We start from the raw sequence: 72,089 nt of genomic DNA, 5'->3' as shown, positions 1-72,089 counted from the left end.
CACCTTTAATAAATCAGAGGTGAAAATCATTGCCTCTATTTTAATTCACATTTGGGATGGATTATAAAAGAACCTGCTCTTTACCGGGCAATGTGCCCGGTGACCATACCTAGCGGCTAAGGTTGCTCAGAGTAAAACAATAATAGCTGTATTTTATATAGCACTTTTCTCCCAATGAGACTCAAAGTGCGTCACAATTACACTATAGCGTGCGGTACGCAGCACATAGGAATGTTACAGACACAGCCCCTGCCCAGAGGAGCTAACAACCTATGTTTTTGGTACCTGAGACACAGGGAGATAAAGTGATTTGCCCAGGGTCACAAGGCGATGACAACAGGAATTTCTCAGGGTTTATAGCGTCTTTAGTCTCTGAGCCACTCTGTCCTATGACCATTCCCTGATCTTAACATAGAAATTATCACAAAGTCTAGAAAATATTATTAAATATATCCATATTATTTTATTAACACACACAGACTACTGCATGGACACCATTAATGAAGAAACTCCCAGTAGAAGGTTTGCACTGAAACGCGTAGGAGTGGGAGCACGGTGTTGGGACCCTTCCTCTATCTCTATATACCGGGACTCAGCTGGAGGCTTTTCACCCCTTACTTTGTGGTGATGTATTCGGGACTGTAATTAACCTTATGGATCTTGCTACTATACTCTTTTGTGTCTGGACGCTTTGATTCAGCAGTAACAGGGGCCTATGCAGAGAACTGCGAGAATGGCCATTCGCCAGACTTAGAACTCTCCATGTTTTTGGCGGATTCCCCTCGCAGTATGCAGGAAAGTGCGCATATCTGGGAGAGTAATCCAGCAGAGAGATGGCGAGCCCTGGTGAGAAGGGCTCCGCTGGCGAGATCTGTCAGCAGAGAGCGAGATCCGCCTCTTTCTGCACAAATCTCGCTGGCAAATAATTTTTTTTTACATAACAAATCTATTACTATTGTAGATGTGCAGGGGGTCTCCGGAGATGAACCGCGTTGGTTTCATGTCCGGGGACCCCCTGCTTCCTGAGATACAGGCCCCGTTATGAGGTGCCGGTATCTCCTATGCATGGAGATAGCCCGATCACGTGACACGGGACATTTCCATTCATCTATTGTTATATACGATTACGGGCAATATTTTGGTGATATTAATTGATTTTTCATGTGCAGCACACATTCCCTTTGTGCAATCATAGGGACATGATTTAATAATGTTTTTCTTTATATTAATCATGGTTTTAACTATATTATGTAGACCTTAAGTTACCAATGCAATCTCAGATTTAATTCATTCAATCAGGTGTATTACATCTGTTTTATTGGTCAGTGGGAGGTTTAAATAGTTCCCTCCCATGACTTACCTTACACTCCTTGAGAAAGGGCAGTGCATGCCCGAAACGCGTGGGAGGAGGTTGTTCTATTTTTGTTCGTCCTGAGTGTTCTCTATTTTTAATGTAACTCAAATAAACTTCAGTTTTATTTTTATCTGGTGAGCCCCTGTGTTTGTGGAGAGGCTGCGGCATCGATCATTAATTTTTTCTCTGATGTTCCGGATCGAGCCTGCGCCGGGGAGTGACGTCATCCGTGTGCGAACGCATTGACACGAGGAGAGAGAGAGTGAGAGCCATGGACAAACGGAGGATGGCTGTATCGTGAGTAAATTGCAACTCCAGGCTGATCCTGTCTTTCTGCACTACACTATATGGACATAATTGTCACACAGCAAGCAGTTTTACTCTCCAGTAACCTCTCCCGCGGATGCTCCTTTACCCCCCCCTCCCCCCTTATGCCACCAGGTACATGCCACCAGGCATATGCCACCAGGTACATTACCTTTGAGCTCCTCAGTCGGTTTCTCTCTTCCCCCAAGGTTAACCCCTTGTTTGCCTTAGTGGTTAGTAAACATTGCATACAATTGCAATGTTTTACTAACCACTAAGGTAGCCAAGTGGGATATTTAGTGTAGCTTAATGTTGATATGAACCCCCTAGTAACTCTTAGTGGTCAGCTAGTCATTAATAGCTGACCACTCGGTGCTACTAAGGGGTAGATATGTACTCTAATGGGTCGTATGGTTCTTTTCATCGCCTACTGCAGGTTGCTTTAGGTTATCAGGTTCCAATCAAGGCTGAATGTGTTATTTTTAGCGATGGAGCAATGATGACTTGTATGATAAAAATAGTGCATTGTTTTCACGGTAATAATTCATTTTACCCTATCGAGCATTGAGGAATCTAGGCCAAACGTTTGGCAGGAATATGTAGTGTTACAATGTCACATGCTACATTTGTATATAAATACACTCTGTATGTGTACTGTATATGTCTCTCGCTCTCTATATATACTGTATATCATCACACTCAGGTATAAACTCTATATATATATATATATATATATATATCTCACATACCAATAGACAGTGGTTGAAGAGATTGCATTGCAACTCCAGATTGGAACTGCATTAGGCAGTGAGGCATTTAAAGTGAGGTTTTTAAGTGATACAGTTAGACTACAGTTAATATATATATATAGTTAATATACTCACCTTCTTCATGCAAGACCAATAACCAATAACCTCAGCTGATATGACATGGATCTAATTGCATTCTCTTCACAGGTATGTTCCTGATGTTGAAACCCTGTGTATAAGACTGAATCTGGCCTTGTTGAATTGATATATAAGTTAGTATGTTTGAATGTAAAAAGTATTTTTTTTATTTTTTTTCCTCTTAACTCTGTGCTGTTAATTGAACAAATGGAACAAGGTGACTGATTGGGGAGGGGGAGGGTCATGTGACCTTTTTTTGTGTATAATACTAACAGCTCAGCTGCATTGGGCAGGAACTGCATTAGGCAGTGAGGCATGTAAAGTGAGGTTTTTAAGTGATACAGTTAGACTACAGTTTGACTAGAGGTGACTGGGGACTGCTTCTTTCTGCAAACTCTTTAACTCAAGACAACAAATGGTAAGCTATTCAGATCACACTATGATCCCATGCTTGTTAACCTGCATACTTTAACCCCCCACCCCTTTACAACTTCTTTCACTGCAGCCTCTCCCAAAACTGACTGCACAAAACACTGAAACCCTGACTTGACCCTAGCATTGCAATGCAGCAAAACACATGACAAGGTACAGGTTCACCCCTGCTGTTTAGTCTGCACACACTCACTCTGCTCATAACAGCTCCATGCAACACTGCCTACCTCTGGCATCATGAACCTGCTATGTCTTCTAATTTTTTTCTTTCTCCTGGCCTCATGGAGATGTTACTCCCTCTATCCACTACAAACTCCTCCATCCTGGCCCGCACCCAACATCACCATACACCCTGGACTACTCAAAAGCCTTGCACTATCTACTGAATGTTGGTGGAGAACTCTAAAAACCAGCACACCAACCACTGCTCACTCTAATGGAAAACACCACAAATCTACAACTTGCAAACAACTACCCAAATTTCTTCTCATACTATTACTCTCTCTAGCAGGTGATATTGAAACTAACCCAGGTCCTCCCATTTCAGCTCTGTCCCATGCCCCTGAGAATTCCACCTTTAAATTCCAAAAAGGGCTATCTGTCGCCCATATAAACATCCGGAGCCTGCTGCCCAAACTAGACGAACTAAGGGCATGGTGCCTTATGCATAAACCCAAAGCCATCGTTCTTACAGAAACATGGCTATCCTCTAAAACCCCTGATGCAAATATCGCCATTCAGGGATACTCCATTTTTAGGAGAGATAGGTCAAAGAGAGGAGGAGGGGTGTTATTTTATATTGCAGACACCTTACAATTTACACTGCTACATTGCCCACCAAGTCCACCCTCTTTTGAAACTCTAGTTGGCAAAATCTGCCTCCCCTTTTCTAAGCCCATCTTGCTTGCTGGCATCTACCGCCCCCCTAAAGCCCTTCTACAATCCTTGACTGATATCACCCAATTTCTTGCCTCCATTTCCTCTCTGAATGAGAAGAGTGAGCTGCTAGTTCTTGGGGATTTCAACTTCAATTGGCTTGACCCTAAAAACCACAAAATCCAGATACAACTCAAGTCACTTAACCTATCGCAACTCATTTCCCAACCCACACGAATAAACCTGAAGTCGCATAACCATTCCTTGCTAGACTGGATTCTCTCCTCAAACCCCAGCAGAATCCAATCCTCTGGCATCCTTCCTGACATTTTCAGTGACCATGCAATAGTGTACTGTGTAAGGAAAATTAAACCGCCCCATTCAAGCCCCAAAGTTCTCCTCACTAGAACATTTAAAAACTTTAACCCACAACAGTTTCTGGATGACCTTACCAACTGCCCATGGCACAGAATCGATTTAATTCCCGACCCTGATTCTGCGCTCGACTATTTCCAATCCGAGTTCTTAAAACTCTGCGATACCCATGCTCCACTACGCAAAATAAGGGTACGGGGGGCCCACCTTCCATGGGTTACACCTGACCTTATAGCACTCTACCAGTTCAGGGATGCCTTGTGGAAAAGCTACAAAGTAACTGGCACTACCAAGGATCTCAATCACTACAGATGCCTGTGGAACGTGTGCACAAGGCAAACAAGGCATGCAAAAGCACAATATTACTCTGACAATCTCCTCCAGAATACATCAAACCCAGCTAATTTCTGGAAGGTTATCAACAATATATTCCAGCCTCCTAACCATCAACAACCAAGTAATATCACTAAGGGGGATATTACTCTGACAAACCCCACTGACATTGCAAATGCATTCAATGATTACTTTGTGGGGTGTGCCACTAACTTATTAGCGAAACGCAGCACAAACCCCAAACCTGAATCTCATCCTGGGAGTACCCCTATAGTCCCACCCCCTCCCAACACTGCCCACAATTTTCAATTTAGCCCAGTATCTGAAGAGGAGATTACACAAGCGCTCCTCAAACTAAAACTAAGCAGCCAATGTGGACCCAACTTACTACAATCTAGGTTCCTACGACTTGGTGCCCCAGCCATTGCCAAACCAATTGCGTCCATAGTCAACTCTATCCTGTCTGCAGGCCATATCCCTAAGACCTGGAAAACTGCCAGAGTTGTCCCAATCTTCAAAAGTGGGGACAAAAACACTGTCTCAAACTACAGGCCAATCTCACTTCTCCCAATTCTATCCAAAGTTATGGAAAAATGTGTCCACTCCCAATTAAGCGAGTTCTACACCAAGACAAATTTCCCTAGCCAATTCCAGTCTGGGTTTCGTCCCAAACACTCCACCGTAACTACCCTGCTAAAAGTTTGCAATGAAATCCAGTGTGGAATGGAACGGGGACAACTCACTGGTGCAGTATTCCTAGATTTTGCAAAGGCTTTTGACACAGTTGATCATGCTATCCTGCTTAACAAACTCCAGAGCTCTGGAATAGGGAAACATGCTTTAAACTGGTTTCAGTCCTACCTATCAGGAAGATCCCAACATGTGTCCATCTCAGGCTCTAACTCCAACCCCCTGGATATCACCTGTGGTGTCCCGCAAGGCTCTGTTCTGGGGCCCCTACTCTTCTCAGTGTTCATTAATGATCTTCCCACAGCTTGTAAGGAAGCCTCAATACACATGTATGCAGATGACACAATCCTGTATGCACACAGCCATAGCCTCTCTGACCTTCAACACATACTTCAGTCTGACTTTTTGAGACTCGAAAACTGGATTTCCCAAAACAAACTGTTTTTAAACACTGACAAGACTGTAACAATGGTATTTGGGACCAAGACTAAATTTGTAAAGCTTCCAGTGACTGAGCTCCTGATTAGAACCAACGCTAAAACCACCCTAACACCTGTCACTAGTTTTAAATACCTGGGCTTATGGTTTGACTCCCACTTAACATTCGGGATGCACATTGATACCCTGACAACCAAGACCTATGCCAAACTAGGGGTACTTTACAGGAACAAATCCTCCCTAAGTCTCCTGGTCAGAAAGCGTATTGCACAGCAGATGCTAATGCCAATTATTGACTATGGAGACATAGTATATGGCTCGGCTCCTCAAACCCACCTTAGCAAACTTGACACCCTCTACAATTCAATTTGTCGTTTTGTTCTCCAATGCAACTACAACACACATCACTGCGAAATGCTCAAAGAACTAGATTGGTCATCACTAGAGTCTAGGCGCAAAGTTCACCTTTCCTGTCTCACCCTCAAATACTTTCTGGGCAAGCTACCCAGCTACCTGAACAAGCTCCTCACCCCTACCACATGCAGTACCTATCACCTGAGATCAGACTCCAAAAGACTATTCATGGTCCCAAGACTCAACAAAGTATCCGGACGTTCCTCCTTCTCCTTCCGTGCACCCCAAAACTGGAACAACCTACCAGAGACTCTCATATCCACCACCAGCTTAAGTTCTTTCAAATCTAAGGCTGTCTCACACTTTAATCTGGTCTGTAACTGTTTCATACGCTCATAATATATATTTTCTTTAACTGTGCATGCAATGTCTTGTATATAAATGTATACCTTGTTCATTTATGTAACTGTATTTGTAACCATGTATTATTTGTTTTACTCTGTGCCCAGGACATACTTGAAAACGAGAGGTAACTCTCAATGTATTACTTCCTGGTAAAATATTTTATAAATAAATAAATAAATAGTGCCAGATATTGCCATTTTTCTTTCATCAATATTGTGTATAAATATATTATTATGTATTAAACCGAACGTGCTCTATAGTAAAGAAATACAACTTTCCACTGATATTTTCCCATGCTTAAGCCATAAACACTTAAAAAGGCTTTTCCCATAGCTTTGCTTCCATGTTATAAAGAGACTACGCACACCTGCTTAGAAGTAAATTTAGTAGTAGCAATATAATTTTTTTATGACAGTGTAACCAGTTGGCCTTTATTAATTGCACCTCTATTATTTTATTACACTTAGAGCTCTACAAACTGCCTGCCAGATTCACTGCCTGTGCAAGCACATTTGCATTCCACTGAACAGTGTTTACATGTGCAAACATGATTACATCAGTTACTGATTTTCAGCTTTGTGCGCGTGCTATTTAAAAATGTCATAATATTTACCAAGAAGTTAGAAAACAACTGAATCAACGACCTTCAAAGACGGAGAGTTCCAATTAGAAACGTGTAAGGCCCACGAAGAAATTATATCTACATTTAATGCGTTTTGTAGTTGTAAATTGTGAGTGTTGTGTCTTTGGAAGAATGAGTTGCCTGTAGGCTAGAAATAGGAGGGGGAAAAAAAACAGCATAGAAGGGGCCGAGGGTAAAATAATATTCTGTGAGCAGACAGGAGAAGACCTCCGGGAGGAGTTGAGAAAACGGAAATTTAAATGAAAATTGCATTCGGTCCCAAATGGCGCATCGCTATACATTGTGAACAATGCCTAACAGTAAATACAATAAAAAAAAATTACATCTGTACATCTGCTAGGAAGGCAAATAAAGCCTTAAAAATGCACATTATGTATTCCCAAAAGCTGGTATATTGGAGGCGCATTTCCACATTACTTGGTAGAGAAACAACAGCTTCATCCCAGTAGAAGATCAAATGTGTTTTTTTTGTGTTCAATATAAAGAAAATATATTTAGCAAAGATAACTAAGAAACGTGAGGATACGCTTCTGTGGAAAAAGTTGAAACTATTAATGCTGATTAACTCTGTTGCAGTGTCATCCCTTGTGTTAAACCGTCACCTGTGCCCTTGAAATGACAGATGCTGCTGAGTTGGCACTTTAGTGGTTTGAACTGGCACTTTGGGAACAAAGGCATTATAGACGAACGAAAAGAGCAATGTAGCATTTCTGGACAGTAACAACTTGTGCTTAAAATGTCTTGGTGTTCATGTTCTACACATTTTCCTCACTTACCCTCCCTTCAGGAATTGGTATAAGACAGAAAGCATTTTCTTCTTGCAGAGTTGCGCGTTTTAATCTACAGTAGTACACTAAATATTTCAGAGCCAATAAATATTGTGATAAATTAATCATAAGCAGAACCAAATAAGTGATATATACACCAAATATTGTACAGATCTAGTGCTGTTGTACTAGAAACAGATGTTAGAGGATGAGTAGTTCATTTAAATGCAAATTGGCCTCTCTGATTTTTGACATTACAAATCCAAAATGGCGCACTCATGATTCCTGTGAAAAAAGTAGCGGTGTTCTATTACGTTTGATACTTTCACCTATATCACCGAAGAAAAGTAAGAAACAACAAAGCCACTTGTTATTGTGACAGATTGTAAGGTGTTTTCATTTTAGTGTGGGCATTGCTAGTTAGAGATGGGCAACCCTATCTCAATCTGTCCGTGGATTTTCCCTAGCTTTCCCGGTCAAATCCAAATCAACGGAAGGAAATCTGATGGATTCGAATTCCGTTTGACTGGTTCGAATGATGTTTAATGGATTCTGATTCCATTTGACAGATTTGAATTCCGTTTGCAGGTTCGGTTTCAGAATCTGTCGGACAGATTTGAAGTAATTGGAAACAAACTACCTGCCTTTTGGAGACTGTCCTGTGGAATTCCGCAGATGAAAGGACCTGGCCAATCCATGGAAGATTCGAATTCTGTCTAAAATTTCACCCATCTCTTCTGCTGGTCACCTTTTAGTTATGCTGGCTAAATGTAAAGACCCACTGCCACAGCCATTCCCACTCGGCCCTGTCGCATTCCTGTGTTTCTTTAGCCTCCACCAAGATGGCCGACATCTGTTGTCGCTTTGAATTCCTCAAGGTGGCCAAAAAATAACCAAGATGGCAGAAAGACTTTACCCGCCCCGATCCAAGATGGAAAATGTAATTGACTACACCTAGACAATGCATTTATAAGTAAGTCAGTTGTTCTCAGCCAGTGCCTGAGCCAGGTGTATGTTCCTAGTGCTCCTGTACTCCATGCTTTGCCTGTCCTGAACCTTTGTCGGTCCCAGAATTCTCTTTGCCTCTCAGCTGCCCTGACCTGGGAGCCGTCACCCTGAATACAATGCAGCATCCTGCTCTGATCTTAGACTATGTCCCAGACTATGCTGCTGCACCCTGCCCCGACCTCAGCCTGTGACCTGGATATTGTCTTTGATCAGGACACAGTCCCAAGGCCTGTAATGACTCTCTGTGGGTTCTTCCCACCATGAAATGCTCTATTTCAACATTATGCCTTCTCTTTTGGCCATAGTCATTCTGGGCTTTTTTTTTAATGGCTCCTGCAACATGATCTACGGATCAAGTGTACAATGGACCAATAACAGCATGGTGTCGGACCTGTATTGCTTCTTGTCTCTAAAAGACTGATCCTGGCGGGGAGAAAAGACTTTCCGTCAATGCTATCACACCTGGGCAGCCTGAATAGAATACCTGGTGATTCAGCTGCTCTATCTTTGTTTGGAGATGAAGATGTGTTAAGACCATGAACCCAGGCAGAAAACCAAAACCAAAATCATTTTGTTGATGAGAGTGAAATTGCCGCTAGCAAAGGCTGAGTGTAATTTTTTCCCCGTCGGATATGAAAGGATTGCTGTGCTGTGTAAAGCAAACACGATAAACAAAGTGCTGAGTGTCAAGTTTGCCCTGTTGGGTGTGAAAGAAAGTGAAAACGGATGTGTGCAAAGATGTTACACTAAGAAGAACCAAGAAGGTTCAAAGACTGTAAAGCAAATGTTACTATCAAGTGTGGTGTAAAGTCTGCCCCATGGGGGGTATAAATAAAATAAAAAACAAAAGGAAAATAAAAGGGGTTTTAAAATTGCAGACGTGAAATATTGCTATTGTCATGCACGTAACAATGTTAAACAGTGTCCCTTCAGGCCATATGATTTGATGAAGAGAAAGATGATGATGTCTCATATGTGTTCCTGGCCAGAGAGCTGTACCCGCAGATAGAAGATGCACTAGCAACGTATCCAGAGCACAGGACCCTATAATCCTGGAGTCATTGACCAGGAATTCAAATGCCTTAAATGAAGTCAGATGAGGATCTGAAGGATTCAGTATACTGGGCCTCTCATGAACCAGGATGTGGGGAAGAATCGTGTCCCCAAGTTCTCAAATATAAACAGTGGTGACTGCAGATACTGATGCTCTGTGGACAAGAGCAATATCCATACATGTTTAGAGATGATCTTGGGATGTCAGGTAAGTGTGTGTTAGAAAGGAGCCAAGATGTACTGCAGCTCAGATTGACTGGCAGATTCAGCGGGGAATTAGAGAATTCCTTGAGCCACACTGAAAAGGTGCTGCAAAGTACCACACAGGACTGGTATTTATTCCGCGAACAATTGCATATTGAGCAAGATGCCAAAGCTGAGCAACAGAGGGACCTGTCATCGGCGGTCGCTAACTGTGTGTCTATGGATGTAAATCAGAGAAAGACTGAGAAAATGGTCACTGACTGGAAGCACTACTATGTGGTCTCTCAGAACAGGAAATCTTTCAGAAACAGGTCCACGCTCTCAGTAGAGAGGTCTGTAAATTGAAAGATGCTGAGTAAAAGATCAAGATTTATTTAGAGACTGTAAATAGAGAAAATGCAAGTCTGAAAAAGAAAAATTCAGATTTGTCTGACCAGGCCAGTGAAGGAAATGAGAAGCTTCAACAAGCAGAAAATGTGAAGAAACAATTGGCCCAGGAACAGTTAGAAATGCCGGAAGCACTATAGAATGCAAAGAGAATGCTGTAAGAAGAACGTGTCTCCCTGGGGCAGCGCACACAAGCCCGCTGCAAGATCTGCATGCGAGACTGCAGGAGGCCAAGGAGAAACATGCGGATGCTGAGAAGAAGCAGCGAGTTCTGCAGAAAGAAAGTATCCAGACTGTTAACAAAGTACAAGTGCCTCAGGACGGTCTGAGTACACATTGTGTCCCCGCAGAGCAGCATGAGCCGCTGAAGGCCACACTGAGCATCACCAAAAGCATCGCTGGAGGCGGAGCTTAGAGGCCAGGTGCCTCTGTATGAGAGGAACCACAAGCAGGTCCAGAAACTGAGGCAAGAGATGGAGAAGCAGAGAGGCTTCTGCATCCCCAAAAGTCAGTATGCCCAGATGAAGGAGGCATGGAGAACGCAAGCCACAACGATGCTAGCGAAGAAATTTGGAAACTCTAAAATAGGATGAAGGATGTGCTGACACAAACTCAAAGCGAGCTCAGGGAAGAGGTGAAGGCCCTGAGAGGAGAACTGCAGGATCAAGCTGAATCTTTCAAACCTAAAATGGAACAGGCTCTGAAGCCATTAAAGGCCAAAGATAAAGAGATTACAAAACTAAAAGAGACACTTGGGTCACAGAAGGACTCCATGGAAAAGATGACGGTAGAATTGCAGAGTGTACTCAAGAAACAGAAGGCACTGAGGAACTAAACCTGCTACAAAGAAAGAAAAGCATTCTGACACTTCAAAAATGCTAACAAAAAGAAAGCGCAAAAAGGAAAAACACAGTAAAAATAATTGTCTTTATACCAATTAAAATAAAACCACATAATAAGAAAATACATAAAAAGGATTCATACAGTATGAACCCACAATTCGACAATGACAAGGCACTAATGAGGATCCCTGCAACAAAAGCCCATAGATTTAGTGATGGAAAAAGTCCTGGGAAATAGCTAGATGTTATTAGCTTACATGTGGTTGAAACAGGGACCAGCTTTCATGCAAAGTCGGGAAAACCACCGCAATCGACCGAGCACCCGTCGTCACGTCCACTCCTCGGTGCGTGATGACGTCACCTCTACGCGTTTCGCGTCATATGACGATTCTTTAGGAGGTTTGTCTAGCCACTCCCATAGCTGCTCTTATATAGCAAAAATGGATAATTCCACTGCCAATGGAAGCTAGTATACTGTAGGTGTATTACAGCCTTCCAATCAATGTACAACCAAAACTTTATGCAAAATCGGACATTGCACATGTAGCCAGGTCCCCCCTGCCTGTCAGCCTCCCTCATCTTGCTGGCAATCGCAGGTGCCGCCGAGCCCAATGGCGGCCCCGTCGGCCGATCGCAAGAGTGGGGGCGGTCAGGATTCTGCTCGGGGGTTGCCGGAGACGCGTGCGGCCGGTTGCCAGGGCCGCGATCGTGTTGTTAGGGCTCCCGGCACTCCCGGAGCAGGATGGCGAGGGCGCCGCCATCTTCTATGAGTTCGCGCATGCGCAGTGAACATCTTTGTGCAGTGGCCAGCAGGGAAGCTCACGCATGCGCAGTGATGGCGCGCGAGAGGCAGCCAACCAGCAGAGGGCTCTAGAGAGGGACTACATATCCCATGAGCCTAAGGAGCGCCCCACATGACCCCAGGGAGCCAATAGGGCTATAGCATCTCCCTGCATTGGAGATTAGATAGATTTCACGGGCTCTGAGCACGTTAGGCAGTCGGCGTCAGGAGCAGCTAGGGGAAGGAGGTAGGGTGCAGGAGTCAGTGACTCCCTGCACTAGGCCAGCAGCCCCCCAGGCCCCAGATAGCCCTGAGTCACCAGTAGCTTTGAGTGTTTCAGAGACAGGCCCCAGGTTAGGGACCCTGCCCCTTATTATCCAGAGTCAGTTAGGGACACAGCGGACACTGCGCATCCATCCAGAGGTCTGGGCTCAGACCTTCACTGTCACTGCAGCAGCCATCCGGGTGGGATCGCCCCGGACGGTAGTTCCTGTTGTCAGCGGTCATCGGATCCTTTGTGAAGCTCCTTGGCAGGCCCGGGCACTGGAGTGCTCGGCAGGTAACCATCACCAAGTGCACCAACTATACTCTATTATACTTACACAGAACTAGTGGCTGCGCAGTCACACATATCTATCTCACATGAAGGGACATATTGTGTGGGGTTACTGGACACGGGGTGGGATCACCCGGTGAAAGGGGGTAGCGTCCTGCGAGACGCAGTAGTTAGTGTCTCCTCTAGAGAGGGACACCTGTTGATATATATATATGAATAAGTACGGTTGCTACAGTAAAGTTATTGGTTGTTTTACATGCTGTGTGTGTGATATATATATATTGTCCTGGGACGAACCACTCCCCCTACGGTGGGAGCCATCGCAGGTGGAGGCGCTGCACCGAGTACGAGGTTACTCCTATTATTTATACGTGCCCCAGGCTCCCCGTGGCAGAGGTTTAGGCCTCCTGTGAGCCTAACAGGTAAAGCATCACAACTGGTAACATTAAGTTCCCCGCACACACATACTTTATGCTATTGGGTGGGGGAATACCCGTTACATTTGGAGGCGCTGCTGAGATCTCAGACCTGGGGTGCCCTGTCCTATTTTTCAGTCAAATTTGTCAATTTAATTTTTCACCATGTGGGTGCTCTCAACACAGGAGGTCTACACATGGGCCTTGAAGCTTAGCATGACTCCTAACCACCTGGTTGCTTTGGGGGCAGTCCCTGCTGGCGTGTCTTTGCTAGACGTCCAGGCGCATGTTCGGAAACTCCCTGGCCTAGCTCGTACATGGGTCAGAGGGTGAAGGTATGATATCACCTTGCAATGGAGTACTATACTGATGTATGTAGGCCATGCCATAAGCGAGGAAGATGGTCCCCAATTCTTGAATCTGCCCGAGGGTCCGACCGATGGGTGCCCCTTTATTTACCCTGATTTGGCTGTTCCTGCATGCACCGAGAGCCCTAGTGTAGTTAACATGACTGTGATCAAAATGGAGGTTCCTGCAGCAAGGGATGCTAACAGTGAGTCCCACCTAAAATGGCGGCTCCCGCCAAATCAAAATGGCACATGTGCGGCTGACTGCCAGGCTGCACCAAAATGTTTTGCAGAAATCTGCCTGGGACTGGCGGGAAAACCCGAGCCCCGCCCCCGCCATGTGAGTGAGCACAGTGAACAGCAACCAGCAATTTCTGTTCCCCCTAAGGAAAGTACGGGATGCAGAGAAACACACCCTCAGCTGTATGGAGTATGGCGAACAAAAGGTGGGAGCTTGTCTTTTCTTTTGTGCCCATGTTTGCAAAAGGACTTAAATTTGTCTGGTGGTAGGGACTTTAACCCCTGTGGGCCACCAATAGACAAGCAGGTGGTAAGGGTGGACACAGAGGTGTGCATACAATGTGTTTGTACTCAGTGTTACTTCCCAGGTGGAAAATTAACTTGGGGACCCAAGAGTGCTTGCTGCGGAGCACAGTTCCTGCAGCCCATGCTGCTGTGGCCTACGGAACCCACAGAGGAAGATGCGACGAACCCCTCTACTGAGCCGGTCAATGCGGCTAATATGCCTACCTCAAGAGCGGAGGTTTTGGAGGGCCCGTGCGCCCTAACAGCGGTTCCAGACTCAACTCCAGAATCGGTTCCAGATTCGGTTCCAATGACGGAACCACAGATGTTTGAACCAACAAATGGTAAGACGTCTCTACCACCATTCTCTTCTACTGACAACGGTAGCCAATCAGCCGTGGTGATGTGCCTGTCGGCGGACCACCCAGGTGCAGCTGAGGACCAAGAGTCAACCGCCTCATATACTGCGGACCCTGCTGTGGGCCTGTGTGCCCTGCCACGGCCAGTCCGGCCTACTACGATGGTACCATCGGTCCTTGGCTTGGGATCAATACCTAACGATGACAAGGGTGAGTTGACTGCCCCAGGGGTGTCGGGTGTGAGCTTCCAGGTAACCGCAGAGCACGGTAGCTCCTTAAGTCTGACCACCGGGGCGATTGGCTCCACTCAGCATCGCGTCCTGGCGGAGGTGTCCCCCTTAGAAGATTGCTGTCCAGCGGTGGACCAGTACCCACTGCCTATCGTCCAGGTGAAGAGTAAAGTCAGCACCAGCATGACATTCAGTGCTGCCATAACTGAGTGTGAGCCCGTGCACTCCAACCCAAATGGTCCCAGGACTGGGATCCAATGCTCCCGAGTTTCAAGACAGTGAGTGGACTGACCCAGAAGTGCTGGGGACAGGTCCCAAGACAGCCGAGGTGGGAACTGACAGCGTCCCCGAGGACCTGTTGGCTACCATGAATCACCGCAGTGGTAAGGTATCAACGCTTTACCCCCTGCAGGATGTAACAGAGACTATGAGTACGGGGACATTGCTAATCGCTCGCTTCCCAGTGGAAGCCTCCCAAGTGCGTAGGGATAAGGACTGTGTTGTGAGTGATACCGTAAAATTTGCCTCCTTTAAGCCCAAAAAGGAGCGCTCCATTCACCATTTGGTGGACCGCGGAAAGGGTCAAGACCTCCTGGCCTACCGCATCCATGCCGCGGATGGGCGGGTAAAGGTCTGGCCAAGAGACACTGTGCTATTCCTTCCACCAGGGGGAGGAAGCAGCATGGAACCAGTGACTGTTGCACCTGAGCGTGACTTCCAAGAAATTACCCAGGCGGAGGCTCACAAAAGTCAAAGTGAGGTACCCCCACATTATCAGTTAGGGGCACCCCACAATTGGTCTCAGCAAGCAGCTAACACTCAGCTGGCCTCGGGTATCACTGATGTGAGTATGTTATGTACCATTGATGTTAGAGTACATATGTTAAGTTATACCTATTATGCTTTTGACTTAGATATCCTTTGATAAAGTCGTAAGACGAAACGCGTCAGAGGATATCTTAGTCTTTTTTATCTGGCTCTCATGCCGCAATAAAAGTTTTTTTCTATCGCACGTTGCCTTCAGCCTGATTTCAACCAGCAGTGCTCTGAGCCCTTTCACTCTTTACCTGGATCCTGCCGCCGGGACGGACGCACGCGACAAAGCAGACGGAGTTTCTCCCCCATACAGCTTACCTGAGTTGGACCCAGTATGTGAGTATATGTACCCGCTGCCACGGAGAATCGCTGGGAAGGTGAGGCCCACCCAAGGAGGGACCGCCGGGTGCAACAACGGAGCACCGGACAGGTTAGCAGACCTCTCTCCCTACAGTGACTGGAATCTACTGAAAACTCAGTGTTTAAAAGCTGTTTATTCTGATATGGACTATATGACTCATGGGGACAAGAAACCGGGCTCGTTTATTCATATTTTACAGGACTAACAACCACACTATGGTATAGCAATATTAACGTTATATAACCCTAACCAGGTGTTTGTTTTGAGCACCCAATTAGGGAATCTTCCCTTTCTCTGCTGTTATACCTATTATGCACTGCATTTTGATTGTGTAACCTTATGTTGTGATGTCCTCCAAGTGGGGTCGTTGGTATTTCCACCAGGGGGAGAATGTAGCCAGATCCCTTCTGGCTCCCCAGAAATTCGGTTCTCTCTCTCTTACCTGCGACAGCGTGAGGGCAGTTGCAGGGGTGGTCGCGTCACCGGGTGCTCCCGGCAACATCAGCTACAGGGCGCTGCCATCTTGTGTGCATTCGGACATAGGCGGAAGCTCGCACACGCACAGTATAGCCCCAGATGCGATACGGCAGCCATTACAGGGAGTGAGAAGAGGCGCTCCATAGTCAGGGGCATCCCCCAGTTTGCACATGCGCAGTTAGCAGCGGCGGCGGCCATTACACAGCGCGCATGAGGCCCCAATGTTAAAGAGAGTCACCAAGGACTACAATTCCCAGCAGCCTCGGGGGACTGCACTTTCACCCTGGTCACAGTCAGACAGCCAATAAGGCTGACAGATTCTCATGCTGCAAAGTTGCAACAATGTTGTGTGAAGACAGGGATTGTCAGTTAGGAGCAGGGACACAGACAGGGGAGGGTGTGTTTGTGCAGGGAGGAAAGTAGCCTCCTACACTAGGCCAGAAGTCTCCCCTTAGGCCCCAGCTAGGCCCTACTCACCTCAGCTTGTGGTTACTACAGGGACTCCCCTTAGACTAGGGACAGGGTCCTGTAGAACCTAGACAAGTGAGGGTCCAGCCAGGAACCGTGACTATCCTGGAAATTGCTGTGATGGTATAACATCCTCTGCAGTAGCAGAGATAAAAGACATTATAAAGGTGGATCACTCCATGCGGGAGCCACCCACCGTTGAGGCGGAGGCATCTTGGATCATCTCCTGGAGCAAGGGATTCCAAGCAAAGGTCATCTGCGCACCCGGTAGCAGGAGCACCGGGCAGGTATTATCCAAGTCACCAAGTGCACCACCTATACACTTCATCTTAGTGGGCAGCGCTGTTCCACACGTGGGTGGGGTTGTGGGACTCTTGGGACTTTGGGTACAAGGACCTTGGGGATACTGTGTAAGGAGGTTATAGCCCAGTTAGGGGCAAGGTTATAGCTGCCAGCTAGTGGCAGAGGGTGGCATATATATCGTTGTGCATACTGATGATGTTGCACTGTGAAAGTATGATACTCTGTGTTGTGTTGCTATACAATATGATGTGATGTGATGTTATTGTGTTATTTGCTCGTTCAGTAAACCTTTTAGCCATAACCCTGGTGTATGAGGTTTCTGGGTGGGTTCCTATGCTAGGCCCATTCTACATTCCTATAGAATCCTACATAGGTGGAGGCGCTGACCGACGAGAACGTTCCAGAGATTCACCCTAGGCTCTCACTAGCGGAGGCTCAGGCCTCCTGTGAGCCTGACAGGTATAACGCACCACACTAGGTAACATTAGGTTCTCCGCACACACACACAATATGCGATTGGGTGGGGGGGAATACCCGTTACACACATAAACAAACATTGCAACAAAAAAAAACTTAATACAAAACTTTATACAAAATCGGACATTGCACATAAACAAACATTGCACAAAAAACTTTATACAAAACTTTATACAAACCAATTCTGACTTTTAGGGCTGATGGTTTTCCCCACATATCTTACATTACAAGGGCAATTAATTACATATATCACAAATGGGGTATTACTGTACAATTAATGAATTGTGTAATTTGATGCTCTTTATTTCTATAATCAGAAATACATTTCTCCTGTGCCATATACGGACACATTACACATCTCCCACATTTGAAATTACCTTGGTGTAATGTGTAATGTGTCCGTATATATAAAACCATCAGACCCCTAAAAGTCAGAATTGTTGAACACATCAATGGGATTAAGAATGCACAAAGCAATCTTGATAAAGGGAAAAAGATTCATAATCTATCCCAGAATTTTTTAACCCATCACCAAGGTAAAAGCAATGGGTTACATTTTAGGGGGATTGAAATAGTGTTAAGAGACCCTAGGAGGGGAGATCGAGATCTCAAACTCTTACAGAGAGAGCAATTTTGGATCTTTACTCTGGGGAGTAAAGCACCAGGTGGGCTGAACGAGTTGGTAGAACTGACCCCTTCTCTTAAGTAATATATATATATTATATAATAATATATAATAATATAATATATTATATTATAATAATAATAATAATATATATAATATATAATATAATATATAATAATATATATAATATATAATATAATAATATATATATATATATATTCAAGTTTATACTATTACTCCCCTTACTGCCCCCCTCCACCCCCCCTTTACCCACTCCCCCTTTTTTTTAGAATCTATGTATTTTATTTTCTAATAATTATCCTAATCTCTGAGTGTTGTTTTTTACATATATAAATAATTATAATAGGGAGAGAAAGACATTGGTAATGCATACTGTGACAAACGCCCCTCTTTTGTAGTGCTGACGTCTGTCTGGGTTCTTCCCGACACAGTCTTCTAGGGTTATTTACACGAAAAACAGGATCATGCAAAGTATAACGCTGTTTAACTCAGGCTTCTGCCTGCTTTATTTTCATCCAAATAAGGGACTGCAACTTTAACATGTGTAGGTTAGAGGCACTCAGACATTTTCATTCAGCGGTTCGCTTATATCAGTGTCATAGTATTTCCCACACTGTTATTTCAAGTAACAAGAAACCAAATTATATAAACAAAATCCTATCCCTTTCAGGGATCTACCTACACATCAGAATCAGCCTCTAACTGCTGCTGGGCCAACTAACCTGGTTCCCCAGCTTAAACAATGCCCTCTCATTTAGGGTCACTAGATACAGCATAATCTTTTAGAAACAGCAATACATATTTGTTTGTCTTATCTGTTCGTGGTGGGAACTCGGTCCCAAGTGTCCAGGCAAATCCTCTGGTACTGTGATACTTGGAGGGGCCGTCCACCCCGAAACTGGATGCAGGGGAGCAGCGACACCCCCAGCCCCCAGGCTCTAAGAAGAGAGACTGAAATGCAAACCTCTCTGCTCTAAATACCTGTGCATGTGATTAGAAGAGCAGGTGAGGGAGAACTAGACCCATTGTAATCTGTGGTCTGGATTTTCCATCCAGCAGCCTGAGTTAATGTGAAGCTGTGGAATGGATCATTTTTAACTATTCCTGCACTTTCTGACCTAAAATGGGACAGAAAGCTGCCTAACATCTTTGGATTATGTCACATATCCCCCTCCCCAGCTCACACCTACTGGGGTGAGCGGCCATGGACCTCACTGGGGTGAGCGTCCTACCTGAAATACTTGAGCTAACTCCTCAGTACAATATTAAGCATTCACATGACCCGAATATGATTTTTTTTTTTTTCACGGCAATTATGGACAATGGGTTTCGTCATAAGAGACTATACTTGGCAAACATATTTTGTTGCTCTCTATTAGGAAACTACTGTATTTTGAAAAATAAATGTCTTGCACAAATTATTATAACACAGGATATGCTAAATATACACTCACAAAACCAGACAGTTTCTATTACCTCCCTGTTTTTTTTTTGTTTTGTTTTTTAACTCTAGAATATGAACCTCATTCTATATTTACCAACCAAAAGGGCCATCAACCCTGTATAGTAATTTGTAGTTTAGCTACATTTTCAACACAGAGAACCAATATAACATTGCAATAGTTACAAAATGCTCATTCTAGAGGCCTAATATAGCATAACTACACTAGCTTATTTGCAAAGTTAAGTGTCCGTGACATAGTCCCCACGTGTAATAAAAAAAAAATATCGGTCAGTTCCCCAAACATTTTTTTCTTTTTTTTTCTTTGACTTCCAGTCCATTACATCCTCTGACTTTATTTCAACACCCGCTGCAGCTTGCAAATGACTGGACTGTTTCTTCAGCCACTGACGAGACACTCGGACCGGATTCTCCTTGGCTCCACACTGTGGTCCAGAGTGGCGAGATCTGGAACTATTCAGGCGCAGCGTTGACCTTAGTCACTTTTTCTTGTCGATCTTTGAACGTTCTAGGCTCTTCTTACTGAGATGTCTCCTCTCATCAGAAATCTTTGATTTCCCTTTTGGGGCCATTACCAGGCCTTTGGGTTTTGGAGACCTAATTGCCTCTGTATAAGCGTAGTCCATATTAACAATGTCATCAGGATTTTTCATCAAGTTTGTGTTTTCAGGAACTGCCACCCACTTGGCTAAAACATCTTCTCTGGTGGCCTGGGTGTGTTCACTAGTTTGACAATCATCTGGACAATATACATGAAATTGAGGATCTGGATTTTTGAATCCCAGATCAGGGAGAATATTCTCAGTATTCTCAGGAAAGTGCCCATCTGTTTCTGGAATAACAGCAGCACAATCAAAGTCAATTCTTTCTCCTTCCTCTGTGTTATCAGTGAGGGCATTGAGTTTACTTTCCCTGGTCTCCTTTTGTGACCGTGTCTCCAACTTCATCTTTATAGCAAATTGTAATATTGCAACAGCATTGAAGATACACGTATAGGAACGTACAGCTTGCTTGGTTAGGAGGTAGGATTGATAGCCCGACTGAACCACTTTAGCAGCTTCTCCCATGTCCTGGTAGCATCTTTGTTGCTGTCCTTTCATAATGAGGAACCTGTTTCGTACCATGCGGGCACGGTAGAATGATTGAAGAACACAGGCTGCTTTATTCCGGTGATTAAACTGACGAATTTTCATCCCTCTGTAGGCAGCCTGTAGGATGATAGCTGCGGCACGTTTACGCCGATAATTTTCTCTTTCCCTTCTTCCTTGGATAAGAGCTTTGCAGTGCTTCTGAATTATTCGAATGCTTTTCTCATTTTTCAATACGTTAAGTTCCTCCGCGAGAGAATTCTGTTTTGTGCATACATCTCGCAATTCTGTTCTCAGAGCGTCAATTTCTTCCTGGTGCTGGCTCTGAGTGTGCATCAATGCATTCTGTAGTGCTTCCTGCACTTCTAATTTTTCCTGAGTCAACTGTTTCTTCACTTTTTCTGTTTGGTCAGTCAAATCTGAATTTTTCATTTTCAGACTCTCATTTTCTTGCTTTACAGTCTCTAAATCACACAGGGCAATCTCATGGGTTTGCTTCAACATTCCCAGCTCTGCGTTCAGACCATGGCCCTCCAGGCGTGAGTTTTGCACCTCTGTGCTGAGCGCATGAACCTCTTGTAGAGCCTTCCCATATTTCTGTTTTAGAATATTAATCAATTTGTCAGACTTAGGGCCTCATGCAGTAAGCGTTGATAAGGGAATTATCGCCATTTTATAGGCAAAATTGGGTTTGAGATTCAGTAAGCGCCGATAAGTGCTTGATTTCGCCAGGTTTCGGAGCCGATTATTTTGTTATGGCCATTCGCCTGCCGATAAGCCTGTTTTCGCCACTGATCGCCACTTTTTTAAATCGGCTGGATTCAACAAAAAAAAACAGCTTATCGGGCCTGATCGGCACTACGAAATTGAGATGTTATGGCCAATTTCTCCCGCCAACTAAAGTTGGCAGTTTGGAGGGGAGAACGATCGCTAAGGCTGCCGCAACGGCACTTAGAAAAAAAAAACTTCTGTACATCAATGGAGTCAATGGAGCGGGGACGTATAACAGTATAGTACTGTTTACGTTTCATTGCTCACAATACAAACGTCATTTGCATTACAGTGTGGGGGCATTCCCTGCATTGTGTCACAGCTGACGTGTATTATTTGCATAACATTATACTTTTACATGTTTGCAGCATTTGCGGGTCACATTACTCATCATGTGATGATGTGCCAAGGGAAAATACTATACTCAACTCTTAAAGGAGAACCTCACATCATATCACACATTTTAATGAACTGAGCGACAATTATTTACATGATGTTACACATGTCACACATGTCACACATACACAGTATATTCATCTTCCTTTACATTACACAATGCTAGTAATGTGTCACGCATCTTTAAACGTTCATGTACATCTGTATTCTCATGTTTACATATACTTTTGGGTCCTCCCTATTTTCATGACGTCACTTATTGGACGCTCAATCACATTGCATGTTTACATTGTAACCGTAGCATTACAAGCACTTCAACCTAACTTATACACACATGTACAGTAATTCAGCATTGGGACACCTTGTTAACTCATTCTATACCAACTATCCTCCTTACAGAAATGCATGCATATGCACACGACTATTCATTGTTGTCAACATGTCACAATAACATGCCTAATTACACATGTTACACAAAACTTTTCCCACGTCAATCTCAGCCTTTTTGCCTAATTACATGACTGACTGTTGCGTTCACAAGTGTTACATGCATTGCACATGCAACTATTTATTTGCAAGCAATGTTTCTACAAAGGTTCACGTCACATCATTGCCAAATATCATCATTCCCTGCAGAATACACACAACAAATACTTATAACAAGAACTGCACACAGCTTGCCACAGAAGTACTTTATTATGTTAATGTAACACCTTGCATTTTACTATGTCACCTGACATCATCACATACCTATTTAAAGGACGCCCATTACCTGATCATTCACAGCTAATCATTTCAAAATGTTGAGATTGTTTAGGAGACGGAGGAACATTCTTTTCTATGACATGCTTGATGATGAAGACAATCATATAGGGCAAGGGAGGGACACACCGAGGGACAGTGACAGTGACAGGGACAGTCACGCGGATACGACAGAGACAGGGAGAGGGACAGGAGATCAGAGGAGAAGACAGAGGAGACAAGTTGTGCCTCGTCCGCGTCTGTACAGGGAGAGAACCCTGTTAGATGGGATGAGTGAGGAGGAGATTGTAAGTCGCTATCGTTTGAGTTCAGCAGCAATCTTAGCTCTTTATCAGGAGAAAGGGGAGATTTAGATTTTTTCACAGCCAGAGGTCGTGCAGTCCCTGGGCTTGTTAAAATGCTGTGCTCATTACATTATCTTGCTTCCGCGTCATACCAGACAACTGTGGGCATAGTGGGCGGGGTCTCGCAATCTACATTCTCGCGGGCCTTGACCCAGTTTCTCTATGCACTCAATAGACGCGCTAGGAATTATATTCATTTTCCTACAGAGGCGACAGAGTGGCTGGAAGTCAGGACTGGCTTTTATAATATAGCAGGGATACCATGTGTGCTGGGTGCAATCGATTGCACACATGTTGCTTTGATTGCACCTAGTCAGAGTGAGCATGTGTACCGCAATCGTAAGCACTACCATTCACTCAATGTACAGGTGGTATGTGATGCCACGATGAGGATAATGCATGTGGTACCCAAATTCCCTGGTTCCAGTCACGATTCCTCCATCCTGAGGAACTCTTCAGTCTTCCATGCGTTCGAAGAGGGACATTTTGAACATGGTTGGCTGCTGGGTGAGTACACATTTACATGTTATAACACAAAACACATTTTTATTTAGGAATGTTGGCATTGTACAATTTGATCACTAATGTCAGCTTATGTGTGCTCCATTCATTATAGGTGACTCAGGATACGGAATTAGGCCGTGGCTCTTGACTCCGGTGCTAAACCCTCAAACTGAAGCAGAGGACAGGTACAATGCAGCCCATATATCTACAAGATCTGTTATAGAGAGGACATTTGGCCTACTCAAGACCAGATTTAGGTGTCTGGACAGAACTGGTGGGGCTCTTCTATACAAGCCTCAAAAAGTGTCTGATATTATCCTTGCCTGTTGCATTTTGCACAATGTTGCACTCAGGCACAATGTACAGTCAGACCTAGCTGAGCCTGTGGTAGACGAGCATCCCACCCATGTAGCTGCTGAAAATGAACAAACAGCCAGTGGTGGCCAGACACACCAGAATCTCATCAATTCATTTTTTTCTTGTAAGTACAAACATATATGTTCCAAGTTCTACTTTTATACTTACATTATGTTATCTTAACAATAATGTTTTTTTATATACCCTTCTGGTAGGACACAGATGAATATGGGTTGCACACCTTTCTTCTCTCTGTGTGCACAAAGGGATGTGGCACCGGTATGTTATTGTTGCACAGGTTATATAATCCCTCTTCAATTTTACTTTAGTTGTGTGTATGTGAATAAAACTGGGGTAACAAAGCACTAATATTTTAGCATTGTGTTGTTCCTTATGCTAACACAATACACATATTATGCCCATACTCATTCATGCTTCTAGTATGCTTACATACAATGTTATTGGTGCAGTGTAACATGTACATCCATATGATGTGTACACCAGCCTGATTTACATTTTGAATGTCATGAAATATACATGGTGTTGCACATTTAACACCAAATACACACTTTGCTGTGTTGTTTACGGTACTGAAGATGGCATGTCAATGTTTGCAATTTATATATTGTTCCTTTGCATTATAGGTATATCTCCAGTATGACTGATCATGGTATGTATATTTGCTGACATCTCTCATAAGATGTGCCTACATCAATCTTCCTATAATTATTTGAAGTCAAAACCCAACATATTGGTTTAAACACAAATGTTACATATATGTACTTTCTGTATCATGTATATGCATTTAGCTACTCTTGAGCTTTCATGTGCATTGTATTAGAAAATGATTACTCACATTTCATCACATTTTATGTATGTTTCCTTATAAATTCCATTAATGTAATATAGAGGTGTTTGGAGACAAGGGGATAACTGTACTTATTTCTTTACTTACGGGAGATCATTCATCACGGATGAAATTGACTGATCATAAAACTCCATGCATGAATGCCTGCAATCACAACAATGCGTACTACATCTTATATTTAGCAATGTTGGTGTTTTGTAATGCTAGGAATTAATAGTCAACATTAATTTAAATTTGTGACATGTGTATGTATAAGTCACACGTGTGTGGATGTGTCCTACATGTACCAAGTGTTAAACTGTTAACAGAGAAGACAAATTTGTCACTAATGTTACTGTCATTTAGCATTTATAATTTACCAATATGACAATGTTGGTAATATTTTTGCAATATAAATCACGTCACTTCATCATTATCATGATGATAATTATCAAGTATTGTCACAATTGTAACGTCAATCACGTGCACATTAGCATAGACACACTTTGTAAGACAACTGTTTGTGTCTGTATCAATTTGTGTAGGATCCATGTATAACACCGACAAATGATAACACCAGCTTTATTATGGTAGCTTATATCATCATATTGACTATACTATGTATTTTTAGAACGTTTAATAAACACAGTATACTATAGTTAGTTAGGTTAATGAAATATACACAGAAACGTACTTCATTACATGATGTTGATGTCATAATCAGAACATCATGCATTGTAGGGGACCACAACATCTGGCCAATAACATTATTTGCTACAGTCCCAAACCATTTTATCAACATACCCATGTAACAAGAGATTTTTAACAAGAAATGGCTAGTTGGTTGTAAGTGTCCTTTACATTGGGAGAAGGAGTGGCTCAGTGAGTAAAGACACACACTGGCACTGAGATTTTGAAGCAGGGGAGTCTGGTTCAATTCCCGGTGTCGGCTCCTTGTGACCTTGGGCAAGTCACTTTATCTCCCTGTGCCTCAGGCGGCAAAAAATAAATTGTAAGTTCCACGGGCCAGGGACCTCAGCCTGAAAAATGTGTCTGTAAAGCGCTGTGTACAACTAGCAGCGCTATACATGAACATGCTCATATTATAATTATTATTATTATTATTATTGTTACATAGTTTCGACAGTCATACGTTCCATTACACAATAGAATTCACAAATGTGTTAGCAGAGTGGGAATGGTTGTTATATATAAAACACACCATGCCATAAAATGATAGTAGTCATTAAAGAACACTCAATAAAAATTCATGAGGCACTATTTTGCAACATCATTATGTTAATTAAGTGCTTATGCAATATAGGCATAAGGGTATCACATTTTTAATTGTTTGTTAATAAGCGCTGCAAGCAATATAAAATTAGTTCCATATGTAGTATAGTAGTCGGTGGCTCCTCCTCACAATCATCTCATATAAAGGTAGACTCTTCTGAAATCATACATTGATCCGATTGTATCTTCCCCGACATCTCTGAAATACAGCAAACACATGATGGTCAAATATGGCACCTTACTATATATGTATCCGTGACAACGCATTACACAGCTCTATATGATTGTGTACATACACACGTCACTCACTTATATGTTAGAAGTACAAGTGTACATCAGTATGTAATGTTTCTTTAAATTTGTAGCAGGCATAACTATGTATATGATGTGAACGTTGCCTGTATACTGAAAAATGTGCGCGCACATCTTAGTGTGCGCACGCACTTCACGCTTGGCTGCACTAACTGTTAGCGCATGCGCAAAACAAAGCGTACGTTGTGCGTTCAATACATCTTGAAAATACCATTAAACATAAAATCTTTATTTCAAATACAATGAATACGAAACTACATTCGTTCTAAACGAGTACATCTGTATTCTTTTTAAACAGACGTGTTTGGACAGAAAGGACGGCCGATAACACAATGCGCAAATGCAATACGTGTGAGTCATGTTAAACCAGCGTGAAACGCACGCTAACACTCCTCCCACTCAATTAACATTCGGCTAACGCCCAGTTGACGCCTACAAACACTGAGCCGCACACATGACACACTGCAGTTACCGTTACTATAACAAAACATGACAGCCAATAGGCTTTGAGGCGCGCACGTAGCTTGGGGGCGGGACTTACATCCGTAATCCTTTTTAAGGACGCCTTGGGCCATGACAAGGGTCCCACGTCATACGTGGTGGACCCGCTTTTAAATGTTGTAGATGTAGCATGATAACAAAACAGGTATGTGTTAGAGTTATGGTAAAATGTTGCTAATATGGTTAAAGGGATAGGAAAGTACGTATATTTATTCCGTCAGCAATGTGTACTACTCTTTCAGGTTATACTATATTGTATTCGGCAACAATTTCTTTGTGATCGCTACATGTTATGCAGTCTGCAATGTTACGCTGTATCCACGCATTGGAAGGGAAAATGGTGGTTAAAAAAAAAAAAAAAAAACATTTAAACGCACAGTCAACGCATAACGGTTGTTATATTTACCATTCTTCTAGAATTAACTGTTCGTCTGGCTGCAACTGGTCGCTCCAGAAATGCAAGGCATTTTCATTCACGCTTGACCCACCCGCTGAATCCAGTATGACACACATCTCCTCCATGAAGCGCTCATAGGAATCGCCACTGCTTTCTTCAAACAATTGGTCGGGAGGTAGGTTCATTTCTTCTGGTTCCCATTCCAATGCATTTTCAGCTGAAAGGCTTGGTACATAATCATAGTACTTTTGTTGTTGTACAATGTGGGTTTCAGGAATGGAGGGTGCAGATATTGCAGCAGGTATCGATTCACACGGAACAGTAGTAGCGGATCCATTGCTATTGGCATTAGGAATAAATATGCCTTTCACAACAATATATGTGCCCTCTTTCAGGGTAAAATGCTTTTCCTTTGCAATCTTCCAGAAACCATAGGTGTGTTCTAGCTTATCCTGCACACGTTCAAAAAAGTCATTAGTTGATAAAGTGAATCTTATTGAGGAATTAAAATTCCGCGCATGCCTACGGTCTTGGTAATAAGGATATTTAGCTCGAATCAAATCATAGATTTGGCGTGTGCTTGCTTTGTGTCCGCGACTGTTTAAAATTGCTTCTGAAACCATGTACTTATAACCTAAGAGGGGATTCATATTGTTAACGAATTCATCAGCCATGTCAGAGTAGCACAAAAGATGTGTGCAGTTCTGTCTTCTTTGCTCATCAAAATGATTCTGCTCAATGGCTAACAAATTCCTGTGTTTCGTTTTCAAGGTCAACAAAAGTAACTACTTTTACTCCTTATTTCAAAGGCCAATTGGATGTGTCCTTTTAATTGGTTTAAGTTTTGTGGTTAGTGATAGGCGAATGTGGGAAAAACATGTATCATTTTTTTATCTCGTTTGTGAAAACATTCCTACACTTATTTCAGTAAAAAAAAACAAGAAACACAGCGCACAACGCTCATAGTGCATTAAATGATATCTTTAGTAACCAAAATAAGAAGGTAAGTATTGTGCGTACATAAAACAAAATTTAAACAAGCATTTCAGGGTTATTGTTACCCAAACACCAACGGACGCCTGTGATGGTCTCTTGGCTCTCTCCTTCTCACTCCAACAGCCTCGGTGTAGGGTCTGGAAAATCTCCACTCCAAACGCTGGTGTTTTGGCCTCTCGCCTTAGGGAAAGGCTAGTGCAGCTTCAGCAGTCCAGAAAAAGACCTCCGCTTGTATGCGTTATGCCCGTCACTGCATAAGTCTCGTGTGTAACGGAGCAGCGGAGTACACGCGTTTTTTCGTCCTGGTCGAGCGCTTCCGGGTCTGTGACGTCACAAGATCGCGAGACTTCGTCGCAAGTCTGTAAGACACCGGATCAGTTCTCTGGGAGTGCTGGGATATCGAGGGTTCGCAAATGTTCTCAATCCAACGCGTTTCGAAACCACAAAGGGTCTCTTCATCAGGGAATAAAGACTTATAAGTCTATTGGCATTTTATATACCCCTCCAGCGTCACTGATTAGTCCCTCAATTAGGGTTTGAACCAATCGCAACGCAACGGGGAGGAGTCAGAAAGCTCCATAGCAACAGAGAATGCATCCTAACAAAAAAACTAAAATCAACTTTATTTAAACATATAATAACAAACAATTTCTAAAAAGGTGACTCTAAAATAAAGAAAAAAGAATTAGTACACAATAATATTTGTAGATGTATTGGAACATATAAAGTGATTCAAAGAAACACCAAAAAATATATTTGAAAAGGAAGCACGAGCTAAAAATTCAATGGATACCTTAAAACCATAAATTAGAATTAATAGAATATTAAAAAAAAAAATTTAATTTTTTTTTTAAAAACTTAATATAAAAAGTACCAGCTCAGAATATAAATGTTATTTCTAAATACATGACCTAGCTATATCACCAGTGTGAGGTGGTCAGTAAAGGGACCATATATCTATATCCTCATTGAGACCTCCCGGATCTAATGTGCCCAATTTATATATCCAGAAGGTCTCTTGAAAGGATAAATCCTTAACCCTATCCCCACCCCTTCTGCTCCTAGGGACGTGTTTGATACCCTTAAAGCGCAGGGACATGGGGTCTTTATTGTGATGTAAGGAATAGTGCTTAGAGAGGCTATGAGTTAACAGACCATTTTTTATGTTTCGTATATGTTCTTGTATACGTGTTTTTAATTGGCGTTTAGTGCGCCCTACATAGAACAAGCCACACGGGCATTCAATTAAGTATACAATATGATCCGAATTACAATTAATAAAATCAGATATTTCATAAATTTCCTCAGTTTTTGGACACACAAAAGTTTTACTATTAGAGTGTAAGTGTTTGCACACTGAACATTTTCCACATTTGAAGTTTCCACAGGGTTTTTTAACATTTAACCATCTTTTATCTCCCACAGGTGTAGTTTTAATATTTATGTCACTAGGGGACAGAGCATTCTTTAGATTTTTTGCTCTTCTATATATGAACCTTGGGAACTTAGAAATGTGTGTTCCCAAAATTGGGTCATTTGACAGGATTGACCAGTGCTTCTTTACAATCCTCTCTATATGTGAAGTCATAGAATTATAATTTGTAATAAAAGCGACATTACATTTTTCCTCACTTACAATTTGTTTCTTTTGATGTTTAGTTTTTGGAACGAGCATTTGATTCCTATCTATTTTTCTCACCCTATCAAGATCATCAGTAAGTTTTTTGAGGGGATAACCTCTTTCTAAGAATCTTGAGGTTAAGTCACCCGCCTGTTTTTCAAAGTCTGTGTCCAAACTACAGTTTTTTCTCAACCTGTAAAATTGGCCCCCAGGTATATTTTGAATCCAAGATTTTTTATGGTTACTTGAGGCCATCAGGAGGTTATTAGAATCCACATCCTTGAAATGAGTTTTACTTATAAGGTTTCCCTCATCAGACACCCTCAAATTCAAATCTAGGAAGTTAATTTCCTTGACACTTTCCACATGGGTAAATGTCAAGTTTCTGGTGTTATTATTTATATATTTCAAAAAAAGGCTTACAGAATGTTGGTCCCCATCCCACAGACATATAATGTCGTCTATAAAGCGACGCCAAATAATGATATTTCCTCTAAAGGGATTGTTATTAAGGATGCTATTGTGCTCCCATTCTCCCATATACAGGTTTGCGAAACTGGGGGCAAATCTAGTGCCCATCGCAGTTCCGCAAACCTGCAGGAAAAATTCCTCCAGAAACATAAAATAATTATGTTTCAGGATAAAGTGGATGGAATCCAGAATGAAGTTTTTGTTTAAATCATGTAATTCGGCATCGCTAGATAGAAAAAAATTAACCGATGCTAGGCCCTGTTGATGTGGTATATTAGTGTATAGGGCCTGCACATCACAAGTTAACCATCTATACGAATCCTTCCACTTTAAGTTTTGTATCAAATTGAGCAATGACGTGGAGTCCCTTAGATGGGAAGGGAGTTTTTCGACATAGGGTTGCAAAAAGTGGTCAACATACTGGGACAAATTGGCTGTTAAACTATCTATTCCTGAAATTATTGGTCTGCCTGGGGGATTTGTTATTGATGTGTGGGTTTTTGGGAGGTGATAAAATATCGGGATCTTGGGGGAACTTGTAAACAAAAATTCATACTCAGTCTTGGTGATAACACCAGAGTTTAATGCTTGATCCAATAGTGATCTAAGTAAATTTAGAAAGTCCACTGTTGGATCTTTTTTAAGCCTCGAGTATGAAGTGGTGTCATTCAGGAGTCGCAAAGCTTCTCCTTCATAGTCCTTTCGGTTCTGTAGAACGACACCACCTCCCTTATCCGCCTGTCTAATTATCAGATTATTATTCTCCTTCAGGAATTTTAATGCTAGATTTTCTTTTTTAGTGAGATTATGTTTTATGTCACTCGACTTCATATTACTACTCATTAGAGTGAAGTCATTATTAACCATGTTGAAAAAAGTCTCAACATGGTGACCTTTAGAATGGGAGGGGTAAAATTTAGATTTCCCCTTAAAGTGCGTGTGCCTCAAACCTTGTGTGGGTTCTAAATTCTCACCTATAACAACCTCAGGTGGAACATTAGATACTCCTGTTTTATTTGGAACTTCATTACCTTTCTTATCTAATTTAATAAAATGTCTCTTTAATGTGAGGTTTCGCATGAATTTTTGGAGGTCAGTGTATAATTGAAATGAGTTCGGTAGGCATGAGCGTGAAAAGGTCAAACCCCTGTCTAGAACCTTCTTTTGGTCAGTGGTTAAAATAACTGAGGATAAATTAAAAATACCACGAGAGGGAGATGTCACACATCTTTCTCGTAGCCTCTTTTCTTTAATTCTGGCCCCTCCTCTAGTTCCTCTTCTGGTAGGGTTCTTTTCTTTCTCTCCCCTAACTGAGATTTTTGGGAGGTTTCCACACATTCCCCCTTCTTTTTCGGATCCAGATGTCTTTTTCTGACTGAGTCCAAAAAAGAAGACGGGGAATGTTGGGCTGGTGATTGAGTTTTAGCAGTAGGTGTATAGGGCCTATTATCCCTATGTGTATCAAATTCTTTCTGGCCGTATCTAAAATTGGGGATATAATTCCTCCCTTTGTAATTGGGATTTCTAAAATGCCCTTCACAATACACAAAGACATCAAAATCCCAATTTCCACCCTGCCAATAGAGGATGGGAGAATCAATATTATGGGGAGAGAAGAGGTCCCCCCAGATTTGATGAACACTTCCCTCCCCCTAGACATGAAGGGCATTTTAGAAATCCCAATTACAAAGGGAGGAATTATATCCCCAATTTTAGATACGGCCAGAAAGAATTTGATACACATAGGGATAATAGGCCCTATACACCTACTGCTAAAACTCAATCACCAGCCCAACATTCCCCGTCTTCTTTTTTGGACTCAGTCAGAAAAAGACATCTGGATCCGAAAAAGAAGGGGGAATGTGTGGAAACCTCCCAAAAATCTCAGTTAGGGGAGAGAAAGAAAAGAACCCTACCAGAAGAGGAACTAGAGGAGGGGCCAGAATTAAAGAAAAGAGGCTACGAGAAAGATGTGTGACATCTCCCTCTCGTGGTATTTTTAATTTATCCTCAGTTATTTTAACCACTGACCAAAAGAAGGTTCTAGACAGGGGTTTGACCTTTTCACGCTCATGCCTACCGAACTCATTTCAATTATACACTGACCTCCAAAAATTCATGCGAAACCTCACATTAAAGAGACATTTTATTAAATTAGATAAGGAAGGTAATGAAGTTCCAAATAAAACAGGAGTATCTAATGTTCCACCTGAGGTTGTTATAGGTGAGAATTTAGAACCCACACAAGGTTTGAGGCACACGCACTTTAAGGGGAAATCTAAATTTTACCCCTCCCATTCTAAAGGTCACCATGTTGAGACTTTTTTCAACATGGTTAATAATGACTTCACTCTAATGAGTAGTAATATGAAGTCGAGTGACATAAAACATAATCTCACTAAAAAAGAAAATCTAGCATTAAAATTCCTGAAGGAGAATAATAATCTGATAATTAGACAGGCGGATAAGGGAGGTGGTGTCGTTCTACAGAACCGAAAGGACTATGAAGGAGAAGCTTTGCGACTCCTGAATGACACCACTTCATACTCGAGGCTTAAAAAAGATCCAACAGTGGACTTTCTAAATTTACTTAGATCACTATTGGATCAAGCATTAAACTCTGGTGTTATCACCAAGACTGAGTATGAATTTTTGTTTACAAGTTCCCCCAAGATCCCGATATTTTATCACCTCCCAAAAACCCACACATCAATAACAAATCCCCCAGGCAGACCAATAATTTCAGGAATAGATAGTTTAACAGCCAATTTGTCCCAGTATGTTGACCACTTTTTGCAACCCTATGTCGAAAAACTCCCTTCCCATCTAAGGGACTCCACGTCATTGCTCAATTTGATACAAAACTTAAAGTGGAAGGATTCGTATAGATGGTTAACTTGTGATGTGCAGGCCCTATACACTAATATACCACATCAACAGGGCCTAGCATCGGTTAATTTTTTTCTATCTAGCGATGCCGAATTACATGATTTAAACAAAAACTTCATTCTGGATTCCATCCACTTTATCCTGAAACATAATTATTTTATGTTTCTGGAGGAATTTTTCCTGCAGGTTTGCGGAACTGCGATGGGCACTAGATTTGCCCCCAGTTTCGCAAACCTGTATATGGGAGAATGGGAGCACAATAGCATCCTTAATAACAATCCCTTTAGAGGAAATATCATTATTTGGCGTCGCTTTATAGACGACATTATATGTCTGTGGGATGGGGACCAACATTCTGTAAGCCTTTTTTTGAAATATATAAATAATAACACCAGAAACTTGACATTTACCCATGTGGAAAGTGTCAAGGAAATTAACTTCCTAGATTTGAATTTGAGGGTGTCTGATGAGGGAAACCTTATAAGTAAAACTCATTTCAAGGATGTGGATTCTAATAACCTCCTGATGGCCTCAAGTAACCATAAAAAATCTTGGATTCAAAATATACCTGGGGGCCAATTTTACAGGTTGAGAAAAAACTGTAGTTTGGACACAGACTTTGAAAAACAGGCGGGTGACTTAACCTCAAGATTCTTAGAAAGAGGTTATCCCCTCAAAAAACTTACTGATGATCTTGATAGGGTGAGAAAAATAGATAGGAATCAAATGCTCGTTCCAAAAACTAAACATCAAAAGAAACAAATTGTAAGTGAGGAAAAATGTAATGTCGCTTTTATTACAAATTATAATTCTATGACTTCACATATAGAGAGGATTGTAAAGAAGCACTGGTCAATCCTGTCAAATGACCCAATTTTGGGAACACACATTTCTAAGTTCCCAAGGTTCATATATAGAAGAGCAAAAAATCTAAAGAATGCTCTGTCCCCTAGTGACATAAATATTAAAACTACACCTGTGGGAGATAAAAGATGGTTAAATGTTAAAAAACCCTGTGGAAACTTCAAATGTGGAAAATGTTCAGTGTGCAAACACTTACACTCTAATAGTAAAACTTTTGTGTGTCCAAAAACTGAGGAAATTTATGAAATATCTGATTTTATTAATTGTAATTCGGATCATATTGTATACTTAATTGAATGCCCGTGTGGCTTGTTCTATGTAGGGCGCACTAAACGCCAATTAAAAACACGTATACAAGAACATATACGAAACATAAAAAATGGTCTGTTAACTCATAGCCTCTCTAAGCACTATTCCTTACATCACAATAAAGACCCCATGTCCCTGCGCTTTAAGGGTATCAAACACGTCCCTAGGAGCAGAAGGGGTGGGGATAGGGTTAAGGATTTATCCTTTCAAGAGACCTTCTGGATATATAAATTGGGCACATTAGATCCGGGAGGTCTCAATGAGGATATAGATATATGGTCCCTTTACTGACCACCTCACACTGGTGATATAGCTAGGTCATGTATTTAGAAATAACATTTATATTCTGAGCTGGTACTTTTTATATTAAGTTTTTAAAAAAAAAATTTAAATTTTTTTTTTAATATTCTATTAATTCTAATTTATGGTTTTAAGGTATCCATTGAATTTTTAGCTCGTGCTTCCTTTTCAAATATATTTTTTGGTGTTTCTTTGAATCACTTTATATGTTCCAATACATCTACAAATATTATTGTGTACTAATTCTTTTTTCTTTATTTTAGAGTCACCTTTTTAGAAATTGTTTGTTATTATATGTTTAAATAAAGTTGATTTTAGTTTTTTTGTTAGGATGCATTCTCTGTTGCTATGGAGCTTTCTGACTCCTCCCCGTTGCGTTGCGATTGGTTCAAACCCTAATTGAGGGACTAATCAGTGACGCTGGAGGGGTATATAAAATGCCAATAGACTTATAAGTCTTTATTCCCTGATGAAGAGACCCTTTGTGGTTTCGAAACGCGTTGGATTGAGAACATTTGCGAACCCTCGATATCCCAGCACTCCCAGAGAACTGATCCGGTGTCTTACAGACTTGCGACGAAGTCTCGCGATCTTGTGACGTCACAGACCCGGAAGCGCTCGACCAGGACGAAAAAACGCGTGTACTCCGCTGCTCCGTTACACACGAGACTTATGCAGTGACGGGCATAACGCATACAAGCGGAGGTCTTTTTCTGGACTGCTGAAGCTGCACTAGCCTTTCCCTAAGGCGAGAGGCCAAAACACCAGCGTTTGGAGTGGAGATTTTCCAGACCCTACACCGAGGCTGTTGGAGTGAGAAGGAGAGAGCCAAGAGACCATCACAGGCGTCCGTTGGTGTTTGGGTAACAATAACCCTGAAATGCTTGTTTAAATTTTGTTTTATGTACGCACAATACTTACCTTCTTATTTTGGTTACTAAAGATATCATTTAATGCACTATGAGCGTTGTGCGCTGTGTTTCTTGTTTTTTTGTGTGCATTTAGGGGGGACCAGAGCCATCCCTGGTGTCACAGCTGCAGACGCTCCATAAATTTCATACTATACACAAGGTCACCTATTTAATTGTATCACATTAATCTCGTTATATATTGTTGTTGCGCACTTTTCTTTTGTTCACCTTTTTCACTACTTATTTCAGTAACATTGAGTTTTCTAGAAAAATAACAAAGAGCACTGTGTGAAAATAGTGCTTAGACAGCCATATCAGTAAATACACACACCTGCAAAATGAAATGTTTTTTTCCCACATACATTTCTGTGTGTATTTGAAATTCTGGTTAACTACCTGTCTGCATATGTTTAAATACGTGTGTATCTATATATATATAAATATATCTCTCTCATAAAAATATATATATATATATATAAAGTGTATATTGTACTATATGTATAGTGTGTGTGTGTGTGTGTGTGTGTGTGTGTGTGTGTGTGTGTGTATATATGTATATGTATATATATATATATATATATATATATATATATATATATATATATATATATATATATACAGTGCTCGACAAACCCGGTCGCCAACTCGCCAGCTGCGATCGGATATTGGCTCGTGGCCAGTAACTTTTCCCCTGCTCGAAAAAAAAAAAAAAATCCCCTGCTCGAAAAAAAAAAAAAAATCTCCTGTTGGTGAAAAAAAAAAAAATACGTCTAGCTGATTGGCTGTGACGCGGGATGGAGTTGCCAAGACTGCTCCTGGACCTTACAAGACCTGCACTGATCCGGTCATGGAGGATTTTGAACAGATGCTTGAGGTGGGTGTAATTTAATGCACTTTAAAATATTTATATATACACTGATACATCCTGCCCCCGGTCCCTGGCGCTCCCGCTGTCCGCGCTGGTCGGGAGATACCCCCCCCCCCCCACCTCCGGCACTCTCCCGCTGTGCGCGCGGATACCCCCCTATCTCCAGCACTCTCCCGCTGTGCGCGCGGATACCCCCCTACCTCAGCACTCTCCCGCTGTGCGCGCGGATTCCCCCCTACCTCAGCACTCTCCCGCTGTGCGCGCGGATACCCCCCTACCTCAGCACTCTCCCGCTGTGTGTGCGGATACCCCCCTATCTCCAGCACGCTCCCGCTGTGTGCGCGGATACCCCCCTACCTCCAGCACTCTCCCGCTGTGCGCGCGGATACCCCCCTACCTCAGCACTCTCCTGCTGTGCGCGCGGATACCCCCCTATCTCTGGCACTCTCCCGCTGTGCGCACGGATACCCCCCTACCTCAGCACTCTCCCGCTGTGCGCGCGGATACCCCCCTACCTCAGCACTCTCCCGCTGTGTGCGCGGATACCCCCCTATCTCCAGCACTCTCCCGCTGTGTGCGCGGATACCCCCCTACCTCCAGCACTCTCCCGCTGTGTGCGCGGATACCCCCCTACCTCAGCACTCTCCCGCTGTGTGCGCGGATACCCCCCTACCTCCAGCACTCTCCCGCTGTGTGCGCGGATACCCCCCTACCTCAGCACTCTCCCGCTGTGCGCGCGGATTCCCCCCTACCTCAGCACTCTCCCGCTGTGCGCGCGGATACCCCCCTACCTCAGCACTCTCCCGCTGTGCGCGCGGATTCCCCCCTACCTCAGCACTCTCCCGCTGTGCGCGCGGATACCCCCCTACCTCAGCACTCTCCCGCTGTGCGCGCGGATACCCCCCTACCTCAGCACTCTCCCGCTGTGCGCGCGGATACCCCCCTACCTCCGGCACTCTCCCGCTGTGCGCGCGGGTCAGGAGATACCGCCCCCCCCCCCCCTCCGGTGCTCTCCCGCTGTCCGCGTAGGGTGGGAGATAGTAGCCGTGTGTTTCTTCCCCCCCCCCTCTCTCCCCTCCAGCGCTCCTGAGATACTGTGAGGTACTGACAGTGTGTGTGTGTGTATGTGAGAAAGAGATTGAGAGAGAGTGTGTGTGTGTGTGTGTGTGTGTGTGTGTGTGTGTGTGTGTGTGTGTGTGTGTGTGTGTGTGTGTGTGTGTGTGTGTGTGTGTGTGTGTGTGTGTGTGTGTGTGTGTGTGTGTGTGTGTGTGTGTGTGTGTGTGTAAGTCAGTAATCCCACCCAGTCACCCAGTCAGTAATTCCACCCCCACACAGTCAGTAATCCCACCCCCACCCAGTCACCCAGTCAGTAATCCCACCCAGTCAGTAATCCCACCCCCCACCAGTCACCCAGTCAGTAATCCCACCCCCCACCAGTCACCCAGTCAGTAATCCCACCCAGTCACCCAGTCAGTAATCCCACCCCCCACCCAGTCAGTAATCGCACCCCCACCCAGTAATCCACCCAGTCACCCAGTCACCCAGTCACCCACTCAGTAATCCCACCCAGTCACCCAGTCAGTAATCCCCACCAAATCAGAACCCTCCCCACCCAATCCCCCAGCCAGTCACCCCCCGTCAGTTCACCCCCCGTCAGTCAGTCACCCCCCCCTCTCCCACACTCTCCCAGTCTCTTTCTCTGGGTCTCTGTCTCTTTGGGTCTCTTTCTCTTTGGGTCTCTTTCTCTTTGGGTCTCTTTCTCTTTGGGTCTCGCTCTCTCTTTGGGTCTCGCTCTCTCCTGTCTCGCTCTCTCTCTGTCTCGCTCTCTCTCTGTCTCTCTCTCTCTCGCTCTCTCTCTCTCTCGCTCTCTCTCTCGCTCTCTCTCTCTCGCTCTCTCTCTCTCGCTCTCTCTCTCGCTCTCTCTCTCTCGCTCTCTCCCACACTCTGGATCTGGATATCTTATTTACCTATATATCTTAACTGCCCTATACTACACCAAAATAACCGATACTGCTTTCTTCAAGATCTGACTCTGGAGCTTCACACGGGAGACATCGGAATCCCCCCTAACCCAGAAGACAGGTAGGGAACACCTCCCCTACAACATATAACATTGCGGGTATGAAGGTACCTGGACATTGAGGGACTGCGGATCAGGTAAGATCCCAGGTGGGATTGCTGCTTTAGATATTGTGAAGAGAGGGCGTCCAAACACTGGTTAATGGGTGCAGGAAAATAGTCACACACAACGTAACAAGGACTAATTGTAGTAAAGTATAAATGTAATACAATAAATAAACTTATGTCAAAAAAGAATGTTGTTCTACTAGGAATTTACTTAAAAAATTTTTTACACTGGGCTGGGGGCGGAGCTAGGGGAGGAGCTGGGGGCGGGGCCTGGGGAGGGGCTGGGGGCGGGGCTAGGTGGCGAGTAGATTTTTTGGTTTGGCGAGTAGATTTTTGGGTGATTTGTCAAGCACTGTATATATATATATATATATATATATATATATAATGTATCTTTTTTTTTTTTTTTATATTGCAGGAGTACACACAACATATTGATGGCAGTAAGTAGGCCTTGTATGAAACCTATTTAAATGGTGATAAACATGAGTGAATTAAGTAATAAACATTTGTTTGCACCCAATAATGTTAGAGGCTCACACTTAGTATAGTTGTCAAACATTAGGCCTGTATTATTAAAATAGTGTGTTTTCACAAGGAAGCATGAAGTGTATGTTTTTTGTAAATACATCTATACCAGTTTAGATAGTACTATATATACACACACACACACACACACACACACACACACACACACACACACACACACACACACACACACAGTGTGTGTCTGTGTGTGTGTGTGTGTGCATATATCAATACATACTACATATATATTAGTATCAATTCAGAGATGTTCTTGAAACAAGAACACATAAATGATTAAAGGACAACATTACAATGGCCACCAAAGGTAAGTAATATTTAACACAAAATCCTGCTGTACACGTACAAGAAAGATGTTTGCAGTTAAATAGGTGCTTTTATAATTGCATGAAAATAATATGCACATGCAATGATTACATCAATTAACACACCCAAATGCAATGTTTTGCTGCAAAGTCAATGGCAGCTTCTCTAAACTTAGCAACTGGCTCCTGGTGGACCATTACTGAACAGACGATTAAAACATAAATATTTATAACACTATTCATTAATTAGGAGTGTTAACATTTCCAAAACTTCACGTGTACAAGAACATACTTGAAAGTTTGGAAACAACACAGTCTTCAGCATACATACAATAGTAATTAGATAATCTGAAGTCAACAAAACAAGGCCAAAGACATATTTTCTGAATTATAACATTTATTTTTTTTGTTCCTTTTGCGAGCGAGTAACAGGCCTGCTTGTTGTCTCTTGAATTTTCCTTTTTCTTTTGCCACCAACTTTAGGCACAACAGAGCCACTTTGAGTGGCCTCTGGCACTTCACGGGCAGGGCTTGTGGCCAGTGACTCACCTACAGGGCTTTTGGGCAGTGACTGTTCACCTACGGGGCTTGTGGCCAGTGACTCACCTACAGGGCTTGTGGCCAGTGACTCACCTACAGGGCTTTTGGGCAGTGATTCACCTACAGGGCTTTTGGGCAGCGATTCACCTACAGGGCTTTTGGGCAGCGATTCACCTACAGGGCTTTTGGGCAGCGATTCACCTACAGGGCTTTTGGCCAGTGACTCACCTACAGGGCTTTTGGGTAGTGACTGTTCACGGACAGGGCTTGTGCCCACTGACACATGTGAGCAAGTTGGTAGACACTGCACAAGTGATGGTTGGTCTGTTTCATGTGTGTCTTGTTTTGTTTTTGTCGCCTCCTTTGTAGGTGTCTGCTGCTGAATTTGTACAGATGGCAGCGGTAGGATGTCATCAGGAACCTGCACAGCAATGTCTGCTACTTGACCGGTAACATTTGGGCCTGGTGAATGAATATCAGATGAATGTGGTGAAAACTGACCTGCATGAACAGATCCTGTCTGGGAGGTGTTGAATTGTGGTACATTAGTCATTCTCCAGTAATTAGCTTGTGTTTGCTGAACAACTAATGCTTCGAATGAGGTGTTGATTTTTTGCAACTGTTTAGGCACTTCAATGAAGACTCTGTGGAGATGTGCCAATTGTGAAACTGTTTCTTCCTGCAGTGCAATCATCCTTTCCAGCACTGTCATCAGGTCAGAATGGCGACGATTTTCTGCTTCCACAATTTTTCCCTCAGAAGCTACAATTGCATCATATGTGGTATTTGCTGGACGTTTTGGCGGTAAAACAGTTTCAATTGGAACCTCTTCATGGTCACTTGCTTGTATTTGTGTGTCTATGGCGGCGGCGGCATCATCATCATCATCATCATCATCATCATCATCATCAAAATCCTCTTCATCATGTTCTACAAAAAAATGTACACATTATTAAATGGCATGTTAATCTCTGCTGTGTTACGATGTAATTGTACTGTGTCATAAGTAACAACTAACATGTTTCCATACGTTTTATAACCTCACATTAAAAACTACCTTGACTTAAGAATAATGTTTAGACTCAGTATGAAATATGAGTGAATGAAAACTTGCTGTAAACTCACAACTCCTACATGATAGTTAACATCACTAACACAATACAAGTTGCCTTACACTTCATTTTCACTGACACTAAGTAATCCTATTTAAAGAAGATGTGCAAAACAAATAATGAACATGACAACATAACATATAGAAGAGCACATATTATATGGCCACCAACTGATACACTCACCTTCTAGGTGTGTTGAGCTGGCTGACCCAGGTGAAGACACTTGTTCAGTCTCAGGTGACACATGTCCTTCAGGGGCAACTATATATAACAATAACATAAGTTTTACATTTACATGTGTAAATATTGAACAAACAGTTATTGTATGTTCTGTATTTATGAGTACCTAACAGCATCATTTCCTTAACCCAAAATGTGTGTGTGAAAGTGAACATAAATAGTTGTAATAACAATGTACATGCCTGTGTACTTAGAACTTTTGAGTTCCCTAACATAAAACATACTATGTTTCTGCAGTAATGCGTGAGGATAAATAGATAAAATTTGAACATAAAAATCATATGTTGTGTAGTGATATCAGTATCATAATGTACATAACTATCATGAGATGACCATTCACAATGGTTATCATGAAGGTGGTCATATTGCAAAAAGTGTTGTTTTTGGTAGAGGATATGTGTGGTACATTAATATAAGATGTGGCACACCTGAATGTGGCTGTGACTCAACAAGACAACACATGCAGTGTGTGATAATGTGTCGTTGATAGTAGTAGTTCAACTATAGATATGAGTGAACTAATGTGTGACGTACGCTTTGATAAGTAATGAGTTGTTGGGGCATTTAGTAGCTAAAGTGAAGCTTTCAAATGAGTGTGATTAACTTCAGTTGTGCTAGTCAGGTTGTAAGAACGGTATTCCCTTCCCCAAAAAGCCTAATCAGCCACACCTTTCAATTACTTGAAACAGGTGCAAATGGTGTGAACTAAGTTGACCCTAAAATGAGGCTGTAATTAGTGTGTGTGCTGAACCCCACCCCCTCTGTTGAAGTGTATGCTGTGATGAGATATTAATTGCAGCTGCTTTAACACAATGGTAGATGAGCTAAATAGTCGTGTGCAGTTTTTAAGTTATGAAAACAATGACATAAAATATGATACGTGTGCCTCATTATGCTGTCTGTATATGACTTAAAGCAAAAATGGACCTTTTCATAAACAACTATAGATGTGTTAGTGCAAGTGATGTTTGTAGGCCGTTGCATGCAATATATTTGATGCATGCTTAAAATAGGCAGTAATGTCATGTTTGTCGGAGTAAATTAAATAAAATACACAATAATATTCTACATATTTATGTTCTGTACCTGTAGCTAGTAATAATTTCTGATTAACATGTGTTACACATGTGTACTACCCTGTTGTTCCCCATCTTCGCCCACCATCAATTGCTTCCACTGCAGCAATGCATTTTGGGAATTCACATGTAAATGAGAACGCAATGGCACGTGCTATATTAGTTACTGCTTTTAGTAGGACTACAACATATATGTCTATTTTGAGATATATATATATACAGAATCAGACATATACATATATAGATGCAGGTATGCTTATATTGTGAAGACAGTATAAAAAGCAGTGTAACTATGCAAAATAACTGTAAGCAACGACACGCCTAGTACAGTAATATTTCTCACCTGGTGGAAATTGTGAGGGGTAAATTCCTATATCACGGTCACCAGGTAAGCCTTCCACGACGACGGGAAGTAATTTTGCCCGAAGCAGCTCCTCCAATGGACTTAATATGAGACGTTGTGGTGTCGGCCCACCTCCAGTGCCAGTAGCATGCACGCGTTGGTGTTGTATTTTCTTTTTCAATTTGGACCTAATATCATCAAATCTCTTGTGACAATACCGCTTGTCCCTCACATGATTCCCACACGCATTGACACCAATGACTATTGTGTCCCACATTTCTTTTCTGCTTGCTGAACTTGTCCGCCCTTGAAAAACATATAAAATATATGAGGTAAATGATTAATAATATAAGCACCAGTTTCCTACACTGCTAGCTGTTCCAAGAGATAGCAAACATGCTGTTTTATGTGTAATATGTGAAGCACATGAGCATTCACTACTAAACCTATACATGTAAGCAAGGTTGCATTCATATTGTATGCAGTTATGGCAAATTGACCGCCTGTGTTTAGTTGTCCTTGTAAGGCATGATAAAAAGCTGTGTTTCCAGACTAATTAACATAGAAAGATATTGTGAACCCATATTTGCATATGAACAAAACTCAGATGACCTAGGATCACATGTATTTGAATAATAAATGTAAAGGTACACTTACCTAGTAAATGTCCATATATACTGTCATAGTGCTCCAGAATGCCAGTGACAAGAGCTGTATTTTCCTGGTCATTGAAGCGAGGATTACGTGGCTTCTCCACACGTTTCTTCCGAGCAGGTTTAGGGTCAGAGCTTGGCTGGTGCTGACTGGACTCTCCTTCTTCCAATGGAAGAGCCTCCAAAAGCTGCCCACCAGCAAGCACGCCACCACCATCCACCCCATCAGCAACTGCGCCACCAGCAGCACTCCCAGCACCAGCACTCCCACTCCTAGCACCAGCACTCCCACTCCTAGCACCAGCACTCCCACTCCTAGCACCAGCACTCACACTCCTAGCACCAGCACTCCCAGCAACAGCACTCCCACTCCCAGCACCAGCACTCCCACTCCCAGCAACAGCACTCCCACTCCCAGCAACAGCACTCCCACTCCCAGCAACACCACTCGCAGCACCAGCACTCCCACTCCCTGCAACACCACTCTCACTCTCAGCAACATCACTCCCCTGAACAGTACGTTCACTCCAACGCGTACTCGCACGAGTAGCACTCCCACTCCCACCAGCATCACTCTTCCCACGCTTTGCGGGCATACTTCCAGCACTCACAAAAAACAGACAAGAAATGTACAGCCAATCACACGAAACACTTCCACATATAAAACAAGACAAAGATGTAAACAAAACAACAATGGACAAAGCTCACCCAATACACAACAAGTCTCTCAGTCAATATGCAAATGTTCAAACAGCCAGCTCTGTGCGTCTCTCTCTCTCTCACTCCCAACAACACAGAGAATGATTAGCAGTACACGTTGCCTTTAAATATGGCGCGCAATCCAATACATGCTTGTTTCGCCTGATTCAGCAAGATTTGTGATTGGGCAACCTAACAGCACCGCGCCACGCACGCCGATACACCTGTGTGTGATCGGCTAATCATCGTGAGAGTGGGCGGATTTGTTTTCGGCTTGATTTGGAATGTATTCGGCACTTACTGCATACGGAGAGGAAAAATCGCCAATAACATGACTAATCGGTAAGATTGCCGATTTCACATAATCGACGCTTACTGCATGAGGCCCTTAATCTGTTTTCCATCCATGGTGGCAATTACGGTGTTGGCCTTTTCCAGACTAGTCGTCACCTCTTCCAGCTCACTCCGTAAGAGAGACTCTGTTTTCTTCAAATCCTCGTGCTCTTGTAAAGCTGGGAGAATACACCTCTGTAACTCTGCGTTCGCTTCTTGCACCTTCTTCCAACATTCTCGCTCCTTCACCAAATCCTGCTACATAATCATGGCGGGCAGCTTGGAGTGCAGAAACCAAAGCCTCTTTATCCTGGTTCAAAGATTCTGCTTCCCTTTGCTCCTCCTTTTCCTTTGCCACTGTTCCCGTGACAATTCTGCCGGTCCCTCCGGTCTGCAGCACATCTCGGCGCCTTTCTGACGCATGTCCTGACAGAGCAGGTTCAAGTGGCTCGGTCACTTCCCCTGTGACTTGAGGAACAGTTTTCTTTTTCTTCTTCTTTCTTTTTGCTTTATTAGCTCCAGAGATATCAGTGGTACTGGGCACACACTCACTTGTATCAGCTTCCACATCTTGCTTGCACTCACAGGGCGTTGCTTGCTTTTGCAGCTGTTTGTCTTTGAAAATTTTGGGGCACACATCTTCTGGCACACCTACTTCACGACAGGCCCAGCATACTAAATTCATCTGTAGGTACGGCTCTCTTCCAGGGGCCACATACGAATCGTTGTCATCATCATCCTCATCGTATGGCCTGAAGGGACACTGTTTTTCATGATTATGTACATTACAAAACAAACATTTCACGTCGGCCATTTTAGAAACCCGGCAGGGACAATTTGCTAGCTGCAATTCCACTCACTTCAGCAACTTACATACAGCACTTGCTAGCTGCAAATTCACTCACTTCAGCAAAAGGCATTAGCTTTACAAACAGCACTTGCTAGATGCAATTTCCACTTTCTTCAGAAAACAATTTTTTTTTTCTTCAGCAAAACATTTTGGTTTTCTGTTTGGGTTCAGGGTGCTATTGCATCCACACTTCGCACATTCTCTGTGTATGCTAGAAGCACAACTGATATACACATTGGGACAGACTTCACTCATAGCATCTGTACTTTAGTTCAGCTGGGCGGCCATTTTAAACACCCGCATTTATTTGCAAACCCACAGACTTTTAGTGTCGACCCGCATTCTCCACCATATGTGACAAACGCCCCTCTTTTGTAGCGCTGACGTCTGTCTGGGTTCTTCCCGACACTGTCTTCTAGGGTTATTTACACAAAAAACAGGATCATGCAAAGTATTACACTGCTTAACTCAGGCTTCTGCCTGCTTTATTTTCATCCAAATAAGGGACTGCAGCTTTAACATGTGTAGGTTAGAGGCACTCAGACATTTTCATTCAGCGGTTCACTTGTAACAGTGTCATAGTATTTCCCACACTGTTATTTCAAGTAACAAGAAACCAAATTATATAAACAAAATCCTATCCCTTTCAGGGATCTACCTACACATCAGAATCAGCCTCTAACTGCTGCTGGGCCAACTAACCTGGTTCCCCAGCTTAAACAATGCCCTCTCATTTAGGGTCACTAGATACAGCATAGTCTTTTAGAAACAGCAATACATATTTGTTTGTCTTATCTGTTCGTGGTGGGAACTCGGTCCCAAGTCTCCAGGCAAATCCTCTGGTACTGTGATACTTGGAGGGGCCGTCCACCCCGAAACTGGATGCAGGGGAGCAGCGACACCCCCAGCCCCCAGGCTCTAAGAAGAGAGACTGAAATGCAAACCTCTCTGCTCTAAATACCTGTGCATGTGATTAGAAGAGCAGGTGAGGGAGAACTAGACCCATTGTAATCTGTGGTCTGGATTTTCCATCCAGCAGCCTGAGTTAATGTGAAGCTGTGGAATGGATCATTTTTAACTATTCCTGCACTTTTTGACCTAAAATGGGGCAGAAAGCTGCCTAACATCTTTGGACTATGTCACAAAACATATAAACAATGATACAAAGGTGGTGACATACAGTAGAGGCAACTCTCATTCGAACAAAAACCAGTGGCAATTCCCCAAAAAACCCAGGAAACACCCAGGTACATTCTGAATACATGCCTTAAACTTTCCTTAAACTAGCCCCAGCATTTCTGCATTGATTAATGGCCTATCAGATGAACAGCGGGGGTCCCTGGCAGTCCCATTCAAACTGAATTGGACTGCCAGGGATCCTTGCTGTGTTAATCCTATGGGTCGTTAGTCAATGCAGAAATGCCTTAAACGTGCCTCAAACTAGCCCAGAACATACCCAGCACATACCCAGCACATACCCAGAATGTAACCCGGCTAGTTTACGGCAAATGTTAGAATAAACGTTGCCTCTACTGTAATCAAAGCGATATAATTTAGACATAGTAACAGAAATTGGAAACATTTAGGTAGATCTATAAACCGTTGCAACATATATACAATTTGTTTCAAACACTTTCCACAGACTTATCAATCTGTGGGAAAATATTTGAGTTCCCAGTCCAAGTTGATACCATGGGGATGCAGAGTGTTTAAGGTATGTATCCAGTACATTTCCTGTTTATTGAGAGTATTTTCTCTATTGCCACCCCTAGGATGGCAAGGGATATGTTCCAATGCAAAAAAGGTAAAATTGTCAATGCCACCCCTGGTACATTCTGTAAAATGTCTGGCCACTGGGTGGGTCAAGTCTCGCCTCCTAATGAGACGTACATGTTCGGCAATTCTATTTTTTACAGGTCTGATAGTACGACCTACGGATTTATTACCACACCCACAATTTAGAACATAAATTACGAAACTAGTATTACAGTTCAGAAAGTTCCGAATGTAATATGTCTTAGAATTGTTATAAAGGACTACCTTGGTAGGTTCTGCAAATGTACACAAGGAGCATTTACCACAAGTAAAGAACCCTTTAGGTATACCTCTCACTTGGGGAAAAATAAACCGTGAATCGAAAAGGCTTGGGGATACTGCACCGACACACTTTATTCGAGCAAATACCCGGTATGTACCTGGCAGATACCTGGAATGCGCCGCTCCTCACCTCTGACAAGCCCCGTTGCATTTGCCTTCCCAGCCTGGGTTCATGCCTGGCTGATGGGCGGCTGATCTGTTAAATGATAATGATTAGGATTTAATAGGCTGCAATGCTTCGCGTGTCTACCAGATGGCATAAATTCATGAATTGTAATGCAGTATATATATATGTACTGTTCAGTATTGCAGCCAGCGGGAATAAAATGCTTCAATCCCTGCTGGAAAATAACTCAATGCACTCGGGCAGAAAACAGTCACAAACCTCAATACACCCGGGTATACCCGAATTCGTGGGACTAGCCGAGCTCGAATAAAGTGTGTCGCCAGTGTAAATGAGATGCTAATGTTATAGCTCTACGATAGGTGAACTTAGGTCCTTCTTGAATCAGAGGTAAGATATCCTTATCTAACAGTAAGGTGTGCCAATGTTTTGACACAATGTCACGAATGGATTTAGATTGACGACTGTAAGTCATTATAAAATAAGGGCTCTTATTCTCATTATTAAAGAATTTCCGAGACCTATTCTTCCTGACTCTTGACGCTTTTTTTATCAAAAGTGTGTTTCTGTCTATAGAGGCTGCATGATTAAATGCTATTTTAACATCAATTTCTTTATAGCCTCTAGCTATAAATCTGTCTGCCATATCTTTAGACTGAGAAAGAAATGCATCATTATCAGAACACAATTTCCTCAGTCTCAAAAACTATGCTTTAGGAATACTCCTAACTAAGGAGCGTGGATGATTACTTTGGGCACATAGAAGCGTGTTCTGAGAATTAGGCTTTCTATACATCTCAGTTTGAATGACCATGTCAATGTACAAAAGTATATCCAGATAGTGGATATGGTGCATATTGTGCTCAAACGTGAACCAAATATTTAAATAATTTGTGTTCAATTGTTGAATAAAGGCAGTAAGTGTATGTTCATCACCATCCCAAATCATAATAAGGTCATCAATATATCTTTTATAAAAAATAATGTGATCCCTAAATAAATTATTAATGTGATAAATGTGAAGTGTTTTCTAGCAATTGGTGTCTGTTATTTACTGTGTTTTATCAGGTATCTCTATTTAGACTAGTCTGCCCCATGTCTTCATTCTCACAGTAATTAGTGTTATTATCAAGCATCTGCGCTAATTTATTTTAGTCCAATAGGAGCATAGTACTATCTATTTAGACATACCTGTGAGACTGGAAATTATCTCTTTGATAAAGTTCCTCCGTGGGACGAAACACATTAGAGGTTTTTTCCATGTTCACTATTTTGTATCACTAAAGTTTTTCAATTATAACGCTTGGTTGAGCTTTATGGAGGTTTTGCAGTGACCACCAAGAGATTAGGTATAGAATGAGAGCAGCATAGGGCCAAGGACAGAGTATTGTGGAACCCTGGCAGAAAGAGGGAATGAAGAGGAGGAGACACCAGAGAAGGAAACACTAAAGGAGCATATGGATGATAGGTAGGATTGGAACCAGGAGAGTGCTGCAGCACAGAGACCAATGGAGTGCAAGAGAAAGGAGTTATCAACAGTTTTGAAAGCAGCAGAGAGGTCCAGGAGAATTAGTAAGGAGAAATTATCCTTAGACTTGCTGTAGCTGTGAGTATGTCGTTGGCTACTTTTGTTTGTGCTCTCTCAGTGGAGTGTACAGGGCCAGATTATAAAGAGTCATGGAGGGGGTCGGAGGAGAGAAATTGAGTCAAGTAGTTGTATACAAGCTGCTCAACTAGCTTGGAGCAAAGGTGAGAAGAGAGATAGGCTGAGTCAAGAGTAGGCTTCTTTCGAATAGGTGGGATGAGTGCATGTTTGAAGAAAGATGGGAATGTGCAGAGATGAGAGTTAAAAATGTGAGTTATGATGGGGCTTAGTGTTCCAGATAGGGAGTGGAGGAGATATGAAGGAATAGGATCATGGGGAGAGGTTGTAGGGTGAGATGATAAGTAACACAGAGACATCCTCTTTGGTAACAGGGAAAATGAGCGAAGGGTGGATTTAGGTGTGCAAAGGGAGGCAGGTGTTGTAAATGGAGCATGCATAAAGAGATGTCATGTATGATGAACTCAATCTTTCTGTGAAGTAGGTTTCAAGGTCTTGGGCCATGAGGGTGGAAGGAGGCGCAGGTGCAGTTGGCAGAGAATGGAGTTAAAGGTGGTAAATAGGCATTGAGGGAGTGATGACAGAGTTTGTATGAGAGAAGAAAAGTAGGTTTGCTTGGCAAGGGAAAGGGCAGTGCTATAGGAGTCGAGTAGTAATTTACAGTGTAGGAAATCAGCATAAGAGCGGGATTTCCTCCAGTAATGCTCAGCAGTGCGTGAGCACTTTTTGACGTATTGGGTAGAGATTGTGTACCATGGTTGTGACTTGAGTTGTTGGGGCCAACATGTAATGGCAGGAGATGTATCGTCTACAGCTGATGAAAGTATAGTGTTGTATAGAGAGGTTGCCAGGTCTGGACAGGAAAGGTAACAAATGGGAGAGGTTGTAAAGATGTTGAAAATTGGAGGGGGTATAGAGCATGTAGGTTTCTCTATGTGCGTCTGGAAGTAGGTGTTGTGGAGGGTGCAGAGGGTATTGTGTGGCTAAAGGTTAGGAGGTGGGGATTAGTGAGAGGGGAGGGTATGTTAGAGGAATTAGGGACAGAGCAGAAGTTGGAGAAACAGCGGAAGGGATTGTCCATTGCAGTGAGTAGGAGAGGTACTCCACTGAGAGACCATAAAAGGAGGTTAAAGAGATAATATGGGCAGCTGAAGTGGAATTGGGATTGTCAATAGGGATGTTAAAGTCTCCAAGTATGACAGGAGGTGTGTCCAGTGCTTTTTTTTGTCGGTACTCTTATCTTGATAAATGGCTAGAAGGTTGATAGAGTTGAAAATTAATAAATTGTGTATTGCAGAACATTTTTTTGCAGAATGGTTGTGTATTCCATAGGGCACAGGAAAAAGGGAAGGTAGAGGTGTAACGAAGATTACGCTGGAGTGATCGGCAGTACATGGTACTACAAGGAGAATTTGGGGTAAGGTGTGGGACATGAAAGGATTGTTATGTGGATAGGACCAGGATTAGGGTACATCACCACAGATTAGTACTAATAGTAAGGAGAGGGAGAAAGTAGGACACGGCATTGCTGGGTATTTTTGGTGATGGGGTGCGGTGTGAGAAGCAGATGGAGTTGATGGCTGCAGAGTGAGGGAGAAGAGAGAATGGGAAATTGGGAAGGAGTGTTTAGGGCTGAAAGTGTAGGAGCTAGGGGGTGGAGGCAAAGGTACAAGTAAGTGGTGGCAAATAGGGGAGAGCAGAGTAACCCTCAAAAGAGAGGAAAGAAAAGGGGTACAACATACTTTTATCAGAAAAATAGATAGCAGTAAAACAATTCATTCGGTGAATAAAAGAAAAACAATATTATTGCCTGGTGCGTGGGAATGCTGCTTATCAACTCATTTTGGGGGATTTTGCCCTTCACAGCGATAGTCTCTCCGGACCCTTTGACAGAAAGGAAGCCGATGTTGTTCACCTGCAGTGACTGCTACTGTTGAAGTGTTGGTCCCCTGGGTAGTACCTCAGTGGTGTTTCACTCCTGGTGCCATCTGCGGTGGGTGGTGTGCTGTCTCTTTGTCCATCCCAGAAGTGATGTCATGCGTGGCGCTTCTCTGAGACCTCAATGGAGGATACCCTGGGCAGAGTAATGGTGTTCCAAAGCTGAGAGGTGGTCATAACTTAACATGCTGCTGTGGTATCTCCAGTTGACATGTGATGTTCTTAGATTAGCCTCTATAGCTTTTCTCTATAGAATAGGTTTCCTCATATATATTATTAGGTCTAGGGATATATTGTGATTTTTTAGTAATATATTTACTCCAGTGCCCCTGTTTCTGGTGTATGTAGCCTTTGTGATCCCTTACAGCAGCAATCCCTGGGCACTCCCGACTGCTCGTTTTTATTTAACCACCCCATGTATTTGCTGAATGGGAACCAGGAAGTACTGGAGCTGAAGTACACTATTTTCAGCTCTGGGGATTCCCTGGTTCCCGATATTTACCAAAATGATGGTTTAAATCTCACTGAAAAAGGAATTGCATTTTATTAAAAGATTCTTGAAAGTGCAATATTCCAATGAACTGTTTATTCCAATAAGTCTGAACTGATAGTAAGGGGCTTTTCTAAATGGTATTCAATGGGGAACTTCAGCCAAAAATGACCTGAATTGCTGCTTAAGCGGATACAGTATATAATAAGCCTGTAAAAATCACTGAGACTGTCTACCGTACCAATGAGTGATCTTCAGTATTTATAACTGAGGACGTATTATATCCTCCACCCTTTCAAGGAATTAACAAACCTAATATACAATGAATGTTGAAATACTGTAGATAAAAACATAATTGCTGTTATAGAAATGGAAAACATTGAATACCAGTTTCCTTTAAAATGAATTTAAAAGATATACATCTGTAGAAAATGTTGACATTATGTATCTATTATTGTCACGAATCCCGCTACCTCTGTTCACGTGTCTGTGTATGTGACAGGGATTAATAACATCAGGCTATTCAAGTGATTCACTTACCTCCCCGCAGGACACACAAAAATTACAATAATTCCCAAGAAACCATCACACTACACCTCTATTACTCCACATCCACCAGAGTAAGAATAATTTAAGGTCTTACCCTTAGCCGTCCTTGGTCCCCTGTTTACTAGAAAAAAGATGTAACTAGCACAAAAAGACAATGTAGCACCATGTGCCGAAAATGCTGTCAATCATTTAAAAAGTGTATTAGAGCCCAAAGACGGTACATTTTAGATGTACAGTAATATATGAAAAGTGTACAGTGATTGTTTACAGAAAAGGAATATTAGAAAAATATACAATATATATATGGAAACAGTTTAATAAAATAACACTATACGGTTACCAAGGAAAAATCTTGACCTTTTCAAAGAAGTCTTGATGTTGAAGGTATAAAAACTCACATGTTTTTGATATAACACCCCCTTTAGATTAATTCCGATTTTTGTACTCAAACTCATTCTTTTCCAGCTCAAAACGTTTCCTTTGTGACAAGGACAGGCCAATCTTTTGTGTGTGTGTGTGTGTATGTCGTATCTCCCACACATCAATCTTTTGCGACATTTAGGGCTGGGACAGAGAGAACGATTTTAAACCCAAATGAATTTGAGAGTATAAAATAACACATAACACTCAACCTGTAACCCCTAGAATAAGCCAAAAACTAGGGGAGTGAACCCCAAGGACCGGATGCTGCCAAAGTCACGTATATAAGTATGGGAAATAATCCACAGTCCACTGAAGGTATATAGCAATTCACCGTTGAAATATAATAATAAGGGATAATCAGATTGAACTCACCCTGGGTGGGGGGCCCGTTGTGCAGGCTGTGATGGGGTACAGGAGATGAAGCGTCCAGGAACACCCCACTCGTGAACCTCCTTATGCCACAAGCTGCTGTAATTATGTCCTCTATTCAGTACCAAAAAGAAGCATTGAGACAGTTACAGGACACTAACTCCTATCGGCGTCTTATGGGCAATCCAACGTCATTGCATTTGGATGATTTTGCCAAAGGCAAATTCTGAAGGAGGAAATAAATATATTAAATAAATAAAATAAAATAAAGGAAATAAATATCTGAGATACATAGCACAGATTCCCTGACATATATGCTGTCAGTACAATCATATATTTTGGCTAGATTTGCATGGTCATACATTTTGTGAATCTGTGAGGATATGAATGGTGTCCTTTATGTCAGCTTTTTGACAGCTGGCTAGAGTGGGCCCAGGAATATTTACAGTGGCGACCAACTTTATTCGAACTTGGCTAGTTCCGCGAATTTCAGAATATCCCGGTGATGTGCGGTTTAGTATCGTTTTCTCCCGGAGTGTATTGCGTTATATCGCGCCCGTGATTTAAGCATTTTATTCCCGCTGGCTGCAATACTGCAATGCTGTGTAAAAACGCATGGGGGCGTTTGCGAGCTGTTGTCTCTGAAGTCTAATACCTTCGCGGTTCAACCTACAGTACACAGTCTGTGCGTGCGCGCGCAGTAATAGTAAAATTGCATATTTAATTTTATTTTAAAGTACAGTACTGTACTGTACATGCTCGGACCCTGTTGGGGTGAAGTGAGGGGATTCCTAACATCTGGGGGAAAATGAATTTTAATTCTATGGTGAGCACTGTCTTGTTGCCGTATTATTTTGGTGGGGCTGGCTGGGTACTTCTTTAGGGGGCTGACCATTACTGTACATTAAAACTTTTCTTTTTGTTTTTTCTCAGAAAAGAAAACGGCTAATGGGGGGATTTCGATGGATAATATTGTGCTGTATGCTGATGTTTTCCGGCCGTACAGTATACTGTGTAATAAACCCGAATAAATAAAACTATGCATTTATTCTACATGTTCAGTATCGTTTCATTATTTGTCTTCTACAATATACTGTACAGTGGTATACAGTGCCTAACATCTGGGGGCAAAAAGAATTTTATTTCTAGGTGCCCTAGAACAGAAGTTCCCACGCCAATTACCCGTGAACTTGACCGCGGCCCTAAGTAGTTCCCACGCCAATTGCGCGAATATAATGTAAAATAACCCGTTCTGTGGGTCTGAGCGGGTTGAAATTTACCTGGTCCTCATGCGGGAGGACCCTTGCCATAGTGGCATAATATTAGTCTTCCAAGACCCCCGAAACCGGAGGTACCAAAAGACAGTTTAAAAGCACATTACCAAAGTGGCTTTTTTTCTGCCATGCAAGTCAATGGCAGAAACCTGAATTTTAACATCACCCTGACTCCGTTCTGTTGCCACGAGAGGGTCGCAATTTGCCATGCAATCCTGCCGCAACTAGGACTACATGGTTAACGAATCTGAGCCCTCTAGGTCGAACAGAACCGGAGTTGTGGGTTCCAGGTTTCTGCTCATTCTGACTTAGCCGGTTAAAAGCTTTCTCCGCCATTGCGCTCAATGGTAGGACCCTCCTCGCCGGCGTGACCCTTTCTCGTCGCCATTACTGCTTGGGCCCAGTTGGGGTCAAGTGAGGGGGTTCCTAACATCTAGGGGCAAAATGAATTTTATTTCTAGACGCCCTAGAACAGAAGTTCCCACGCCAATTGACCTAGTTCCCACACCAATTGCTGTAGTTCCTACGCCAATTGCGCGACCAGGCAGTAACAAAACAGTGCAGCAAGCCTCTACATTTGTTACACTGGCAAAGGAGCAAATGGAAACAATGGGAGGCAATTCAACATGTTCTTTTATTGGTGGAGTCAGTACAAAAACATTTATTTACAAATACTGTACAATGTTGAAACATTTAAAGTGCACAGCAATTCTAACCATCAACACACAATAATACATACTGCAGCCTTTATTAAATTCTTCTGCCACAAAACATTTTTGGTGCATGGGGGAAAGGGAGTTAAAGTGACTTGCTTTTTATGTACTGTATTTGGGGGTTGTCTTTGGGGGTTTATTCATCAAATTATTATGATGAACTGCCTTTTGAAATGACACTGCTGTTAACTATTTCAGCCACACACCTCCAGAGTTTTTAATCCCTCCCTAGCCAAGCGTCAATCAGCTGTGTCACCCTAGCCTACCATCCCCCTCTCTCCATTGGGTCGTTGATCTTCTGCATATTGCCATTGTGTTCTTAATCCGCCCATAGCCGAGCTACAAACACTCAGCACGCCTGCGTCTAATCACACCATCCCCCTCCCCCAACCCTTAGAGGCCTGTTGTTTGAACGGTAATGCTTTGGAAAATCCCCTCTCGAATTTGAAATGTAAATCTGATGTGCACAGCACTGTGAGAATTGAGAGTACACTGATACAGTATTTCATCAGGGTGTGAAAATATTTGTCAGTCACTATGGTTTACAGTCACATGTTTTTAATACAATACAGTACATTCTTTAATATCTTTAAAATAAAAATATATAAATCCTGGTAAAATATTTTATAAATAAATAAATAAAATAATTCATTGGTGCACTGTAGGGGTGGCTGTCAATGATTATGATTCGCAGGAAAGTGAATAAATATTTATTTTTATTTATCAGGAACCAAAAAATACAAATATAAAAATAATTATGAATAATACATACAGTAATGCAGTCTTTATTAAGTTATTTTGGCAGCTTGAAATTGGATAACCATTTGGAAAACCTTTGTAAAACATGGGGAAACATGAGTAATGCACATTTATAAGAATATTATTTAATACTACAGTATATACAGTACAGTACTGTACTGTACTGTATAATATACTGTATAGTAAAATTATTTTTTCTTTAGTCTTTATCTTTTCCTCATTCTGTCTGCAGTACAGTAGTTCATTGAGAGAGGAGATGTTTTGTGTACATCATTGCTGCTGTTTATATACTGTACATTTGACTGTACAAGCAGATTTGACTGGACACAACGCCCCCATCCCCCTAAGCCACCGTTTTTCCTGGAACGACAAGAAAACCAAAAATTAGTGCAGTTACTGTACTGTATTATGGCAGAACTACTGTAGGTGGCTGGTGCAGCTTTCTCTGGAAAGAAAAAAATGGGGCAGTTAGTAGGCAGTTACTGTAGTACTGTCAAACTAGTCTACTGTATACTGTACTGGAACTACTGTATACTCTGACTACTGTTAAATTCTATGTACTGTAACCTGATGGCTGGTGCTGCTCTCTCTGTAAAGAAAAAACTAACTACTGTATACTCTTACTATCTGGAAAGAAAAAATCTGTGCCATACTTACCTGTAACATACTGTACTTACAATACTACAGCACAGTACTACTTTCCTGATGCTTGCCCATTACGCGCGATGACAATGGGCAACACAGTGGCAATATGGTCTATATATTTATTGCAGCATTCCACGGTGAGTACATCATTCCAAAAACTCAGTATGCCTTTCAACAACTCGACCTTTTTGGAGGGTTTCGCCACTTTCCGGATATGGTCCATCAGCTGATGCCAGACCATTTCGATAGGATTGAAGTCTGGCGACCTGTCATTGGAAAGAAAGGACAATTGGTTTAAGAGCTAAAAACAGTGGGGAACAAAAATGGGACACGGTCTACTGCACTTACTCCGCTGGCGTCTTCACCCAGTTGATGCCGCGCTCAAGGATATGCGCCGTTGACGCAGTGTGCTTGGGATCGTTGTCCTGGTAGAAGCGGTGACCATTGGGGAAGTCGCAAGTGATGTATTGCACTATCTCGGGCACAATGTTGTCTTGGAAGAAAGCTTTATTCATGATTCCTATAGCAAGAAAAGAAAAGTGCTCAAAAAACTGCACAATAGTACAGTACAGTGCATACGGTAAGGCAACACTAGTCAAGTACAGTGCATTAGGCGACATTATATTTGATAAATTTTACCTTCAAAGATGACAATGCATCCCGGTCCACGCCTAGAGATGGCACCCCACACATGCAGCTTCACAGGGTATTTTGGCCGCGGCTTCAAAGATAAGCGGCCTTTTTTGTGGAACGCAAATCTTGCAAATCTCTCGAGCGACACCGTAGACTCATCAGTGAAGATGCAATCCTGGAAAGTTTCCCCACTGTCGATCCATGCCTGGGCCTGGAGCACTCTTTTGATTTTGTTTGCGTCCCGTATCATAGGGTACGCTCTGTAATGACAAGGAAAAATTTTTTTTAGCGGCACAGTGCAGTACAGTTTGCTAAACAACAGTTTTACCTCCTGTACTGTCCAGTACTAACCTCACACGTCCATATTTCCATCCAATGCTGCGTCTCATCTTCTTTATGCTGGTCTCGGATACAGTCAGATTGTGCTTTTCCTGCAGAGTGTTTTTAACCCTTAATGCACTCCTCTCATCATTCTCCTCACTTATTTTGTCCACCAGAACAGTTATCTCCCTACAATGTAAAGAAATTATATTGTTTTATTAATATGCAGCAATATAAAATGTATGTATTAATATACAAAATAAATAGACTGTTGTAATATAAATATAAATATACAGTACATCCTATACAGTATATACCGTTGTAAGATTAATTGAAATATACAAAAAATGTATACTGCTGTACTATAAATATAAATAGACAAAATATATATACTGTTGTACTACAAATATTAATATGCAAAATAAATATACTGTTGTAATATAAATATAAATATACAGTACATCCTATACAGTATATACCGTTGTAAGATTAATTGAAATATACAAAAAATGTATACTGCTGTACTATAAATATAAATAGACACAATATATATACTGTTGTACTATAAATATTAATATGCAAAATAAATAGACTGTTGTAATATAAATATAAATATACAGTACATCCTATACAGTATATACCGTTGTAAGATTAATTGAAATATACAAAAAATGTATACTGCTGTACTATAAATATAAATAGACACAATATATATACTGTTGTACTATAAATATTAATATGCAAAATAAATATACTGTTGTAATATAAATATAAATATACAGTACATCCTATACATTATATACCGTTGAAAGATTAATTGAAATATACAAAACATGTATACTGCTGTACTATAAATATAAATAGACAAAATATATATACCGTTGTACTATAAATATTAATATGCAAAATAAATATACTGTTGTAATATAAATATACAGTACATCCTATACAGTATATACCGTTGTAAGATTAATTGAAATATACAAAAAATGTATACTGCTGTACTATAAATATAAATAGACAAACTACTGTATGTTGTAATATAAATCAACAGAAATAACAACAGTATTACAGTAGATACAGAACTGTACTGTAGAAGTACAGTACAGTTTTCTATATTTTTTTTTGTTAAGTTTTATAAATATACTTACGCGTTTGTTACCCTTGGTGCCTTTTTCCGGTCTCTGTTTTGTCCGTGTGCATGATAGCTCAAGGTGTTTAATGGCACAACGAGGCCAGAAGTAGCTAACCAGCGTTGGATAGCAGCAATTCGGTGTCCGCTCGTGTACTTCTCCTTAATTCGCATGCTGAGCTCCTTTGAAATCTTTTTAACAGGCATTGCTGCGAGTAGAAAGAAATACAAACACAAGAATGTATATTCGATGTTTAGTCGATGTGTATTCTATGTGCAGTCAATACACAAAATGGATGGTGTATTTATACAGTAATGACTCACACGCCCACTTTCAACACCTGTACCTGGTCGCCATGCATAAAAGGTCACACACTTTGCATAGGCCACCACTCCATGATCTTTATCTGAACTTGCCCTTGTCCAGATACTGTACTGCATTGTGCCACCTGCTTCCATGGAGCATCCCCGGTTTTATGGACGCAAGAACCCTCTCACCTCTGCCGTGCCTGTCATGCTGAAAAAGCGAAAGGTAGGAGCCGTTTCCACGCCAAGGGCAAAGCGACAGGCTAAGGCCAATAAAGAAAACCTTCTGCTGACCCCAAAGGTTAAGGGTTTTCATAGACGTAAGCCTCATTATGTGAAGAAGATATACGGTGATGTACTCTCGACGCAGAACGAATGGCAGCCAACCCATCGGACCCGCAGACCACTTCCTCCCATATGCTTCGACGACTCTGCTGTAGCTGTCCCGGAAAACTTCATCCCGTCTTCTCCACCCCCATCTTCTCCTGTACCATCTGACGACGGGTCACTGTCTCCTTTGCGCTTAGACGACTCTGCTTCTTGCCCGGAAATCCAAAGGTCACCTTCTCCATCCCTCTTCGACGACGCTGCCGCTTCTCCTCTACCGGGTATCCACAGGTCACCTCCTCCACTCTCCATCGATGCCGCTTGTCTCCATGGAACCCCCATCTCATCCTCCGTTGCACCCATCCCCCCAGATGTCCAGACGCCATGCACAAGAAGCAGCTCGTTGGACCGGATGCTGAATGGGATAAGTGTGGATCTCCCCGGGAATTCTCTTGTGCTGGCAAAGATAGATCTGCTTCTGGAGACCATGTTAAATGTGGAGCAACGGATGCTACAAATGGAGCAACGGATGGATCAACGGATGGAGAAGATAGAGGCTGACATAGCGGGCATACATTATTTGCTCGGTGCTAATGCCCCTGTTTCCCCGATGCCAGAGCAGGAGGGTGACATGGATGTGATGAATGGGACCTTCGACACCTTCCATCACCAAGCGCACCCCCTCCACCAGAAGATGTAGTGTACATGTATGCCATTGATGAGGACATGACAACCCCGTCAAGACCACGCCAGGAGACAACACGGCGACCACGACCGGAGGAAAGCTTCCTCCCAGACATCCTACCATCGCCCGTCGCCACAAGCACACCCGCTCCCAAAAGACCTACACCCGCTCGTATCGAAACAGTGCCCGACATCACCCTGTGCGATCTGCCACCGGGGCTCAGGGAGAAGTATAGGGTGATGAGTGCTGGTGCACCCCACAAGTATGCCTTGATCATTTTTAAGCACCATGTACCCTACACGTTGTACTGCGAGTGGGTGTTCAAAGTGAACTATGAAGGAAATCGCGTTAAAAAGGCCCTTCCTGCCAATTTAAGGAAAAACATTGTGGAAGAAATGCGGCGCTTTTATACAGTTACAGATCCTGTAATGAAAGGCGTTAGAGACTGCATTAATGGCGAGACCATACTGTTGTGCTGAACTGTATTGTACTGTACATGTTTTGCCCTACAGTACCTGCTGTACTTAAACAAAGGAGATGTTGTTGTGTGTTTTTTTTCACAGGACATGCACAACTCCAGTCCCTGAGGGCCGCAAACAGACACGGTTTTCAACGTTGCCCTGAAAACCTGCACTGTTTGCTGCTCTCTAGGACTGAACTGGTGCAGGTCTGACTGACAGTGTTGCGCACCATCCCACTGTACTGTACTGTATACAGTACTGGGTTTCTTTAATAAAGGAGATGTTACTTAAAATGTCACTTTAACTCACATTGCCCCATGCACCAAAAATGTTTTGTGGCAGAAGAATTTAATAAAGGCTGCAGTATGTATTATTGTGTGTTGATGTTTAGAATTGCTGTGCACTTTAAATGTTTAACATTGTACAGTATTTGTAAATAAATGTTTTTGTACTGACTCCACCAATAAAAGAACATGTTGAATTGCCTCACATTGTTTCCATTTGCTCCTTTGCCAGTGTAACAAATGTAGAGGCTTGCTGCACTGTTTTTTACTGCCTGGTCACGCAATTGGCGTAGGAACTACGGCAATTGGCGTGGGAACTAGGTCAATTGGCGTGGGAACTTCTGTTCTAGGGCGCCTAGAAATAAAATTCATTTTGCCCCTAGATGTTAGGAACCCCCTCACTTGACCCCAACAGGGTCCGAGCAGTAATGGCGATGAGAAAGGGTCACGCCGGCGAGGAGGGTCCTACCATTGAGCGCAATGGCGGAGAAAGCTTTGAACCGGCTAAGTCAGAATGAGCAGAAACCTGGAACCCACAACTCCGGTTCTGTTCGACCTAGAGGGCTCAGATTCGGTGACCATGTAGTCCTAGTTGCGGCAGGATTGCATGGCAAATTGCGACCCTCTCGTGGCAACAGAACAGAGTCAGGGTGATGTTAAAATTCAGGTTTCTGCCATTAACTTGCATGGCAGAAAAAAAGCCACTTTGGTAATGTGCTTTTAAACTGTCTTTTGGTACCTCCGGTTTCGGGGGTCTTGGAAGGCTGATATTTTGCCACTATGGCAAGGGTCCTCCCGCATGAGGACCAGGTAAATTTCAACCCGCTCAGACCCACAAAACGGATTATTTTACATTATATTCGCGCAATTGGCGTGGGAACTACTTAGGGCCGCGGTCAAGTTCACGGGCAATTGGCGTGGGAACTTCTGTTCTAGGGCACCTAGGAATAAAATTATTTTTGCCCATAGATGTTAGGCACTGTATACCACTGTACAGTATACTGTGGAAGACACATAATGAAACGATACTGAACATGTAGAATAAATGCATAGATTTATTTATTCGGGTTTATTACACCGTATACTGTACGGCCGGAAAACATCAGCATACAGTACAATATTATCCATCGAAATCCCCCCTTTAGCCGTTTTCTTTTCTGAGGAAAAACAAAAAGAAAAGTTTTAATGTACAGTTATGGTCAGCCCCCTAAAGAAGTACCCAGCCAGCCACACCAAAATAATACGGCAACAAGACAGTGCTCACCATTGAATTTCCCATTCAGCTTGCGCCGGCGCCCTTCCACTGCCAGTCCAGCTTTCTTCATCATCCACGTCGATAGTTGGCAGCGGGACTAGTCTACCTGTAGTCAGCACATGAGGCTGGAAATCGCTTAGGTACATGCAAGCTTCATCAAAACTGCACGCCAAATCCAGCTAAGCCTCAGGCTCAGGCTCAGGGTTGTCATTGACAGTGGGACCGTCATTGGAAGCTGGTGCTGGTGCTGGTGCATTGCTTGGCAGCGACTGTCGCTTCTTAGTTGGTTTTAACACTACCCTTTGCCTTTTGCCGCCTCCATTATCATAGATACAGGAAAAATCTGATGACACACACCAATACCCTCCAACGAATTGGGGCTCAATACGGTGAAAACAGGGGTCACTACATAACCTTTTCCTTACTGCACGCTTCCACATATGAGGAGATGGCGAAAATTTGTAAAAGTCATAGTTTTCGATAAAATACTGATAAATTTGAGCAACTGTTGCCATCTTATCCTCTGTTGCATTAATCGCGGCCCATATCAAATACGCGTAACTTCTGTCAGGTTTTTGGAAAGTGGGCTGCACTAGAACACTCATGGTGGGTCTCTGCAGAATAGTGTAACACAAACTGAAACTGGTCTTTGTCTTTCTTTAATATGAAAAGCCTAAATTGATTCATTTTTGCAACCTCTTCCTTCAGTCTCAAGGCCAAGTTACAATTGCACACTGTGGTACGGTATCTTTTTTAAACGTAACACCTGCAAGCCGACTGTCACGGTTGTGCTCGCCACAAACCTGGGTCGGACCGCGTGGCTGAGGTGGGGTTGTAAAAGCACCGACCTTAGACCGCGCAGGCTGATCCGGATTGCGCAGTTCATAGTCATACGTAGCAGGATCAGGATAGGAGAAGACAGCATCGTCGTTGTACAAGCCAGGGTCAGGACAGGAGACGTCAGGATAAACATTGTCCAAGCAGGAGTATGGCAACAGGTAGTCAGGAAAGCCCCGCTTCAGCTTAGGAGCACGGGGGTGGCCTCTGCGCGTGCGGCGACCATGGCCCATGGTACTGGTCTCAGGAGGTGGTAGACAGACCAGATTAGCACACCGCCTAGCTGCACGGGTAAACCAGTGCTACAGCGCAAGAGTCCTGAGCGGGCTAGGAAATCCTCCATTTCAGCGCAGGAACCAGGACAAGGCTTCTCTGTATTAGGGAAAGAGTAGGCCCCAGGAACCAGGAAGCTGAAGATACACAGGGAAACATCCGCTTCAGTGCAGGAAACCAGGAAGCTGAAGGACGCAGGGGAAACCTCCGCTTCAGTGCAGGAAACCAGGAAGCTGAAGGACGCAGGGTAAACCTCCGCTTCAGTGCAGGAAACCAGGAAGCTGAAGGACGCAGGGGAAACCTCCACTTCAGCACAGGAGAACAGGAAGCTGAAGGATGCAAGGGAAACCTCCACTTCAGCACAGGAGAAAGGAAGCTGAAGGACGCAGGGGAAACCTCCGCTTCAGCACAGAAGAAAGGAAGCTGAAGGACGCAGGGGAAACCTCCGCCTCAGCACAGGAGAACAAGCGGGAGCTTGTGGCAGAACAGAAGTGACATCCGGTAAGGACTATGCTCGGCAGGGAGCATTGTGGGAAAGCAGTACTTAAAGGCCAGAGGCCAATCCCTGGAGGGGGGTGTGAAGGTACTGCTCCATTGAGTGAATGCAAGTCTAGGTTGCAGTGATAGGCTGCACAGCTGCAGTAGATACCAGAGGGAGTGTGTGGCAGTATTGCTTTGGTGAGTGAATCCAGGCTGCAGTAAATATCAGAGGGAGTGTGTGGCAGTATTGCTTTGGTGAGTGAATCCAGGCTGCAGTAAATAACAGGAGAAGTGTTCCAGGACTGCACAGGTCTGCAAGGTGAGGCAAACCGTAAACCGCGGAGTGGATTCCTTACATTACCCCCTCCCCCCCTTCACACGAGACCTCCGGGCAAAGAGGACCACCCATAGAGTTGGGGAACCAGGAATTGTTCCTGAACCGTCTAGAATTGAAGGCAGAGTCGTGGTCCAGAGACTTGTGGTTACTCCTTAGTGTACCCCCACCCCCCGGTGAGAACTGCGGCCAGACAGGGCCATCCATGGGTCTCGGGGACATCGAGTTGTTCCTAAAGTTTTTTAGGTGGAAAGGGGATCCGTAAATGAGCAGTTCCTTGGTGACTACTGTTCTAGGACATGAGAGTGGTGGTAGAGACATCATTGGTACGTGGCTCGCCCCGCAAAATGTCTTGGAAATCCAGAGCTGTGAAGAACCAGAGAGTTCCAGAGCAGAAACGGCAGAAGAACCCCCACTGGAAGCCCAGTCTTTAATAAAGGAACCGGAATCTAGGATAAGCGGCCCTGATAGTTGATCGTATACGCCAGGAGGAACTTCGGAACAGAAAAAGTCTTGGCTGACCACTGCATGTTGGAATTTGTGAGGGATTTTTCCTCTAGAAGTCTCCCAGGTAATGGTTAGTGAGGGTATAGGCTGGGTGGAAGCATCTCCCGGTATTGGTATGGAAGGTGACAAGGCAAGCAGTAAACCAGGCATAGAGACCGAAATCTTGGGATACGTACAGAGTATTTCCAACTGAGAGGAAATAACAGGGGCAACCGAAAATTCCGAGGGAAAAAACCATGGTTTAGCAGGAGCAGAGAAGCAAACAACAGTAGAGCTCTCCAATACTGGGAAATCCTCAGTGGGAGATAGTATTGTCAGGGAATCAGGAACAGTCCTTGGAATTTTCATATCAGTAGCTTGAGAAAAAGGCAGAGCTCGGGTAGTGGCGGGAGGGAAGCTAACATCAGAAGCTGAAGTCTGTACCTCAGTGACAGGGACCTGAGAGCCAACAAGCAGCAAGTATGAACTATGAAAAGTCTTAATGACAGGCACCTTAGGAGTACAAGGAGTCTTTTCCGAAACTGCAAGGGCCCTAACCACAGGGGTACCTAATCTGACAAAAACATGAATAGGTGTGTTTTCTAGTACAAAATTTCTGATCACAAGACTCCTAACTGGTAGTGAGGGTGTCTATGTTTGATTAGTGAAAAAATCAGATGTATTGATAAGTGACTTAGAATCAATTACTGAGGTTCTAGATTTGCTGGACATGTGAGAAAAAATACCCTTTAAGACAGGAGCTTTAATTTCTTCCCAGAGTAACCCCATGGTTGCTGGGGCATATTTAGACACAGTACTGAGGGACTGAGTTTCAGCAAAGGCAGGACAGCTAAATAGCTCAGATTTAAACCCCAGGACTTGTAATATAAGCATGGTGGTCTCAGACAGTACTAAGGGAGTGACCACAGATATGCTGATCCCTGGAGGATTAGCCTGGACAGAGAAATCAGGGGGACCCCCAGCCAGGATAACCATTGTAGGAAGAGATTCAGAATCAGAAGGAGAATCATTACCTCTCAGAGTCTCAAAACCAGTAAGACACAATTCAGCGAAAAGGAAAACAGTGTGCAGGCTTTTTACTAATCTATATGAAAAAGCGTCACTTTTGGGAGAAAACCGTGTGTCAGCAAACATTCCTGGGAACACAACATGAACCCCAGGAGGGACATACAGACTACTGTATGCTTTTAACCCTAAGTTTAAAGAAGAGAAGAACTCAGACAGTACACGGGGGTTAATCATAAGTGTACTGGTCTCTGAAGTAGGTATTTGGTAAGGAATGTCTGGGGAACCAGAAATGACTGCAGATTCCATAATGTGGGGACTATGCGCTGAAGCAGGGATCACCGCTCTCTGGGCGACAGGCTGGTTCAGTGAAATACCCGGGAGAAGGAACTCTGCGACCAAGCTTAGGGAAAAACCTGACTCCTGAATACATTTAACAGGAACCAGAACTTTAGCCGAAGTCTCCGGAGGCGAAACTGCGGAAACTGGAGCTGAAGCAGGGGATTTATAGCAAAGAATTTCTAAGGACTCCGTAAGGTTAGGGGAATCCTTCAATGCAACCTCTGCTGTCTGACTTGGGGACTCATTCTCTGAGGCTAAAACGTAGACATTAACTTGGAGGCAGCAAGAATTTACAGGGGTTAATGCAGACAGTGCCTGAGAGTAGAACATAGGTAATCTTCTCTCTGTATTAGAAGAGACAAGGAATCTCTCCTCTGGAGCTAGGGGCGTGACCATGGCTGGCAGAGAACAGGGAATTATCAAAGGAGACTCAGAGAGCTGCCCCACAGGGTTTAATACAGAAATGACCCTGGGAACAGAATTTAGGGATTCTTTCTCTGACGGGGAAAGCGCACAGGACTGCCTAGCAGAGGTTAAAGCTGGAAAACCCTCAAGACCTAAAGAGAGGGATTCAGAGTTAGAAATAGGAGAACTAAGGGACTTATTCTCTGATACTGGAACCTTAGTGTTGGTTAGCGAAACATACGTATACTCCAGGGGAGCTTCACAGGCCTGATTGGTAGGGGTTAATGTAGACGTATCATTGGAGTCAGGGGACCCGGGCATACAATCAGGGCTAGGGAGCGTGGCAGTTACTACGTTTGGAGAAGTTGCTAATGGGTCCGTTTGGTCATCTCCCGGAGAGGGAGATACGTCCCCCGGTTTAGCGACAGGACTGGCAGTAGAGGGGAACTGCCAAATGGCGGCGTAGGCGGCCAGGAGGCGATCCTGTTTTAACAAGCAAACGTCCAATGCCGAGGAAAGTAAATGCAGCGAGTCCTGAGCATGAGCCACCATGACGAAAGGGTCCCCTTGTACTACGTGAATGTCCAATGACAAAGCCAGGGCATTGAGAGTCATACGGGCGTTGGCCAGTTTCACAGGATTCACCTTATCCCAGGGAGAAGGGGAATCAGGGGAGAGAACACAAGTGGCAAAATACTGTTTTAAGTCTCTGAGGCGGGAAGCCTTACTAATGAGATCATTACGGCATTTCTTTTGCAAAGGGGTTAAACCTTCAAACATAAACGGATATTCCATCAGGGGTAGTATATCGCACAGATACCAGTCTTGATACTGGGACAGGTCTAAAGGTCGGGACAGGACTTCAGAAAAAAATGTACCAACCCTCACCTCAGCGGGGTCCGAGTTTGTGGGGCCGAGCATACTGTCATGGTTGTGCTCGCCACAAACCTGGGTCGGACCGCGTGGCCGAGGTGGGGTTGTAAAAGCACCGACCTTAGACCGCGCAGGCTGATCCGGATTGCGCAGTTCATAGTCATACGTAGCAGGATCAGGATAGGAGAAGACAGCATCGTCGTTGTACAAGCCAGGGTCAGGACAGGAGACGTCAGGATAAACATTGTCCAAGCAGGAGTTCGGCAACAGGTAGTCAGGAAAGCCCCGCTTCAGCTTAGGAGCACGGGGGTGGCCTCTGCGCGTGCGGCGACCATGGCCCATGGTACTGGTCTCAGGAGGTGGTAGACAGACCAGATTAGCACACCGCCTAGCTGCACGGGTAAACCAGTGCTACAGCGCAAGAGTCCTGAGCGGGCTAGGGAATACTCCGTTTCAGCGCAGGAACCAGGACACGGCCTCTCTATATTAGGGAAAGAGTAGGCCCCAGGAACCAGGAAGCTGAAGATACACAGGGAAACATCCGCTTCAGTGCAGGAAACCAGGAAGCTGAAGGACGCAGGGGAAACCTCCGCTTCAGTGCAGGAAACCAGGAAGCTGAAGGATGCAGGGGAAACCTCCGCTTCAGCACAGGAGAACAGGAAGCTGAAGGATGCAAGGGAAACCTCCACTTCAGCACAGGAGAAAGGAAGCTGAAGGACGCAGGGAAAACCTCCGCTTCAGCACAGGAGAAAGGAAGCTGAAGGACGCAGGGGAAAACTCCGCCTCAGCACAGGAGAACAAGCGGGAGCTTGTAGCAGAACAGAAGTGACATCCGGTAAGGACTATGCTCGGCAGGGAGCATTGTGGGAAAGCAGTACTTAAAGGCCAGCGGCCAATCCCCGGAGGGTGGTGTGAAGGTACTGCTCCAATGAGTGAATGCAAGTCTAGGTTGCAGTGATAGGCTGCACAGCTGCAGTAGATACCAGAGGGAGTGTGTGGCAGTATTGCTTTGGTGAGTGAATCCAGGCTGCAGTAAATATCAGAGGGAGTGTGTGGCAGTATTGCTTTGGTGAGTGAATCCAGGCTGCAGTAAATAACAGGAGAAGTGTTCCAGGACTGCACCTGTCTGCAAGGTGAGGCAAACCGTAAACCGCGGAGCGGATTCCTTACACCGACACATTACTGATTCGGCGCATTACAATTCATGAATTTCTGCCATCTGGCGGACACGCGAAGCATTGCAGCCTATTAAAATCCGAACCATTATCAATAAACACATCAACCGCGCGTAAGCCGGGCATGACCCTGGCTGGGAGCCCGGCATGCTCTGGGTGAACAGCGTGGCATTCCAGGAACATGCCAGGTACAAGCCGGTGATTACTTCGAATAAAAGCTGCCATGAATGAAGATACCATGACCAGATCTAGTCAAATTTCTGGTACCTCTGTTTACATTTAGAGAGAAAAAAGAACAACGTTCTATAAATCGGTGCTACCAATATATAATGAAAGTTCCAATATGTATATGTTGAAACAATGTGGATCTTGATTGAAGAAAGGATACTCATAATATCAAAAGTGTCTGGTACATATTAGCAAGAAATGCTCAAAGTATGGGAGGATAAAGGAATAAATACCCTGGCTGATAATGCAGGTACTGCTGCGGCCGAGTTTATTCGAGCATTTGCCCGTTCTCGGCCGCAGCAGTAACCTGGCGCGCGCCGGAGGGTGCCGGGCGTGCGCCGAAGCAGCGGAAGAGCGCCCTCCGATCGGGGCGCTCTCCCTCCCGCTGCCGGGTCCGCCGGGTCCCCCGGAAACCCCTGCCGCCGTCCCCCACATCGCGGGACACCAGGGCTCCCTCGGGGAGCACGCGCGTCCAGGGGGCACTGGCACCCGATGACGCGTGACCGCGCAGTGACGCGCGGCACGCCGAGGGAGTGGGGCTAGCAAGCCGGGGCATTCCCCGGCTTGCGGAACAAGCCCTGCTCGGATTAAGTGTGTCGGTAGTGTAGTAACTGTGAATTGCAGCCCTTAACTCGTTCTCTTCCAACTTGGACACCCTCCCTAGAGCTACAATTGTTCAGCACAATAAATGATACTGAATGTCCAGCACTGTAGAACAAACTGTATTCACAGCTGTATGAATAATTGAGTTATAGTAATCACGGTGAGTGGTAATCCTTCCTCATAGGCGTGCTTCACGTAATGAACAGACTGCAGGAGATCCAATGTGAAGAGGAAAATATTAGAGCACAGCAGCAATCAGGAACAGGTAACAAGGAGGGCTACAATACTGGAACTTGGTTTAAAAGCAATTTAATGAAAAAACAGCATGGCATAAAGGAGGTAGAGCACTCTAACGCGTTTCACGCCTAGTTTGGCGCTTCGGCAGACACAGTGCCAAACTAGGCGTGAAACGCGTTAGAGTGCCCTATCTCCTGTATGCTATGCTGTCTTTTTCATTAAATTGATTTTAAACCAAGTTCCAGTATTGTAGCCCTCCTTGTTACCTGTTCCTACTTGCTGCTGTGCTCCGTTTTTTCCTCTTCACATTGGATCTCCTGCAGTCTGTATACAGTTACTTCACTTACAAACATGTTCCTTGTCATTGGCCCACTAACGCAGACACAATGATGACCCAGGTTACCCTGACAGAAGACAGAGAAAATAAGTATTTAAAAAAATTAAGTTAACCCCGTGGTTGCTATATTGTTAACACAACTGCACAGGTTAAAGGCGTTATCAGGACAATTATCAATTTAATTGGAATGATACATGGCACCTTCCAATATTATTCCAATATTATGCCATAAAAGTGTTATATGTGGGTGAATTGTTCTTTTAAATGACAACACAGTATACAATGGTGAAAGTAGACCGGTTTTGTCTGTTTCGCACTACTGGTAAAACTATAAGTGCCGGTACTATGTACCGGTATGAATTATAGGGGACCTAAAACTCTCTGCCTCTCTCTCCGTCTCCCACATATCTCTCCTTGTGATCTCTCCCTGTGGTCTCCCTGAGGTCTCTCACTGTGGTCTCCCTGTCTCTCTCCATTCCCCTGCGGCTCCGCACATCTCACCGACAGAGCCGGCTCCGGTCAGTGACGTGATGGCATATATGGATATGAACAGCCCTGTAATGGGGACATACGCCCAGATGGAGGGAGGCATGGAGCGAGATAGAGAGCAGGTTAGTGAGAAGCAGGGCCGCCAATGGGGGGAGAGCCTGTCCTGGGCCCAGTTGCTGTGGGGGGCACAGCCGACTGAAGCTGCAAGTTGGGCCTGGACAGAGGTCAGGCTCAACGTCTGCTTCTGACTGCTGATCCTCTGCAGCTGGCCCCAGCTCACCCCAGCTGCTGCAGGTCTTCCTCTCCCACTGGAGCACGCCAGAAGCAGGGCCGAACTTCCCCAAGGTAAATGTGTGTGTGTATTGTTGTTTGTATTTAAGGGGGGAGGTATTATTGTAAGTGGGGTATTTTGTATATTGTGTGTGTGTGGGGGGAATTATATTGTGTATATTGTGTGTTTGGGGTTATTCTATTGTGTGTGGGGAGTATTATATTGTGTATGTGGGATATTATATTGTTTCGGAGTGGGTATTATATTGTTGGTGTGTATTTTGTGTTTTTTGGTATATTCTGTACAGTACTGTATATTGTTGGGGTGGTATTATATTGTGTGTATTGTGGGGGGTATTATATTGTGTAGGGTATTAGTGTGTATTGTTGGGGAGTATTTTTGTGGGGGGATTGCATGAGTATCAGTTGGGGGAATTGTGTGGAATTTTAATTGTGTATGTGTGTTTGTGTGTGTGGGGGGGGGGGGGATTGGTGTGTGTGTGTGTAGCCAGAGGGGAAGGGGGAATGAGTGTGAGGGAGGAATTGAGGGAGGAGGATTGAGTGAGAGGGGAATCAATGAGTTATAGCAGAGGAAGGGAGAGGAAGGAGAGTGTAAGAGGGAGTAAGAGAGGGGGGCAGGTGGAGGAGTAAAGGGGGGCTGGTGGGCGAGTGAAAGGGGTCATGTAGGGGAGAAGAAGAGTGAGGGGGGAGGGTTTTAACACTTGATTATAAACCAAGGCAATTGTTTAAGGTATTTTAAGGAAAGAGGCTTACAATGAGACTGCAGTAATTCTGAAACACTACCTACAGTCTATTTCATGTACTTGCTTATTTTTCTTACTGTGTACAAAAAACTCTCTGTGCAGATCTACTCTCAATATATCCTTCCACTGTGATGCAAAACATAAGTGAGCTCCCTCTTGCTGCACGTCCCATACGAAGCAATTCTCTCCACACACTTTGAAACGGCAATGGGGCTGGGTGGTCTAGCAAGGACGCTCCTGCAGCTATACACAGTCCTCGTGGTTTGCTCATGAAGCAGGAAGTGACATCATAAACGGCTCAACCACTTAACAAATGACCTCCCAGCACCAGTGCCTGTTTTTGCCGTCACGAACTCGGCGATATTTTCTATGCTGTAAGTTTGGATATTTTCTTTTCATCTGATACATTTTACATTACTGTTGCAGCAGACTTTATTCTAACAAATCACCGGTTTGTCCCTGGCTTGTTCCTGGAATGCGACGCTGTTCACCCGGAGCATGCCGCGTTCCCAGCCAGGGGTCATGCCCGGCTGACGCGCGGTTGATGTGTTAATTGATAATGGTTCAGGATTTAATAGGCTGCAATGCTTCGCGTGTCCACTAGATGGCATAAATTCATGAATTGTAATGCAGTATATATATATATATATATATATATATATATATATATATATATATATATATATATATACTGTATAACAACAACCCCTAAAACCCCTAACATACAGTACTGTACACATACAGTACTGTATATGCACATCAATGATACTATAGGCCGGCGGGGGCGAGATGTGTTTGCAGCAGAGAGGGATCCACTGCTCTCTCTGCGCAAACATCGGCACATTAAAAATTATTTAAAATACATTTTTATTCATAGTGTTGATGTGCAGGGAGTCTCCGGAGCTGAACCGCATTGGTTTCAGGTCCGGGGACCCCCTGCTTCCCGAGATACAGCCCCCTCTTTGAGGTGCCGGTATCCCTCTGCATTTAAAGGTCCCAATCACGTGACCGCGGCATGTAAACCAAGCAGAGGGATACCGGCACCCCATAAAGGGGCCTGTATCTCGGGAAGCAGGGGGTCCCCGGACCTAAAACCACAGCGGTTCAGCTCCGGAGACCCCCTGCACATCTACAGTATGAATAAAACACATATATAAATAAACACTCATTTCTTACCTTTGCGGCTATGTGCTACGGTAACGAAGCAGCATGACTGCATTTTTAATAATATTGTACAGTGAGCAGGGGGTTCCCTGAGCCACAAATCAAAGCTCCTGCACAATATTATTAAAATACAGAAATGCTGCTTCATTACCATAGCTGATAGCCGCTAAAGCAA

The 72,089-nt window shown here is 43.4% G+C and overlaps 1 protein-coding gene across 1 annotated transcript; it reads right to left on the bottom strand.

Moving 5' to 3' along the window:
- Positions 1–28,797: 28,797 nt before the first annotated feature.
- Positions 28,798–48,686, bottom strand: LOC142498011 (uncharacterized). Its single transcript, XM_075606521.1, has 7 exons — positions 48,616–48,686; positions 42,669–42,856; positions 41,193–41,270; positions 39,991–40,827; positions 30,795–31,131; positions 30,013–30,152; positions 28,798–28,811 (listed from the first exon to the last, which is right to left on the bottom strand). The coding sequence occupies exons 1-7, from the start codon at positions 48,684–48,686 to the stop codon at positions 28,798–28,800; spliced, it is 1,665 nt and encodes a 554-aa protein (XP_075462636.1).
- Between the last annotated feature and the right edge of the window lie 23,403 nt (positions 48,687–72,089).

The sequence above is a fragment of the Ascaphus truei genome, chromosome 6 (genome assembly GCF_040206685.1).
Source record: "Ascaphus truei isolate aAscTru1 chromosome 6, aAscTru1.hap1, whole genome shotgun sequence".
NCBI lineage: Eukaryota > Metazoa > Chordata > Amphibia > Anura > Ascaphidae > Ascaphus > Ascaphus truei.
Note: the sequence above shows the minus strand (reverse complement) of the source record. Positions and strands in the feature narration are given on the sequence as shown.

Excerpts from the sequence above, each read along its gene's own strand:
- LOC142498011 (XM_075606521.1), bottom strand. The coding sequence starts at position 48,686 with ATGGAAAAAACCTCTAATGTGTTTCGTCCCACGGAGGAACTTTATCAA. Across the intron at positions 41,271-42,668 it reads CCCCTCACAATTTCCACCAG|TTGCCCCTGAAGGACATGTG; the intron begins GTGAGAAATATT and ends TGTTATATATAG. Across the intron at positions 40,828-41,192 it reads CAGCTCAACACACCTAGAAG|AACATGATGAAGAGGATTTT; the intron begins GTGAGTGTATCA and ends ATTTTTTTGTAG.